Source organism: Apium graveolens, chromosome 3, assembly GCF_009905375.1.
Source record: "Apium graveolens cultivar Ventura chromosome 3, ASM990537v1, whole genome shotgun sequence".
Classification (NCBI taxonomy): Eukaryota; Viridiplantae; Streptophyta; class Magnoliopsida; order Apiales; family Apiaceae; genus Apium; species Apium graveolens.
In genome coordinates, this window is record NC_133649.1 from 284,031,947 (window position 1) to 284,104,035 (window position 72,089).

At 35.2% G+C, this 72,089-nt stretch overlaps 4 protein-coding genes, 1 long non-coding RNA gene and 1 pseudogene across 5 annotated transcripts; 4 read left to right on the top strand and 2 right to left on the bottom strand.

Annotated features, from left to right (window-relative positions):
* The first annotated feature begins 895 nt into the window (after window positions 1-895).
* LOC141715099 (uncharacterized) lies at window positions 896-25,813 on the top strand (annotated as a pseudogene).
* A 3,616-nt stretch (window positions 25,814-29,429) lies between these two features.
* Window positions 29,430-31,131, bottom strand: LOC141713486 (uncharacterized). The gene is made up of 3 exons (XR_012571972.1): window positions 30,660-31,131; window positions 30,412-30,568; window positions 29,430-29,997 (listed from the first exon to the last, which is right to left on the bottom strand). It is a non-coding gene; the product is annotated as an uncharacterized LOC141713486 (long non-coding RNA).
* Window positions 31,132-31,142: 11 nt separating this feature from the next.
* On the top strand, window positions 31,143-32,658 carry LOC141713485 (1-aminocyclopropane-1-carboxylate oxidase 3). The gene is made up of 4 exons (XM_074516917.1): window positions 31,143-31,341; window positions 31,453-31,679; window positions 31,834-32,167; window positions 32,244-32,658. The coding sequence occupies exons 1-4, from the start codon at window positions 31,237-31,239 to the stop codon at window positions 32,529-32,531; spliced, it is 954 nt and encodes a 317-aa protein (XP_074373018.1). The 5' UTR covers window positions 31,143-31,236; the 3' UTR covers window positions 32,532-32,658.
* Window positions 32,659-34,812: 2,154 nt separating this feature from the next.
* On the bottom strand, window positions 34,813-37,471 carry LOC141711098 (inositol diphosphatase DSP4-like). Its single transcript, XM_074513536.1, has 6 exons — window positions 37,155-37,471; window positions 36,704-36,797; window positions 35,644-35,701; window positions 35,491-35,534; window positions 35,218-35,399; window positions 34,813-35,113 (listed from the first exon to the last, which is right to left on the bottom strand). The coding sequence occupies exons 1-6, from the start codon at window positions 37,364-37,366 to the stop codon at window positions 35,029-35,031; spliced, it is 675 nt and encodes a 224-aa protein (XP_074369637.1). The 5' UTR covers window positions 37,367-37,471; the 3' UTR covers window positions 34,813-35,028.
* A 28,869-nt stretch (window positions 37,472-66,340) lies between these two features.
* Window positions 66,341-67,294, top strand: LOC141715100 (protein FAR1-RELATED SEQUENCE 5-like). Its single transcript, XM_074518583.1, has one exon. The coding sequence runs from the start codon at window positions 66,341-66,343 to the stop codon at window positions 67,292-67,294; it is 954 nt and encodes a 317-aa protein (XP_074374684.1).
* A 21-nt stretch (window positions 67,295-67,315) lies between these two features.
* Window positions 67,316-68,185, top strand: LOC141715101 (protein FAR1-RELATED SEQUENCE 5-like). The gene has a single exon (XM_074518584.1). It carries the CDS (start codon window positions 67,316-67,318, stop codon window positions 68,183-68,185), a length of 870 nt encoding a protein of 289 aa, XP_074374685.1.
* Window positions 68,186-72,089: the final 3,904 nt, after the last annotated feature.

The window sequence follows — 72,089 nt, forward strand, 5'->3', positions numbered from 1 at the left end:
TGCCGGGATGAACATCATAGTTTCGAGTATTTAATTATTTTAATGTGAGATATATATATATATATTATTTTAAATGTTGAGAACTATATTGATGATCACTCTTCCACAAAGACGCAAATATATAGTTATAAATTGTTATGCTTAAAGTTCAGTATATTAACGAGTTTTGTTTATGTTAGAATACTAATATGAGATCCTGTAAAGGGCCTTTGTATAAAGCCCATGAGATTTTAGAGTGACTAGTTCCTTAACATGGTATCAGAGTTCAGGTCGGTGGAATATGGTTCAGTTGTGTGATGAGAGGGAGTTCCATATTTAGATAAGGCCTTTCAGAATCTCATTGGCATTATCTACTTTCGTATCATAAGCACTGCAAGTAGTTCTCAATTAAATTTTTAAGTTATGTATCACATTTGAATATGTTAAGTATGTTAGCGTCCTTTTGTAATCTCAATTCTTCTTCGAAAATTTATGTAAACGCATTTTAAATTTCTGCATGGTAGCTTGTTAAATTAGATGCAGGCATTGTTAAATACAACATTTTGATGTGCTTCTCTAATTCTCTTAATGAAACTTCCTTGTTATGATGAAGAAAAATATCTGAGTAATGTTCTTTTCAAACATTCTCACCACTCTAGATAACAAGGTTTTGGCCATTAAGAATTTGTGTATCTATAGTTTTGATGAATCATTAGTCTTAAAAATAAAAATGAAGATAGAGGTTGTGTTATGGTTTTCCACATTTCTTTGGTTTTCTTGTATTTCAAATGGTTTGCTTTCTCCTAAAGGTGTCAACTTTGAAGGTTAAAATTTAAACTTTCTTCACTAAAGTTAGTCAAGAAAATATTTTTCTTTTCTCGTGGTTTATATAAAAATAACTATATTGCAAGCTTTGATGGTCATTAAAACTTTCTTGGTGGATCCTCATGCTGTTCTTGATAATTGGGATGGTGATCCTGTTGATCTATGTAGCTGGACTATAGTACTTGTTCTGCTGAAAGCTTGGTCATTGGTCTGTAAGTTCATATTAAATCCAGTTTAAAAGTTTTATTATACGTAGTTATTGATTCTTCTTAGTATGTAAAATTTCAGTGGAACTCCTAGCCAAAAATTATCTGGCATCTTTTCTCCGGGCATTGGCAATTTAACAAATCTCCAGAGTATATGAGTATTTTATGTAAGATGTGTGTGTTCTTCTCAGTCTTTTTGATCTTATACCGACTAGGCCTGTTCAAATTTTGTTACTGATTTTGTTGTGTAATATGTTGCAGACTCTTACATAACAACAACATAACTGGACTTATTCCAATAAAGTTGTGAATGCTCAGAAATCTGCACACTCTTGATCTTTCAGATTATATATACTTCCTGTAGGAACATTGAGTCAAGTCCAACTCCTCCTACTGGGTTCATATAATAACTTGCTACAGCTTTGGTGCACTCCAATAGTGCCATACCAATTTTTTGCATAATTCTCATGAATTCACCCCCATAAATTATTCTTATTTGAATATCGACCGGTGATCAGATCAACGGATTGTCGAGCCCACGAAGCACATAATTGTAATTCTTCGAAATGAATCCAGTTAGTACCCATTAAATATGTTAAATATATAATAAGTTCAAAGAAAAATAATAGTGAGAAGATAGAATTTTGGGTATTGTAAAATTTGGTGCAAGCAATTAAGTAGAAGAAGTAATATATACACACAAATTTCGGACCGTTACTCATGTGACATGCATCAAATATATAGTCGTTGTAGTGTGAAAAGTAAAATAAAAAGACACGAGACCCACTGATTGCAGCCCGTTGCAACGACCGTTGAGAACTAAAGTTGAGGCTCCTGAATTGATGGAGTTTCAAAAATTGAAGCCATCAATCCTCATACGGTGCATACTCATTTTGGTGTGGCCCGTAAAAATGATGCTGAATCAATCTAAATACATATCCCGGTGCATGTGCTCTAATAGGGGCAAGAGTGGTCACTCGACCTCCCTTAAAAAAAATTCTTGATTTTATATATATTCATAAGATACATATCTTTAAAAGAACCCCGTTAATATTTATTTTTGTGGTAATAATTTTACCAGCCGGGGCAATAATATAATTATTAGGAACGAAAATAATGAGTGATTCACTTTTTTTATATTAACAGTCTTTTTTAATTGGATGTTGAGCAAAAATCTCAAATTATCGTTAATTGCCCCATAATGCTACAAGAAAGTGAAGAATTAGAGAGTATAAATGTAACGACCGAGAATTTTGCGTCGTAATTAAGAAAGTAAAGTATGTGTTATGTGATGAGATTATGTGATTAAGCGGTGATTATTTGTCTTATCTGTATACTAGAGTTAAGGAGCGTGGATAAAAACGTTCCAATTTAAAGAGTCAGCTTAGAAGTCGAGCTGTGGTGTCGGGCCGTCAGGTAGAACGGAACCCGTCCTAATATGGAATTAAATAATATAAAATGTGAATTATATGAGAAGTGAATGAATAAAATATTTCGTCTTAAGAGACGTGTTGATTGGCAAAGATAATGAGAAGCGTAATCGAAACGCTGAGCGTCGGGCCGTGAGGATGAACGTGACCCGGTACGCGTAAATGGGAATAAAGATTGAAAGAAGAATAAATTTGTGATCAGACCTGAGTCGTTATATGATCGTATATGTGTGATTGCTTGCCTGTGTGCATGACTGTGTGCTCTGTGACATTTTTATGGATTTAAAGGAATTATGTGATTTACGTAAAGGTTTAATTAACCTTCGTGCATTTTTATAAAATCATCTGAGATGAATAAAAACATGAGATTTGTTCTGTTATCTTCGTAGAGGTCTTAGAGACTTTTTAAAAATGATAAGTGAATTTAATTATGGATCTTTGCATTTTTAAGTTGATTTTAAGTGGAAAATGTATTTATTAAAACAAGTTTGCAAAATTCATATAAAATCAACCGTTTGCTCAAATTCTTATTATGAGTAATGGATAAAAAGCTAATTTCGAGGCCTGCGCGTTAAAAATGTCATTTTCAATAATTCTCGACTTTCCGAGAGAGATATATTTTGTATTTGAATTTTATCGCATTTAAGTAAAAAGAAAAGGAATGAGTGAGTAAAAGGAAGTTGGTAAATTACTAGATTGCCCTTGTTTCTAAGTGCTATATATAACCCACTTTCTTTTTTTTTCTTTCTTTTGTGCACTCATTCTCTCTTTTCTCTCTTCTCTCTTTCTTTTCTCTCGTCTCTCTCCCGAACACTCTCTTCTCTCTTTCACTCCCTCTCGGCCCTCTCATCTCTCATCTCTCTCACTTGCATGCAACCCCCAAATCTTACTCAAACTCAAAGATATTGCTACCGTTAGCCTTTATTTTCGGTATACTTCTTGATTCCTATTTGCATGTAAGTATTTGCGAGTGTTTTGATGATTGATCACTATGGTTGTGTCATAGTGTGTTTAGGAAAAACAATTTCTTGAAGCATAACTATAAGAGTGATTTTAAGAGGTTTTAGAGGTCATAAACTCGAGAGGAGATCCGTCATGGACTCTCTCAAGTTCGACCACCACCGGCCATGATCCAAAGGAGAGCCGGTGGGTTTTCCATGATGTGATTGTTGGATTTTAATGTTGCATGTTATGATTTCTTGAAAACTTGAAAAAGGGTTTTGCTTCTTTTGTCGAAAATTGAGTATGTGATTGGTAAAATGATTTCCTTGATTGTAAAATGAATGTGTGCAAGTGATTGTTGCTTAGAAAAATCAAATTTTATGATTTGCATGTGAGTTTTGCTTCAGCTTTATGCTAATAAAAAGGGAAATTGAATTTTGTGACTTGATCTTGGTATGAACTAAGCTTAATTAGTAGGAAATAGAGTTGCATGTTGATTTAAAAGAGGAGTTAGTGATGCATGTCAATGTTTGGTTCTTGGATTGTGAATTTTGAATGTTTGCCGAATGGAAAATGAGTTTAGAAGGGATTGATTTGTAATTAAGTGAATACATGCATTGAATAATTTGATTAAGGTTGAGTCATTAAGTGATGATTGGCTTTGTGCTTCGGAAATCTTGATGAAAATAAGTTAAATGACTTAGTTAAAGCTTAAAACAAGTTGAAAATATGATATAGGACTTTGCATGTCAAGATTGACCTTTGTATGCGTGTTTTCTTGAAAAACCCGAATGGGTTGAATCCTTAAAGTGGTTTGTTGTGAGTAGACTTGATTAAAGTAATGATGGATGGTGATTAGATTAATAAGGAATGAATTAGTGTTGCATGCTAAATTAGGTTCGAATTTTTGAGTTAATAAGAAAGGAAATTGAATTTGGTGAGATAATCTTGGTGAACACTAAGTTTGTATGATTTAAAAGCAATGGCATGATAGTTTTAAAGGAGATTAATGAGAGCATGCTAGTAATTAGTCTTTGAGTTGAAAATTATGTTCTTGCCGAATGGAAACAAGATAAAAAAAAAAAAGATAACTTGGTGATTAAGTATATGCATGATGATTTGATGGATTAATTAAGTTGAAATCACTAAGTAGTGCATGGTTTGGTGACTTAATGGATGGAATGATTTGATAGGGGATTAAAACAAGAAAGAAATGTGGTATATAACCTTGCATGTCAAAATCTATTTTTGCATGATTGATTCTTGATTGTGATAAGTGTTAAGGCCGAATAGGCCATAAGAAATAAAGGTCAAAACTTGATTTTGGTAATTGAAAGAATGATTGAGTGTTCTATGTGAAAATCTTTGATTTTGCTTGATTGGATTGTTGTTTTGGTTCGAATTAAGGAATAAAAGAAAAGGGAATTAAGTCAATTAATATAAGTGATAGTATGCACGTAAATGTTTGGTTGTGAATGTGTCTAGTACTCGTAAAAGAGTCGTGTTAGTGTGATTTGAGAAATAGCCTAGGTCAAGCGAGTACGCTTTGATTGCTAGGTATATAAGGATATAAAAAACTTCGAGAAAGAATTGTGCTATGTGCTATGTGCTGTGTGCTTATTTATATAAGCTATACTCGTATAGTTCGAGTCAAGAATATAATCGAGTTATCTTATAGAGTGATCGTTCCGGGAACGAGAGTTGGGAATCTCATTAAGATTTTGGTTTTTATTGTAGATTCGGAGCGTGAGGGCATTCGGGCTAGGAAAGGGAAAAAGTATACTAGGTGGCAGTAGTTCAACCCTCAGGAAAGCAATTTCAGGCAAGTAACTCTGATTACTTGTGTAAATGATTGTAAAGGAAATGTTGTTCATACCGTGTAGAGTATGGAACTGTTAAAGTATGAAACCCTTACTTTATAAAACCCTGATATTGATTTAAAGTACCCTTTGTTCTTGATAACCTGTTATTGATAATCTTATTGATTTCACCCTTTGATAATCTGCCTTTCTGTTCAAGTTTCCCATAATGCCATGGTCATATTGAACCTTTAAATTATCTTGGATAACTCTGTTAATGATACCCTGTTTCTCTTGATCGCCCTAATGATCCCTAAGTTATTTCTGATCCTTCAAATTTGGTGCCTTGTTATCCTTGATACAGAATTCTTGAGAATTGTTCCTTGCGTATCTTTGATTCACTCCCTGAACTTTGTTTCTTTAAAATCTGAATTAAGAATGAGTTTCGACTTGAAAGAGTCCGAATGATTTCAAAGGCTTGGTAATGATAAAATGAATTTTAGAAAACCTATTTGTTTTTCCAACACAAGGTTTTCCGAATGAATTCCTGATGGATTGGATTGAGACGTAAGAGGCTAGTGGGACTAGTCCAGTCATGGTAAGAGGCTAGTGGGACTAGTCCAATTTAAGGCTGAAATTATGCCGAATGGTACCTTAAAGACCGGAATGGAGGTCGATACGGGCTGATCACCCGTATATAATGAAATGGAAAGATAAGTGATCCAATCAAGGGTTCTAAATGATTATTTAAAAGGGAACTGAAACTTTTGTTCAGTAAATTGATTTTTGGAAATGAAAATGGTTTATACTGTTTTGAAAAGAGTTGATTATGTTATTGTGGAGCTTAAAGCTCAGAACCCTGATTCCTGAAATTATTGATCATATGAATGATTCTATATCTTGAAATACTGTTGCTTTCCTCTATCGAAAGATCTATTTTGATCCTATAATGAATTGTGATGAATGTCGGCTTTCGTCCTGTTTCGAGCTTTGTTCCTTGAAAGCCCAACTATTCTTCGGATACCCTTTCCTTATCCCAAAGAAAACAAAAAAAATAAATATATGGAAATCTGCCACCTAGATTAGCCAAAGTAGAATGCCCTAGTTTATTCAAAGTATATTGAGATCTGATATTGTAGAACTGCTATATAGTTACTTGCTGAGTTTTATACTCATTTGTTTTGTCTTAATCTAACCATGGCAGTTAAGCAAGAAGATGGTCAGGCTTAGGCGCACTGCTCGTAAGAGCGTACCTGGTGGTCCCTACCGTGTTGAGGGCTTCCAGTTGCCAGAGCAGGTAGTACAGGTTATGAGTGAGCTCGCGCCTAGAAAGATGTGTTTAAAGATACAATGGGTTATCTGTCGGTTCCCAGCCGGAATCGATATGGATTATTTAATAATATTTTGGGTTTGTAAGTTATTTGGTTTGATTGGTAGTTGTAATCTTGTCTCATACTTTATCCTGTTGATCCTGTTAGTAGTTAATCGGGGTTTATGCATATTTTATTATTAGAATAGAGGTGTGTGTGTGTGTGTCCTCATTTCCTAACCCCGAGATTGAGGGCGTCACAAGTTGGTATCAGAGCTACAGGATCTAGTCCCTGAGACAAGTTAGGTTTTAAAAATGGGTATTTTGGGAATATATCTATATCGCGAGAGAGTTCGACTCATGTAGAGTTGAGTTAGACTATTAAGGTATAGTCTAAGGAAAGTGTTTGATTGTTAAAGCAGAAACTAGAGTTAGGGTGTGAGTTAGCTGGAAGCTTTAATTGATCCTAACAATGTTTCTTGGTTGCTGTTTTATGTTTTCTCTCAGGATCCTAGTAGTGGTAGTGATTCAGACTCTGAGATTAGCTTGACTGGTACCCCCGTGGACCCTATTTCACCCTCTCCAGAGGAGCCTGTATATGTTAGTTCAGACCCAGAGGAGGACCCTTCTGAGAGTAGTGAGATCCCTATGCAGATTTCACCCTTGAGGCCTGATTCAGAGACCCCTGCCCCTGAGCCAGAGTCGGAGATGCCTAAGACTGTTCCTGTCAGTATTTATGGCAAGTTAGCCCAGGATCGAGACTTTGTGTACTCCCGCATTCCTGAGTTAGGAGCTTTGGTGGATAGACTAGCCAGAGAGTCTAGGCAGAGTGCTTCTGTTATGGATGATGAGTGGCGAGTTCGAGTGAAGATGGTGGGGCAGGTTGCCAGGAAGAGATTGGATGAGGGACCATCCACTAGTGATGCTGATGCTGAGGCCCGGAGGCTGCATAAGATCATTCGCTGGATGTTGGTTGTGTTGAGAGAGATCCTAGATGATTAGACGAGACTGTTGGTTGAGCCCGTAGATTGTTGTTGTTATTTTCAGCGCCGGTAGGCTTTGGGATACTTGGTCAGATGCCGAGATCCCTTTTTCATTTATCTTATTGTATTTCAGACCAGTGTAGTAGTAGTAGTAGTTGGAAGTTAGGGGAATGTTTTCCAGTTTTTCCTCTGTTTAAACCTCTATTTATTGTACCTTGTCTCAGAACCTTAAAATCCAGAATATTTCCTATGTAACCCTTGATTTAAATAAATCTATTATCTTGCTTTCCTTTGTGCACCCTGTTTATCTTATAAACTGTTCTCAATGCCATGTTTTAAATACAGCTATATTTTCGTACAACCATGTCTAAAGACCGTAAAACCCTATTCCGTGCCATGATAAAACAACACTGACATGAGAATTATGTAGTAATAGGATTGCATGTGCAAATTGGGTAAAATTTAAAACCCACAAAAGAGATTTCATAAAAATTGTTGTTATATATGCCATGCTATCGTATTGTTAAATAATTGCTCAATCAGGTTTGTAAGAAATGGCCAACTCACCAGATCACCAAGAAGAAGAAATTCCCACCCAAGACCCAGAAATAAACCCAGAAACCACTTTGATGAGCAGACTTGCTCAGCTTTTGCAACAACCTGTGGCCCCAAAGGTTGGAAATTTCAAGTACTTTCAATCCGTTCATCCTCCAGAGTTCTTAGGTTTGCCAGATCCAATTAAGGCACAGTCGTGGTTGAGAGAGATGGAAAAAGCCTTTGAGCTAGCCGAAGTTAAGGACGATAAGAAAGCTCAGTACGCAAGTTATTATTTGAGGGATGAAGCAAGTTTCTGGTGGGAGTCTTCTAAGGCGTTGTTGGAAGGCAAAGACTTATCTTGGGAGAAGTTCACTGAGATGTTTCTGGAAAAAATATTTGCCAAGTTATATGCAAGATCAGTTGGAGATGAAATTTTTGGATCTTAGACAGGAGGAAATGTCGGTAGCAGAATATGAGGTGAAGTTTTCGGAATTGTCAAGGTTCGTACCAGAGTACGTGAATACTGAAGCGAAGAAGGCTAAGAGGTTCCAGCAGGGACTTAAGCCGTGGATTAGGAGTCAAATAGCAATGTTGGAAATCAAGAACTATGCTGCTTTGGTTCAAAAAGCAATGATAGTGGAAGGTGAGCGGGAAGCTGCTCGAAGAGAAAATGAAGGAAGAAAGAGAAAGTTTGAAAGCTCTGAGCAAGAGCAAGGAAGTTCAAAGTTCAGAGGGAAGTTTGGAAAGAATGGTGGAGGTCAGAACAAAAAGTTTCAGAAGTTTAGACCCGGGAGTGGAGCTCAGAAGAACCGTTTCCAGAAAGCTGGACAACCGGGAAAGGATAGCAGACCCCAGATGCAAGAATGCAGGAACTGTGGAAGGAGACACCCGGGGAGGTGTAATAAGCTGGATATAACATGTTTTAAGTGCAACCAGAAGGGGCATTATTCTTCATAATGTTCAAATGAAGTAAGGAAGCCTGATTTGGCTTGTTTCAAGTGTGGCAAGGTAGGCCATATGGCTGGAAATTGCAAGGAGCCGGTGCAGAAGGCTAATGTTCTCAGAATTGCTGGACCGCCGTCTCTCCCAGCACCATCAGCTCAACCCAGAGCTAGGACCTTTAACATGTCAATGAAAGATGCGGTGCAAGATGTGGACGTGGTAGCAAGTATGCTTGTTATAAACTCAGTAGAAGTAAAAGTTTTGATGGATTCTGGAGCAACCAGATCTTTTATTTCTAAAAGCATTCTTGATAAGTTAAATTGTGTTGCGTACCCTCTAGAGCCTAATTTGATTATAGAGGTAGCCAATCAAGAGAAAGTTCTTGTTAATAAGTTTTGTCCCGATTGTGATGTGTTTATAGAAGGTCGGCACTTTTCTGCTGACTTAATTCCTTTTAAGTTAGGAGAATTTGAAGTTATTCTAGGAATGGATTGGTTGTCAAATCATGAGGCGCAAATAGAGTGTAAGAGTAAGAAAGTGAAGATAAGAACCAAGGATGGTGAGGAAGTGATATTTAAAGGAAAAAGGCAAGAGAAGAAGTTTCTAACGGTTATTGAGGCGAGAAAATTAATGCGACAAGGATGCGAAGTTTATTTGGCTCATATGATGGACGTGGAGAAAGGATCTGTAAGGATCGACGATATTCCGGTAGTAAGAGATTTTCCGGACGTGTTTCCTGATGAATTGTCTGGACTATCTCCAAACAGAGAGATCGAGTTTACGATTGAATTGGCTCCTGGTACGGAACCAGTGTCGAAAGCTCCATATCGCATGGCGCCAGTTGAAATGAAGGAATTGGCAACTCAGTTGCAAGAATTGTTGGACAAAGGAGTAATCCGACCGAGTGTATCCCCGTGGGGCGCACCGGTGTTGTTTGTGAAGAAAAAGGATGGAAGTATGCGATTGTGTATCGATTACCGTGAGCTAAATAAGTTGACGATCAAGAATAAGTACCCTCTACCGCGGATCGATGACTTGTTTGATCAATTAAAAGGAGCTTCGTGCTTTTCAAAGATTGATTTAAGATTTGGGTATCATCAATTAAAGATCAAAGCGGAAGATATACCCAAGACAGCGTTCGAACAAGATACGGACATTATGAGTTTTTGGTGATGGCATTTGGCTTGACGAATGCACCAGCTGTATTTATGGATCTTATGAACAGAGTGTTCAAACAGTATTTGGACCAGTTCGTGATTGTGTTTATTGACGATATACTTATTTATTCCAAAACGGAGGAAGATCATAAGGAGCATTTGAGGATTTCCTTGGAAATTCTGCGAAAAGAGAAGCTGTATGCAAAGTTTTCAAAGTGTGAATTTTGGCTAAAGGAAGTGCAATTTCTTGGTCATGTAGTTAATAAAGGAGGAATTAAAGTGGATCCAGCCAAGATAGAAGCTGTAATGAATTGGGAAAGACCCAAGACTCCGACGGAAGTCAGAAGTTTTCTGGGATTAGCAGGATACTATAGAAGATTTGTGCAAGATTTCTCAAAGATTGCCGTTCCATTGACAAAATTGACGAGAAAGAATGAGAAGTTCGTTTGGACAGAAAAGTGTGAGGAAAGTTTTCAAGAATTAAAGAAGAGATTGGTAATCGCCCCTGTGTTGGTATTACCAGATGATAAAGGTGAATTTGTGATATTCAGTGATGCTTCATATAAAGGACTTGGATGCGTGTTAATGCAACACGGGAAAATAATAGCCTACGCGTCAAGGCAACTCAAACTGCATGAGCAAAAGTATCCAACGCACGATTTGGAATTGGCAGCAATTGTATTTGCCCTTAAGATTTGGAGGCATTATTTGTACGGGGAAAAGTGCGAGATTTATACGGACCACAAGAGCTTAAAGTATATCTTTACTCAGAAAGAACTAAATATGCGACAAAGAAGGTGGTTGGAATTGATCAAAGATTATGATTGTGCAATAAACTATCATCCTGGAAAGGCAAATGTGGTAGCTGATGCTTTAAGTCGAAAGGAAAAGTTGAATATGTTAACGTCATCAGAAGAATTAATCAAGGACTTTGAAAAGATGGAAATAGTGGTGCAGACTCCAGAATGTGGAGGTGAAGCCATTTATGCAATACTGTTTCAACCTGAAATTTTGGAAAAGATTAGATGCTGTCAAGAGCAAGTGATGGATCGCGAAAGGAATAAGTTGTCGGGAGAAGAAATTAAAGCTCAAAAGGATGGAAAAGGGATATACCATGTTAACTCACGTATTTGGATACCTGATGTTGTGGAACTAAAATGCGAGATTTTACAAGAAGCGCATAACTCGAGATTTTCAATTCACCCTGGGAGTACGAAGATGTACCAGGATTTGAAAGCAAATTTTTGGTGGCCAAACATGAAAAAGGAAATTGCGGAATGGATAAGCAAATGTTACACGTGCCAAAGAGTTAAAGCGGAACATCAAAGTCCAAGTGGATTGCTTCAGCCACTGGACATACTTGAATGGAAATGGGAACATATCGCGATGGATTTCGTGGTAGGATTACCTAAAACCAAGTCTAATCATGATGCGATTTGGGTGGTAATTGATCGATTGACAAAGTCAGCACATTTCTTGCCGATAAACGAAAGGTTTTCATTAGAGAAGCTGGTCAAATTGTATATGGATGAAATCGTGATGCGTCATGGAGTTCCTGTATCTATCGTGTCTGATCGAGATCCAAGGTTTAATTCGAGATTTTGGCGACAATTCCACGATCATTTGGGAACGAAATTGAAAATGAGTACAGCATATCATCCGCAGACAGACGGACAAAGTGAAAGGACAATTCAGACAATTGAGGATATGTTGCGAACCTGCGCAATAGATTTCAAAGGAAATTGGGACGATCATTTGCCCTTAGTTGAATTTTCCTACAACAACAGTTATCACGCAAGTATTGGCATGCCGCCTTATGAAGCGTTGTATGGAAGGAAGTGTAGATCCCCTACTTATTGGGACGAAGTTGGTGAGCGCAAGTTAATTGGCCCCGAGCTAGTGCAGCAAGCGAAGGAAAAAGTTGAAATGATACGAAAGAGATTAATTGCAGCTCAAGACCGACAGGCAAAGTACGCGAATCAAGAACGGAAAGATGTGCAATTCGAAACTGGAGACAAAGTCTTATTGAAGATATCTCCTTGGAAAGGTTTAACTCGATTTGGAAAGAAGGAAAGCTAAGTCCAAGGTACATTGGACCATTTGAAGTATTGCGACAAGTTGGGAAAGTGGCGTATGAATTGGCGCTGCCGCCGCAAATGCAACATCTGCACAATGTGTTTCATGTATCTCTCCTGAAAAAGTATAATGCTGATGCAAACCATGTTATCGAGTTGGAACCAGTGAAAATCCAACCAGATTTGTCCTATATGGAACAACCAATGCGAATTTTGGATCGAAAAGAAAGGACGCTTAGAAATAAAGTTGTACCTCTAGTTAGAGTGTTGTGGAGAAATCCACTAGTCAAGGAATCGACTTGGGAATTAGAAAGCGAAATGAAAGAAAAGTATCCCCATCTATTTGCTTAGATTAGATTCTGGGGACAGAATCCTTTTAAGGAGGGTAGATTGTAACGACCGAGAATTTTGCGTCGTAATTAAGAAAGTAGAGTATGTGTTATGTGATGAGATTATGTGATTAAGCGGTGATTATTTGTCTTATCTGTATACTAGAGTTAAGGAGCGTGGATAAAAACGTTCCAATTTAAAGAGTCAGCTTAGAAGTCGAGCTGTGGTGTCGGGCCGTCAGGTAGAACGGAACCCGTCCTAATATGGAATTAAATAATATAAAATGTGAATTATATGAGAAGTGAATGAATAAAGTATTTCGTATTAAGAGACGTGTTGATTGGCAAAGATAATGAGAAGCGTAATCGAAACGCTGAGCGTCGGGCCGTCAGGATGAACGTGACCCGGTACGCGTAAAAGGGAATAAAGATTGAAAGAAGAATAAATTTGTGATCAGACCTGAGTCGTTATATGATCGTATATGTGTGATTGCTTGCCTGTGTGCATGATTGTGTGCTCTGTGACATTTTTATGGATTTAAAGGAATTATGTGATTTACGTAAAGGTTTAATTAACCTTCGTGCATTTTTATAAAATCATCTGAGATGAATAAAAACATGAGATTTGTTCTGTTATCTTCGTAGAGGTCTTAGAGACTTTTTAAAAATGATAAGTGAATTTAATTGTGGATCTTTGCATTTTTTAAGTTGATTTTAAGTGGAAAATATATTTATTAAAACAAGTTTGCAAAATTCATATAAAATCAACCGTTTGCTCAAATTCTTATTATGAGTAATGGATAAAAAGCTAATTTCGAGGCCTACGCGTTAAAAATGTCATTTTCAATAATTCTCGACTTTCCGAGAGAGATATATTTTGTATTTGAATTTTATTGCATTTAAGTAAAAAGAAAAGGAATGAGTGAGTGAGTAAAAGGAAGTTGGTAAATTACTAGATTGCCCTTGTTTCTAAGTGCTATATATAACCCACTTTCTTTTCTTTTCTTTCTTTTGTGCACTCATTCTCTCTTTTCTCTCTTCTCTCTTTCTTTTCTCTCGTCTCTCTCCCGAACACTCTCTCTCTCTTTCACTCCCTCTCGGCCCTCTCATCACTCATCTCTCTCACTTGCATGCAACCCCCAAATCTTACTCAAACTCAAAGATATTGCTACCGTTAGCCTTTATTTTCGGTATACTTCTTGATTCCTATTTGCATGTAAGTATTTGCGAGTGTTTTGATGATTGATCACTATGGTTGTGTCATAGTGTGTTTAGGAAAAACAATTTCTTGAAGCATAACTATAAGAGTGATTTTAAGAGGTTTTAGAGGTCATAAACTCGAGAGGAGATCCGTCATGGACTCTCTCAAGTTCGACCACCACCGGCCATGATCCAAAGGAGAGCCGGTGGGTTTTCCATGATGTGATTGTTGGATTTTAATGTTGCATGTTATGATTTCTTGAAAACTTGAAAAAGGGTTTTGCTTCTTTTGTCGAAAATTGAGTATGTGATTGGTAAAATGATTTCCTTGATTGTAAAATGAATGTGTGCAAGTGATTGTTGCTTAGAAAAATCAAATTTTATGATTTGCATGTGAGTTTTGCTTCGGCTTTATGCTAATAAAAAGGGAAATTGAATTTTGTGACTTGATCTTGGTATGAACTAAGCTTAATTGGTAGGAAATAGAGTTGCATGTTGATTTAAAAGAGGAGTTAGTGATGCATGTCAATGTTTGGTTCTTGGATTGTGAATTTTGAATGTTTGCCGAATGGAAAATGAGTTTAGAAGGGATTGATTTGTGATTAAGTGAATACATGCATTGAATAATTTGATTAAGGTTGAGTCATTAAGTGATGATTGGCTTTGTGCTTCGGAAATCTTGATGAAAATAAGTTAAATGACTTAGTTAAGGCTTAAAACAAGTTGAAAATATGATATAGGACTTTGCATGTCAAGATTGATCTTTGTATGCGTGTTTTCTTGAAAAAACCGAATGGGTTGAATCCTTAAAGTGGTTTGTTGTGAGTAGACTTGATTAAAGTAATGATGGATGGTGATTAGATTAATAAGGAATGAGTTAGTGTTGCATGCTAAATTAGGTTCGAATTTTTGAGTTAATAAGAAAGGAAATTGAATTTGGTGAGATAATCTTGGTGAACACTAAGTTTGTATGATTTAAAAGCAATTGCATGATAGTTTTAAAGGAGATTAATGAGAGCATGCTAGTAATTAGTCTTTGAGTTGAAAATTATGTTCTTGCCGAATGGAAACAAGATAAAAAAAAAAGAAAGATAACTTGGTGATTAAGTATATGCATGATGATTTGATGGATTAATTAAGTTGAAATCACTAAGTAGTGCATGGTTTGGTGACTTAATGGATGGAATGATTTGATAGGGGATTAAAACAAGAAAGAAATGTGGTATATAACCTTGCATGTCAAAATCTATTTTTGCATGATTGATTCTTGATTGTGATAAGTGTTAAGGCCGAATAGGCCATAAGAAATAAAGGTCAAAACTTGATTTTGGTAATTGAAAGAATGATTGAGTGTTCTATGTGAAAATCTTTGATTTTGCTTGATTGGATTGTTGTTTTGGTTCGAATTAAGGAATAAAAGAAAAGGGAATTAAGTCAATTGATATAAGTGATAGTATGCACGTAAATGTTTGGTTGTGAATGTGTCTAGTACTCGTAAAAGAGTCGTGTTAGTGTGATTTGAGAAATAGCCTAGGTCAAGCGAGTACGTTTTGATTGCTAGGTATATAAGGATATAAAAAACTTCGAGAAAGAATTGTGCTATGTGCTATGTGCTGTGTGCTTATTTGTATAAGCTATACTCGTATAGTTCGAGTCAAGAATATAATCGAGTTATCTTATAGAGTGATCGTTCCGGGAACGAGAGTTGGGAATCTCATTAAGATTTTGGTTTTTATAGTAGATTCGGAGCGTGAGGGCATTCGGGCTAGGAAAGGGAAAAAGTATACTAGGTGGCAGTAGTTCAACCCTCAGGAAAGCAATTTCAGGCAAGTAACTCTGATTACTTGTGTAAATGATTGTAAAGGATTTGTTGTTCATACCGTGTAGAGTATGGAACTGTTAAAGTATGAAACCCTTGCTTTATAAAACCCTGATATTGATTTAAAGTACCCTTTGTTCTTGATAACCTGTTATTGATAATCTTATTGATTTCACCCTTCGATAATCTGCCTTTCTGTTCAAGTTTCCCATAATGCCATGGTCATATTGAACCTTTAAATTATCTTGGATAACTCTGTTAATGATACCCTGTTTCTCTTGATCGCCCTAATGATCCCTAAGTTATTTCTGATCCTTCAAATTTGGTGCCTTGTTATCCTTGATACAGAATTCTTGAGAATTGTTCCTTGCGTATCTTTGATTCACTCCCTGAACTTTGTTTCTTTAAAATCTGAATTAAGAATGAGTTTCGACTTGAAAGAGTCCGAATGATTTCAAAGGCTTGGTAATGATAAAATGAATTTTAGAAAACCTATTTGTTTTTCCAACTCAAGGTTTTCCAAATGAATTTCTGATGGATTGGATTGAGACGTAAGAGGCTAGTGGGACTAGTCCAGTCATGGTAAGAGGCTAGTGGGACTAGTCCAATTTAAGGCTGAAATTATGCCGAATGGTACCTTAAAGACCGGAATGGAGGTCGATACGGGCTGATCACCCGTATATAATGAAATGGAAAGATAAGTGATCCAATCAAGGGTTCTAAATGATTATTTAAAAGGGAACTGAAACTTTTGTTCAGTAAATTGATTTTTGGAAATGAAAATTGGTTATACTGTTTTGAAAAGAGTTGATTATGTTATTGTGGAGCTTAAAGCTCAGAACCCTGATTCCTGAAATTATTGATCATATGAATGATTCTATATCTTGAAATACTGTTGCTTTCCTCTATCGAAAGATCTATTTTGATCCTATAATGAATTGTGATGAATGTCGGCTTTCGTCCTGTTTCGAGCTTTGTTCCTTGAAAGCCCAACTATTCTTCGGATACCCTTTCCTTATCCTAAAGAAAACAAAAAAAATAAATATATGGAAATCTGCCACCTAGATTAGCCAAAGTAGAATGCCCTAGTTTATTCAAAGTATATTGAGATCTGATATTGTAGAACTGCTATGTAGTTACTTGCTGAGTTTTATACTCATTTGTTTTGTCTTAATCTAACCATGGCAGTTAAGCAAGAAGATGACCAGGCTTAGGCGCACTGCTCGTAAGAGCGTACCTGGTGGTCCCTACCGTGTTGAGGGCTTCCAGTTGCCAGAGCAGGTAGTACAGGTTATGAGTGAGCTCGCGCCTAGAAAGATGTGTTTAAAGATACAATGGGTTATCTGTCGGTTCCCAGCCGGAATCGATATGGATTATTTAATAATATTTTGGGTTTGTAAGTTATTTGGTTTGATTGGTAGTTGTAATCTTGTCTCATACTTTATCCTGTTGATCCTGTTAGTAGTTAATCGGGGTTTATGCATATTTTATTATTAGAATAGAGGTGTGTGAGTCCTCATTTCCTAACCCCGAGATTGAGTGCGTCACAATAAAATCGAGATTGAACATATTGCAGCCGATAAGTAACCATCACCGATTTTTTTAAAAAATTCTACGACCCCCTTAAATCTAAAACTCCACAGGTTGCATTCCCCATGTTTGCAGTAGTCTTATCCCACCTTAACAGTTGCATTCCCCATGTTTGCAGTAGTCTTATCCCACCTTGACCCCTGATGTTTTGGTGTTGGGGTCGACATAGCATCCCAAAGAGTTTATCCACCCGTAAGCGGTGTAGCATCCGAATCAACATCTGGAGTTTCATAGATGTCACCCATCTCTTTTTTCTTCAAACCCTCCTTCATGACTATTTGTAGCACGCACGAACTTACATAAATTTATTTATTTTTTATGAAGGAGAACTCTACAAGAATTCCTAATTATACCAACGAAAAATGTTCACAAAACCGAGTCGGTTGGCAATTACTAATGGATTGTCAACCGAACTGAGAAATTTGAAAAACTAACCGTATACCAACGAAACCATGATGGATTACTGGCATATATTTATTAATGGATATTTCGCTTGGAAAATAGATGCCAAACCACAACAAGGAAAATGCTAATGATATGACATCAAAATTTTGCCCACGATCTATTAATGGAATACTAACATTTTAGAAATGGATTACCAACATTACACTAACGGAAATGCAAACTTGCTACAATCCGTTATAATTCTATATCAGATAAAGGTATATCTATTACTATTCCATTCGTATATTCAGCTTTCATATTTAATACCAATCTACCTTTTGTACTTTTACAACGTCTTATTAATTTAGTTTTAATCCTTCTCCACGACAGATCATATCACATCTTCTTCTTCCCGAGCATTGTTGCACCGACATTTCACTTTTTTTTTTTGCTATCAAGATTGTTCAGCATTTCACTAACTTATATTTTAATTAGTTCTTATATCCATAATGATATTTTTTTTAATATCAATGTTGTTAATACATGTTATTATTTAGCTAAATTTAACATTTCATAAGCATTACAAATTTAGTTAGTTTCTAATAAAATGTTACATGTGTTACAAGTACATAATTGTTAGTTTATTAGCTTGTTTAGGAATCTTATAAATAACATTCTTCTTGTTATTTTGTTTATTTATAACAGAGAAATTGTAATTTTATTTACCCAATCTTAGTCGGTTTAAATTTAGTTAACATTGTATATTCTAGTTGTGAATGTTTTAATTATTTTAGGGTACTAAAAAGTAGGGATGAGCAAATAAAAACCAAAAAACCGAAACCGGGCCGAAAAACCAAACTGAAAAAAACCGAAACCGACAGAAACCGTAAAAAATCGTAACCGAACTGAACCGACGGAACAGTTTGGTAACGGTTAATGTTTTACTATAAAAACCGAACCGAAAAACCGAACCGTTTATAAACCGAACCCAATCTTAGTTCGGTTACGGTTAATAGATAGAAACCGAACCGAACCGACATGTACGGTTTGGTAACGGTTTTCTGTAAAAACCGAACCGAACCGAACCGTACACAACCCTACTAAAAAGTTCAATATAAATAATGATTGAATTTTGATGTATCAAAGAATTGACAGTGGAGGATACTTACTCCGGAATTTTTAAGCGTGTTTGAAAATTTTATGCAACATGTTATATCTCTTCATCTTGAATGAGACATATTTTCAGTGTTCATGTTAAATTATAAAATGCGAAAACGGTAAAATCACACTTATTAAAGAAAGCGTTTGTAAGAATAGCAAATTCTTCGAAGATGGACATTTCCAAGTTCGGGAGACCGTGTGATGTGTCTTATTTTAGTAAATTATATTTGTAATTTTGTTTTATAACTATTAAATTTTAATATGGGTCAAAATTTTAACTTAATTTGTACATTATACTCCTAATTTTGGATTTAATTATGTTTCATATAAATATCAACTTGTAAAAGTAATTTTTTGCTCTTATTATATTTTATATAATATAATATATATGCAGAATGTGGGCTTATAAATTAACCGATCAATAATATATTAAAAATTTTGAATTTAATATATATTTCACTTTAGAAAAAAACAGAGCCAATAAATAACTCAATCCTAGCCATTCATATTAATTTAAAATCAAGATTTCACTTAAACATGTGCACACCTAATATTTACCGACTTTTTAGTTCGATAGGTAAATTAAAAAAGAATAAATATATAAGCTCCAAATCTATAAAATCAGGATATATTTAATCCTGTTAAACATTTCAAATTAACGGGTTTCATTTTACAAAATATAAATAGGGTGATTTCATATTTAGCGAGAGCCAAGAAAGCCCAACAATTCCGGAAACACAATACATTGTCACTCACCTAGTCATTTCATCAAGCACCTGGTGTGCACACACTTCAAACTAACAAAACACCAAACCAGAGCTTGTAAAATGGTAAACAAACCCTGTAGAATCATCCCACGACCTCTCCTAGAAACAATCCTTAACAACCACGCCAATCATCACCGTGTTTGAGGAGGGGGAGTATTATAGGGAAGCTGTTGCGGCGTTGAGGTTGGCCAAGGAGGTTATTAAGGTCAGCAGAAGTGGAGAGGGAATGTTGTTTGGGAGTTGAATCAGAAAGGGGGGTTTTCGAAGTCGTTGGCGAATTCGGCTACTGATTGGCCTTGTCTTTTGTTGGAACTTTTGTCTACTGCTTCGGAACTTGATTACTTTCAGGTAAGGGTCTTGCAGATATTTTGGTATCTTTTGTATAGCATAATATAGCATAAGAAGGAATATTTAGTTGAAAAGGTATAGGTGCAATCGTAAAGTTTGAAGTAATTACCAGATTTTAAGCATGAGCTGATAAACTACGAAAATACTTAATAGTGCATTTATTCATTTTTGATTTGTAATGCTTGATCTAATTTATTGATTTCGCTACATATTTTCTTGCCATTACTGAGTAGCCCAAATTGGTAATCCACAATATTGATGTCCTAAAGAATGCTGAATTAGTAGATGATACAACGGTCCGTGGATCATTGTATCACGACAGTCTATCTGGAGAATAATAGCTTTGGGTGCCAATGAAAGAATTCTCCCGGTCATTCTTTTGACGTCAGACAGGTACTTACTGTTGCTGCATAGTACAATTTTGGTGTTTTCATTTGCAATTATGGTTGTTATTCGTCAATCTGTTATTTTTTACCTAGTGACCAGTATGCTGGACTTATGACAGTTCCTTTAGTTGCTTTATATTGTTAGATTAGACTATCGAGTAGACATAATATTTGAGATATCACATATTAGGTACTATCTTAGTAAAGTTAGTAATGTTTTATTTTCGTTTTTTTTTAGTTTGTTTTCACACAACACTATCCATTTGTTTCTTGATTGCCAATTTCCTTACAAAAATCTAATTTGCACATTGCTACTTGAGGGAATTTAGGATCCTTAGGAAAAGAGTGTAAATAGAAATTGTAGAGAATAATAAATGTTGTATATTGTGTGTTGTTGCAAAGGAAACTCCTCTCATCTAGACATATAGCATATTTATAATTTATAAATGAATGCAACCCTACTATAGACGCTTCTATTATACCATTTTACTCTTTCTTCCTGTATTTCACTTATCCTAGGAACTACCAATTTATAACCTTTTTCATTATTAGAAAAGTATTGAAAGACAGAGATTAGTGCATATTGATGTCACTGCAACTTGCTTTGCATATATAAAGATTGCAAAGAAAATTTGCACAGATCTGTGTCCACACTTGTGAAACTTGGAACACATTTTTCCTTTTCTTGAAGCTCTGAGGAAAACTTAATATGATAATATTCCTGTGATTCCGGTGAAAAATGAATTTATGTGAGTTTGAAGCACCTCGGTCATGAATATATAACTTGTCCCAAATGCTGGTAAACTTAATGAAGTGAAAACCTAAGATGATAATAATCCTGTGATTTCATTGAAAAATGAATTTATGTGAGTTTGAAGCACATCGGTCATGGATATATAACTTGTCCTGAATGCTGGTAAACTTAATGAAGCGAAGCATCTGATTCATCCTACCTCTACATGCATTTCTCGTGTGCTAAATCTACCATTCCAATTTTATCATCTAAACATCACAATTGTTATGAGGTGCTTCTACCTGTAACATGAACCACACTGCTAATACAATTTTGGTTGCAATATTTAATTATATGTTACTGTTATTTTCAAGATTGACATTATTCGAATAGAACTGACTTAACAATTTAACTTGATTACTTGAACATGAAACACTAAATAATACCTTTGCTCAGCGAAGATACCGGGTAGCAGCCGGTCTAAGAAGCTTTCCAACATTTTTCCCCTTTAAGCTAAAATAAAAGCCAAATAGTTGTTAAGCTTTATAACTAAACCTCATGAATGAAAGAATGAATTCACATTGTCACTACTTATAGAAAGATCTATCTGATAGAAAAGTGTTTCTTATGTGCCAGAGTTTTACTTTATACGTAATTATTTCACAAGCTCAGAATAACTAGTGGTAATTCTGTCACCTAGATTGTCAATGTGCATAGTGCATGCCATACATATAGCATTAATATCTGGTATACGTATTATTCATGTTTTTTAATTTTAAATTGTTATATTGTGTGATTCTTTTAATTCATTTTGTTTACAATTATAAACATTGTTTGTATTCATTAATGTTCTGCAGCTATTATTCCTACCGAGCTTTTATGGATTTTGGGTTTCCAGATATTTTTATCTCTCGAGAGGTAATCAAGTGAAATTTAAGTTATGAACCAGTATCTTTTTCGTTTATCTTGAGGCCATGTAATCACTATTTTCTCTCCCGGCTGTAATTATAAAGTGAAAAGGCCTAATTTAGTCTGGTCCTTTTTAAGGCCGAAGTAGTTCCTTCCTCTTGAACATTGCTTTCCCACATAGTTGATGTTTTCACAATGGTTTTCATACATCATTTACATGAAATCAGGCCATCATATTCTCATGTTTTTTAATGTACTTAATATTATTTAATAAAGTTGCACGTGCATGTTTTGCTGGCCATGTGGAGTTATAGTCTGTTATGATATGTTATTTAAAATTTGAATATCTTAGCGTATCTGACCTTTTTCAACTTGCAGACCTTTGGATGGACTCCTCAAGAGGGTAAACTGCATATGGTTAATGATTATTTCAGTCCTGCTGAGGTGGGCTCAATTTTATAGACCAATATGACAATTTAAAGTTCTTTTTACAGTCTATGAAGAGCTAATTTGAACTTTGACGTTATATCTTTAAATTGTAGTGGAATGTGATTGTTGAGGTTCTAGGGCCAAACCCACGGCATCTGTTTGAGCTATATGCACTTAAACAAAGCAACTATTACCAAAAGTAAGTATTACTGAATGAGATTTTTTTTTCAACTCACACACTCACTTTACCTTCGACAAGACTTAAACCCTCGAAATCCTGTAAATGGGGTGATGGCACTGTCTGTAGAGCACGAGCTCTCTGCTGAAGTTCATTTTCATAGATGATTTTGTTCTGGTCGAGAAGATATAAATTATTTTATTTTAACAGCACAAGAAATTTCAAATATGATCAGGATCTTTTAGGCTAATTTGTTGTTATTGGCTGATGCAAGATCCATCACTTTCTTCTTTTTGGTATAGATCAATTTAGAAATTTAAACACATGCACCTTGCTTTAACCGGTGTTCAAACCCGCAACCTATTATTAATAATAGGTGAGGGGTATCCTCTAGGCTAAGCCTTGTGAATTATAATCCGGACTTCTTGAGTTAGTTGAGCAGTTATGCAGCTAAGCCATTGTTCGTCCTCCTAACTGTTCTTATCCTTGGGAGTCATTTACATTCTCTGTCAATGATAATGCAGGATCATGGAAGATAGGAGCAGTTCATTTGAGGACATTGTAGATGCATATTTGGCGTATTTGCAAGTATGAATCTTGGCCTGCAGTTCTCTCTTATATTTAGCAGTAAAATTTTGATAATGTTTCTATTGTCAAGTGTAAGGAATAGCTTCTTCATATATTAAAGAACTGTTTTTGACAAAATTTCTTGTTTTTCTGCTTTTGCTTCGTGAAACTTTTGTGACGTATCTACGACTTTTTGTCCTTTGCTGTTGAGTAAAATACATATGCGCACACGCGTATATATGATACATCATAATGAAAATATATCTTTAAACTTGACCTAGAAGATTCATTTGTCATTTATGTTTCTGGTGAGTTTTATTAGATAACAGTGGTGAATCCTGCCATGGATAAAGCATTGTCACTCTTGCAAAAGTTTGCTATTGATGCACGGAGTGGGAAGATTAAAAGATAGACTACGGTTTGGAGCCCCTTGGAGACACCCTTCACCTGCAAGCAACACTGAGTTGCTCTCACAGTGGGCCAAGCTTCAACTACTAGACTTTGTTCAGTCTCTAGTTAGTACAGAGTTTGGGGTAAATTTTCTTCACGATTTCAAAATTATAATTTTTAGTTACTTTCTTTTTTCTCCTTACAAGATGTAGTATACTCGTGCATTCTTTTTATTTCTTTATTTTTGTGAGAATTAAGTATTTACTTAAAAATAAATGTCTGACACTTATATACCATCTTCTCATACAAGTTAATAGTCTTTGTACCTCCTTTTTTTAGTTCTTTATAGTTTTAACCACTGAAGACACTACAGTTCATAAAATTAGTATCTATTGGTTATAGTTTCATTATTAGTATCAGTGAGAATAGTTCAAATTATCGTTTAAAAATGGTCAAGTTGACTTCAGAAAAGTCGCAAAACTAAAATTATGGTGATGGATAGAGTAGTGTGTTTTCAGTCCTAAATTTCCCATACAAGTAGGAAGCTTAGTTACTTAAATCCAATCTGGCTCAATGCCTCAAGTAACATATCTTTCCTATCTCAAGCAGTGATAGAGATTATTATAAAAGCAGTAGCTTACATATGCAAGTAAACAGCCAGTCAGCTCCTGAAAATATCCTTTGATGTCAATAAATAAATAGGAATGCAGGATCAAAACTCAGTGTAGAATGAGCATAGTACTATTAAGATCTTCACACATAGTTGTTTAGTAACAAATCTCTATTATTTGTTTAAATCTGTTACAGATAAACTATCTGGCTGACTGTAGCCTAGAGATCTTAGACGATCCTTCAGCTCTTGCATTAGTAGAGGTATGTGTCTTTTCTTTTCTCCCTATGCTTTCTAGTCCTCAAGTTTAGATTAATAGGTGTGACTTTCTGGTATCAATATTTCTTAGGTTGGCTTGCTTTATGCCCAGCGAGATCCATCCATCATTCGCCCTCTATCTCACGGTATTCAGAGATGTCTTGTGAGATGGTAATACTGTTGTATCTGTATATCTGGATACCATGTTTAAAGCAGCAAGGAATATGTGCCAAGTAATATCGTTATGTGATACAATCACAGGCTTGTCCAGGAAAGACTGCAGATGAGCTTTGGGGGTTCACTCCGCTATATGTGGCAGCGTGCTATGAGAGGCCGTAGCTACCGTCATTTGATGTTACAAATAGGCTCTAAGTATAGCTCTAGGTAAGTGCATCATCAATTGAAGTAAATAATATCTATTCGTATTATTTCAATTGTTCACTCAATAGGCTTTTCTTTGATTCTTACTTCCACAAACTTCTTTTGTGATGATTAATTCTACTCCGGGTTATTTTTTTAAAAACACGACTCGTTTTTATCAAAATATGCAATCTGCAAGGTGAATTTTGTTGTATTTATGCAAGGTAATCAAAATAAGTAGTGCCTGTAGCGGTGATGCATGCATCTTTCCTCATATTTCTTTTTTTGCTTATTATGCGGTTGCAAGGTTACTCTTACCTTGTACCTCATGATAGTTCTGATGTTCTTCTTGATTAATTTTGCAAAGCAGATACAAGGCAGAATTTATGGCGATTCTCATCAAAAAAATATTGATACCGTAAGATCTTGAGCCCAGCATCTTTTTTTTTAATTTTTTTTTATTTTTGTACTGGTGCTCACAAATATATATATGACTATGTCTTCATGCTTTGAACTTTTCATATTTTCTCAGGTACATGCAGTGGCGGACGCAGAAATAAATTGTAGGGGGGTCCGAAAAAAAATGAAATTTTTTAATTTTTTTTTTACATATTTTTTGCTAAAATATATTGATTAATATAATAAAAATAAGCATTTTGTTAAAATAGAATTACATAAATAAAACAAAAAAGAAAAAATTTAGTTGCCTTAAACAAAAATAAATAATTTAGTTGAATTTTGAAGTCTAATTACACATATAGTAGCTTAATCTATCGAAATTTTAAATGGATAATTTGAGTAGAATGCTACCCGAGTTGCAAAACAAAATAAAAACTAAAAAAAGAGCAGCAAGGAGTTGAACTCTCGTGTTATGTATAAAAACAACTTGTGGTTACCAATTGGGCTGTATTTACAACAGGTTTTGAAATATACTACTCAGTATTTATTGAAATTTCAGGGGGGCCACCGGGTACATTGTACTTTGCAAGTTAGCATAGATACCATTAAACTCCAGTCAGTAACATAGTAACTAGTATTTATTCTGTTTGTAAAGTGTTTGTTTTTTGAAAAATTGATAGACATGGATCGATGGAAGGATGTGGGTATAAAATGACGTATACCTAGTCCTAATACGGTCCTAACTCGTATGTTCATAATCAATTTATTGTAGGAAAAATCATTTACACAATCTAGTGTTGTATTATTATCAATGCATATGTATATCGTGGCTTATTCTTGTAGACTGTTGACTCTTTTTGTAAAAAAACAATTTACACTTGACAAATTAAATTTCTTGCGCTGTCTGGTCATCTACTCCCTTCGACTCTTAAACATTTTCCACATCATGTATATCATTATTTGAAAAATGTTAAAAATCAAATGAGGCAGACGTTCCTCTTATTAATGTATTTCTGGCAATCTGTCTTAGCAGTAAGCACTCTAATTGCTCATTTCAATAGGCAACACTTTTTCCTAATTTATGCGTAATTTTTTCACTTTTTCCTAATTTATGCATAATTTTTTCACTAAACATTTTCTATATTATGTATATTATTATTTAAAAAATGTTAAGAATCAAATGAGACGGAGAATGTATTATTTATTTATTTCTGGTATCTGTCGCACTCTTACTGCTCATTTTAATACGTACCAACACTTTTTTTCTAATATATGCGTAATTTTTTAAAAAGTGATACGTAACAGGGGCCAGACAGTATTTTTTTTCTCGATAACTACTACTGTCTACTTGCATTATTTGATATGCGAGATTGACTAAGATAAAAAATATCTAATAACCATGAACCTTTCTTAATTTGATGACCAGTTTGCGGTGATCGTAACTTTTCTTTTTATCATTACTTACATATATTTCAGTAGCGGAACTTTTGACCTTCAAAAAATTATTTGGAATTCTACCGGTACTTGGAAAACTAAACAAAGGATTCAATTCACCATTCCAACTGTGGCCTACGTTAAACAAACGAATGTAATCTTCACTAAATATGCACAAAAAATTTAAGCGTGATAGTATGATCTACAAACATAAATTTTTAATAAAAACGCACAAAAAATTTGCTCTTTGTAAATGTATGTCGCTAGATGAATAATACACAGAATAACATAAAAATCTTGTTTGTTTCGATCTTAAGTCAAATATGAAACACAAAGTTTCTTGAATTATAAATGAATTACAGACGAGTATTTCAAATTGGACAAAAATACTCCAAGTTCATTATGTAGTTATCGCAAAATATGAAAACTTAGTATTAAAGTTCTTCGTGATCATTACAAGTTACAGAGTTATCTAATATAAAATTATTAATTACTTATTAAAAATTAATTAAGTAATTTTTAGGTATATAATAAGAAATCAGATACCAACATTTTAATTATCTTGAAATCTATAATTGTAAGATAGTTATAAGATAGTTATAAGATAGTTCAAGTTTCGTATGAAACTAACGAAAGAAAATGTGTGTCATCTATACTATATTATAATAGACGAAATATTAAAAGTTTGGTAGTCGGTCGGTCAGTACTTGTTAAAATTACTTAATTACCCATACTTAATTATTTGAAAATTCTTATTATTGGGTCGATCAATTCTAATTATAATTGATATTTAAGTCAACTTCCTCTATTACTTTACCAATTTCAATTATATTATATATCGAACTCTATATTATTATATTTTATATTAAATTCAACTTCTTCTACTAATTTATATTTTAATTCATATCGAGTTCTGTATTATTCTAATTTGTTACTTCAGGCTAAATTAATAAGCAAACTAAATATAATTATTAAGATTTAGTTGATACGTCATGTGAATCGGGCTAAGATAAAATAAAAATACTACCAATCCTCCTCAAAAAATTATACAAATGAACTTGGATAAATAAAATATATACAAATGAATTTGGATAAACAAAATAATATATTTTATTTATCCGGGATAAGAAGATACATTATACAATTGATTCAGACTAACACAAACCTAAAATAAAAATACAATTCGACCAACAAAAATAAAATAACATATACTAATTATTTAGTCTAAAACAAAATTATCTTATTGATCCATACTTGAAAAAAATTAAAAATAAACTAAAAATAATTAGTTTGATTTGGTCGGTGTATTGGGCATCGGGTTAAAATAAAATAATATAAACCACTGGTCTGAGAGAAATCAAATTAATATTAGATTAAGTATAATTCATATCTTATTGATGTGAACTAAAAATCAAATTTTAACTAAAACGTAAATATTAAATTTTTTTTTAAAATGCACATAGAATTATCAATAAAACTATATCGTTCAATCAGTAATATTGTTTTTTTCAAATATCTCTTATAGAATTACTGTTAATCGATTAAGTAATCAACATGCTAAAATTATATTTTTTAAGGTCTCAACATAATGAAGATATTATACTTTTATCCTCAATAAAATAATAATTTCGTTATAATAACGTTTCCCTCCTTACCAATGCTATCACTTTAAATAAGTTTAAATGTTCAAAAAAATTATGAACATATACGTCTACTAATATAATTATTATGAAGTCATATTAATTAAAGTTTTTAATGAAAAAAATTAAAATTAAAAAACATCCGTGCACCGCACAGGTTTTAAGTTAGTTAAATTATACACATCAAACTCGAAAGTGTTATCGAATCTAATGAAAAGGCAACAAAACAAAGCCATTCTAAACTCCAAAACAAAACACCTGCAACACTTTCTTGATCGATTAAAAATGAATTTCGACCCACGTTAGAAATCTTTACACCCAATCTTGTAACCTCACTTTTTCTTACCGCCCAACTCTTCCACGTGAAGTAGATGAGTGGATCAACGCAAAAGATAGAGATGAAGACATACAGTATATGTAATACTATCTTTGTTTTTTTTATAATTGTCGTTTGACTTTTCAACACGTAATTTAAAATGCTTTGATTGGATAGTTAACGTAATTTTTTTAAAAAAATTCTTTCTGTGAATTTTAGTTCAAGTTATATAGTTTTATTAAAAAAAAAATTAAAAATAATAATATTTATTATACAATCAAAACACCTTGAGACGTGTGTAGAAAAATCAAAGCACAATTATAAAAAAATAGATGGAGTACATATTAGGGCTGGCTGGCCCCCGGCGGCGTTCGTGTCCACTGACTCATGACTTTGTTGATTTTTTATTTGTTTCTAATTTTGGTTATAAGTTAACCAACCATTCAACTCTAACAAAACTCCTAATATATTACTGAAGGGCAATCTTACTGACATCACTTGGACACATGAACAGGACGGGACGGATCTATTAACGGGGGCATCTGGGATACATGTCCCTCTTCAAATTGAATTTTACATTTTTTCATTATTAGCTTTTTCGAAATATATAAAAATATCTATACAGAATTTATGAATATAAGGTGATTTTCCAAAATTTACTTAGAATTCCTCCAAAGAAAAATTCATGAATAGAGTCGGTCCTAAGATATATAAAGTCCCAAGCAATTATTTTTTTGATCCCAACAACAAATCAAAAGAAGTAAAGGAAAAGAGATATTGACTATGTGTCACTAAAATTTATTTTATACCTATAATTTAAATTTTTGTCTTTTATTCTTTCATATATATAAAGAAAATGTACCCCTAAGCATTCAATTTATTCGATATTCCCATTCGTTAGCATAAAAGGGCTGATGTCGGGACAGACTCTGTTCATGAATCCGCTCCTGCTGATGAAAGATCAAGAACAGAACTAAACAATGTTTATTCAAAGATTAGCAGTAAACAAGGACTTGGAGAAGAGCAATTTATATTTTATTTCTTTACAACCGACCGAAACAGTTGGTCCAACTACCAGCACGAAATTAGGGACATAACGAGAAATAACTCCTCAATCTTCGCAGTAAACCAAATTATTCACCACTTTTCTTATATCAGAAGCTTCCTACTTCCAAAATTACTCAGTGAGCTCGTCAACTTAAAAATCGAATAATTTAACGTTAACGCCACTGTTTATCGAGCAAGCTTATTAGGCTTTCTGATTCGATTTGCAGATACATAACAATTATAAAAGGTACAAGCAATACTAATATATAAACTGCAATGTCCTGTGTAACTGGTTCAGTTTCTCTCTTCCTATTTATAATTTGTACCGCCCTTGTGGCTCATTCGAATAGAAACAACGTAGAGACTGCTTCCATTAGCTTAGGACGTAATGAGAATACATGGGAGCAACTATCTTATTTAGCTTACGAACATGTACATGGGTGGCATGTGATTCGGAATTGATACAGATAACTTACCACATAATGCATTATTCCTGTCTTTCCTATAAAGAATCGAAACGGCTTTATGAACTCAATTACAAGGGCTGCTTTTGCCGACCCTGTAGAACACAAGAGGGCAAAAGGTAAGTAATTAGATATCCAAAAGCAATACTATGGAGATTAAAGTTAACTACCATTAGAACATGTCATTGTTTAATATAAATCTAAATCTATCTATTGCAAGTTACAATGATTAAACGTCTTCCACCATAACATGAATGGGAGTCAATTTAGGGACCTTTCAGAAGTCTCTATCTTTTAGCTACTTCCAAGACATCAAAGAGGCCACTCATTTGAGATCTACATAATTCATATTTTTACTGGAATGACGTTAATATCAATCTTATCCGGAGTATGATTCCGGAAAACTCTGTCTCGCACATAAAAATTACTTCATTCTATCAATTTTACGATGTTGTGTCCAGTGGCCTCTACTTAGATCCGTCCTTGGCAGTGTCGGTAAAAATGGTTACCTACTTTCCCAGAACAGGAGAATTAGTTGGAAACTGACTCAGCATCCTCTCTCCGCTTCTCCTTAAGGTTATTTCATGATACAGAATGATTATATCCCCCATCTTCAGTCTTTAAATGTCCTCCATTATATGGGACCAAAGTTCTCAGCTTGCTGCCCTAAATAGTGACAGATATGACGAATGTAAGTTAATCACAGAAATATCAGTTTAAGAAGGTATTAATTACAGTACAATTAAGTAATATAAACCTAAGCTTCTAAAGATGGATACAAAGATTGAAGAGTCAACTATTCACTGCTAGTAAAATGACATAAGCTTGGTCTCAATTGCACAGAAAATATCAACAGCTACAAGGGTCGTAACGATCAAATCAGATGTCATTTTGTCGAGGAAAAAATAATAAGAAAAACATGCTTTAGAGGCTGTTAAACGATGAGCAACAAGGCAGCTTCCTAATTTATTTTTCTCCAGTCTTCAACTATTCAAATATAGAGGTCGCAGCAGCCACCATCTTATGGTCAAGATTCAAGAATGTTTTATCTGCCAAAGTGGGGTCTTATCATATTATTGCAGGACAAATTTTTCAACAGTGAAACAAGAAACAAATATGCAACATGTAGTAGACCCACCAAGGTTTTAATTAAAATATTTTAATTAAATATTTAACCCTCTACAATCTACATGCTTGATGCTTCTACTGATACTTCACTTCCCTATAAATAGGACTCAAAACTCAGCATATTCTACACAGAACTTCATAAGCTTCAACTTACACACACTCGGTGAAATTCAGAAAGACATTAAGAGGAGAAAGAACACACAGAGATGGAGAACTTTCCAATCATCAACTTGCAGAAGCTGAACGCTGAAGAGAGAACCTCTACGATGGAGAGTATTAAAGATGCTTGCGAGAACTGGGGATTCTTTGAGGTACTAGTATAACTTTTTCTGTGCACTCTCGATATCTTATTTTACCTGGCTAGTGTATCATTTTAGTAGTGGTCTAGATCCAACTGATGATGTTAATTTATACTGTTGCAGCTTGTGAACCACGGGATTTCACATGATCTTATGGACACGGTGGAACGATTGACAAAGGAGCACTATAAGAAGTGCATGGAGCAGAGGTTCAAGGAGATGGTTGCGAGTAAAGCTCTGGAGGGAGTCCAAGCAGAAGTTACTGATATGGACTGGGAGAGCACCTTCTTTTTACGCCATCTCCCGTATACAAACATTTCCGAGATCCCTGACCTTGAGGATGAGTACAGGTACAAATATCTAAAAGATCATTACTTATGCCATAATAATTGTTGAACTTAACTTATAACAGATGATATTATGCATGGTCATCTGTGTCCTAGACTCCTAGTTGTCTTGATTCTCCTATATATTCATGTGCTTCTGTACATTTTGGGGTGACAGGAAGGTGATGAAGGAATTTGCAGGAAAGCTCGAGAAACTAGCAGAGGAACTTCTGGACTTGCTGTGTGAGAATCTGGGACTAGAGAAAGGTTACCTAAAGAAAGCCTTTCATGGCACAAAGGGTCCCAATTTTGGCACAAAGGTCAGCAACTACCCCCCATGTCCCAATCCAGAGTTGATCAAGGGGCTAAGAGCTCACACAGATGCTGGTGGCATAATCTTACTATTCCAAGATGACAAGGTCAGCGGTCTACAGCTCCTCAAGGATGGCAAGTGGGTTGATGTTCCACCAATGCGTCATTCCATTGTGATCAACCTCGGTGATCAACTAGAGGTACAAGCTGTTCAACAAAACTTCACTATATACATTGATTTACGAGTGAGACCCTAATTACATTTCTTAAATATAGGTTATCACCAACGGGAAATACAAGAGTGTGCTTCACAGAGTGATAGCTCAATCAGATGGAAATCGCATGTCTCTTGCTTCATTTTACAACCCTGGCAATGACGCTATTATCTATCCAGCATCAGCACTGGTGGAGAAAGAAACAGATGAGAAGCAAGTATACCCAAAGTTCATGTTCGATGATTACATGAAGCTATATACGACTGTCAAATTTCAGGCCAAGGAACCACGGTTTGAAGCCATGAAAGCTATAGAAATGGATGTGAATTTGAAACAAATTGCAGCATAGATGTTTGGAGTAGTCTGAAACTGTGATTTTATATTGCTATCATATGGGGGTGTGCTTTCTGAGTGTAACAAAGAGACCGAAACATATTCTATTCTAAATTATTATATTAAATCATCTTGTTAATATTGCCGCCGTCCCCCAAAGTACACTCAAAGCATGGTATTAGAAGAAAAATGAAATTTGTTGTCTTTACAAACTAAAAGGCCAAAAGGGAAACAGTACTAAAGAGAAGCTATTATATGCTAAAACAGTGGAGAACTGCATTATGCCAACTTTTGATGACTTCACTATTAACAGAAAACCATACATACTGCGCAGGTACATGTAAAGCATTTTAACAAAGGAACCAAATTTGAGACGACTAATCATGGTATAAGACAATTTTCTTACGAAATGATGATTTTAAAGAGAGAAACAAAGGAAGAAAACTCAAGAGCTGAACCCCAATAGATGTAAAAAGAAGTCAAAGCCAAAAAGAGAAAAAATAAAAAATTGAAGTACTAAGACTCCAAGAGCCAAATTGGAGAAGGAAAAGAAAGGTAGTTTAAGTTATACTATCTCCGCTGAACAAAATATCTTAGGAAACGATGGCACCCTGGTTCAATGACATGCATAATAATAGTGTTTACCATATCTAAACATCTCTAAACTGCTACTCACAAGTAACAGAAGTCATAACTTCATGAAATAGCATAAATCCTGTTGCTAACCATGTATCCATATAGACTTAATCTAGTCCTCGTTTGTGAATAGCATTGACCTACAAAAATACACGTGCAGCATTTAGCTATTGTTAATGAAGGAAGGAGGAAGGGAAATTTAATTTCTGTTCCTACAGTAGTGATCATTGCAACTGCAAAAACAGCAACTTAGCACTAATTACTAAAAGATCTTCTAAGATATAAAATGTTAATCTTTTTTCTAACAAAGAATGAAATATCATCAATTACAAACTACGCCCAAATGATGCATACTGTATATGATAGCCAGAACTACAAGAATGCCTAATGAGTCACTAGGTGGCTTCTTATATATGTTTTCATAAACACATCACCAAGAAAGTTGTACTCTACACACTCTCATGATGTGTTTCTATATATAAGCTCTTGCAATTTTAGTATGTGAAGGAAAAGATCAAACCTTTTTCAGTGGTTACAAATGAGACTGGGCTCCGTACAAGAAGTTCATCGCTGAAAGAGAGCCAGAGAAAAGAAGTCTTATTAGCCTGCCAAAGATGTTTCTAAAGAACTTCAGGGACGTAACATGCTGAAATTCGGCACTTCCAGTTTTACTTGCTCAAGGAACAGTAGTTACAAAGATCTACCAAGGACATCCTCAGGACTAAAATAAAAAAGGAAGTAGCCACAGCAGAAAATGTAACGGGAGTAATGGATTGAGTGCATTCTTGCAAAAAATAGAGCATAAAATTGAATAGTTGAGGTTCAGTATCACAAGTTTATAAATGCCCCAAACTGTATTATAAACTAAACTCTATGATCAATGTCCTTCCAACAGTTGAGAAACACAGACATTGAAGATGTTGTGGTTAATCAGCTGTAGACACTAAAAATGAAAAAATAAATATATATATATATATTCCAAAACAAATATTTAATTACTGGAACTAATACAAATGCCCGTTTTTTAAGAAATTCATGCATCAGTAAAAGGCTCCTTCAACTTTTGTATCCTTGGTGGTGTCTATACTTCCCCCCTGAGCCTTCTCAACCAGCTCCAAAATCCACTTTATTTTAAGTTGATTTAGGTTATATAGTTTCCCAATCAAGCAAAGCTATTTCAATAAATCTGTCTTTTGTATATAGTTAAGAATTGGTCTTCCATGTCATCAAAGATTTTTTCATGCCCATACTGAAATACATAGAAGCACATATTCTCCCAGACAAGCCAGAAAAAAAAATCATTATATCACAATTTTTAAGTGACGGATTTGATAGATACAGTTCTATAAGAAAGGTCAAGCAATCCTTTTGGTGCCTCTAACTCTGGCATGGTTTCATCTTAGTATTGTAGTTATGTTTCAATTAGAAACACCCCATGTACGAAATTCCTAGGTGATAAAATATGTTCTTGGAAGTACTAAACTCAATTTTTTTCATATAGCTGCCTGTGTCAATCCTTATACTCACTAATATGCAATGTGACATTGCAAAAAAAAACAAAAAGAGGCTTGATCTTTTCCAGCTGAAGTAGGAAAACAGATGTTAAAATCTACTGTTCTAATAATATCAGCCTGCTTAAATTTTTAAATAAGTTGCAAGATCTTTGCTACAACATATTATTAAAACCATTGAGTAAATGGTGTAATTCAAGACTAAAATACACTAGCTACAGCCTAAAGCTCCTAGTCAAGCTTAGTCAGCATTGATAGGCTGAAATAATACAAGATAAAATCCTATAATATTTTTGTAATAATCGTGTAAACTTGATGCTCAGGGAGAAAGCAAGATGAGTTGGGTACTTCAAACAAGAAAAGCTGCTACTTATTGTCCAGAAGAGAACAGAAAGCATCATTGTCCTCGGGAGGGAAAGAAATTACTGTCCCTTCACAGCTGAAATTCATCCTAAAAAATCAAGTTTCCCATTTAATCCATCTCAAGGAAAGAACAACCATAAGGTTTCAAGTAATTAGAAGAAACAAAGTCTTTTCACATATATAGTTGTTTACCTCTTTAAACATGAAAACTCTTTTGGTATATGCTTGAAAGTCAAGATATCAAATAGCTCCATAAACCTCTGATCAGAAACCCTGGCCTTGGCAGCTGCAAAGCACTGATACTCATCAAATATTGAGGTCAGGCACCATTTCTGCAGTTTTCTCAGGCACCCTACCACACAACCTGTTCGGTGCTGAAGAAGGAATTCATATCAGATACCAGTTACAATTACAAAGTGTGCACTATGTTGATGGTGAAGCTATAAAAAACCTGACTACCCATACCTTGCCTCGTTTGCAATGAATTAGCAGTGGGTGATTCCTGATATCTGAAATGGCCGCATGGCGAGGTACAAGTAATTAATCATAAAACGAACTAAACTTGAATTCATGTCAGGCCAGAAAAACTCAAAATATGGAGATTTGAGAGTGCAATACCAATGACTACTTTGAGTGCTTCCCGGATTGTTTCCTCTGGAATATTGACAAAAGGTTCCTACAATGACCAATGGCATGATAACAAATTTAATCCTCAGTCAAATAAAAAGTTATTGACCTATCAATCTACATAATATTGCAATGCATGCGGTTATCGATTTTCCCTTAAGATGCCAGTAATATTTAATGCCCTGGTGTACAAGATATGCTAATTACCCACATTCTCACAAAGATTAAGTAAAGCTGTGCAGTCTGCAATTGGTCATATCTACATTAATTCTCAAATTGTAATTCCTAATATCTTCTGGTTCGATTAATACAATTGGGACACTGGCATGTTCTTGTGAAATCTCAAATGCTTACACCTAAAAACGAGTAATATATGCATTCAGAAGGGATCGTTTTGTTTAATTACTTTCTCACGTATGCTTTTAGAATTATACATTTTCCTCCCATTTGGGAATTGATTGAAAAATCAGCTCAACTGCACATTTCAAATTAGTAAAGACAAATTAATTATAACCTGCATTTCTCAACAAAATGGATCTATTTCTATTTAAACCATGATCACGCGCAAGTGCATAAAAATACTCCTGAAAGATAGAAGAAGTTATGTTGAGATCCAGTTAGCTTTAAATATCTTTGAAATTCCTCAATGTGAAATACTAGTTGAACTAAAGGTAGAGGATTTTGGGTATATCAATGAAACATATATAGTGCCATCAGTCAAGACACTAACTACTAACCACAATAATTGAATGCAATAACTCCAAACGATCGGAATATAATCTATTAACTAATCACCAAATGTTCATGAACCTAATAACTTGAAATTAAATCAATTCCAGATATATAGCAAGTAGCTATTATTACTACTATGCATAAATCATTTTGATCCGAGAATGCATACAGATCTAATAAAATTCACTAGTTAATCATAGATTTATAGTAATGCTAATAACAAAACTTGCAACACAATTCCAATTGTTTTAAAAAAAATACAAGTAGACTTAAACAAACTAAGCACGAAGAAAAAAATGAATAAATCGCATAGTACTACCTTGCTACCATCAACACCAAACTGAAACAAACGGATGCCATTGGACCTCAAAAACTCCGCGTTCACCTCTGGATACGGCTCCGGACACAAATATCTGATCAAAACCCTAACATTGTTAACAATTCTTCATTTGCACTTACAAAATTTTGTACCACTAAAAAATGCATCAATATAAACATCTACATTATAACTTTTGTTATTTCAAGTCAAATTACGTTCTACCACAACATACTTGAAATTTAATCAAATTACTTGCTACGAACAACTGATGAACAATTAATATTTTGACTTTAATAATAAAATTTTGTACTATTCATAAATGCATCTACATTAATATTCAAAGTATTAGTCTTATTATTCGAGTCAAATTACGTGACCACGTAATTTTGATAATTAATCAAATTACATGCTACGAACTTATAATGTTTCGACTTTAATATAATACGTTTACACGATGGAGCGGAGGGAGAGGGTTTGCAAGAAGGAGAAGTTGGTGGAGTCAGGAAAGCCAGACCTATATATTCCATTTTCGACCATTGCGAAGTTAAAAGGCGGCGTGTACTGTTCGTAATCTTCGTAGTTCTCGCCGGTCGGTGATGATCCCGATATGACGATCGTTCTGCACGTGTCAGCGTCTCCTTCTGTCACAGTAACTGCTTTCATATTTAATGTTTAATTAGTGCGAGCGAGAGAGAGAGGGGGAGAGAGAGTGATTGTGTTTTGTTATGAGGAAATTAGTTGAAGTTGAAGTTGAAGTTGAAGATTCAGATACTGATTTGGATGAGTTTTTATAGAGGGAGCTGGTGGTTAGAATATGCGTGTTGTATGTTAACTCAAATCCAAATATATAACCAGAGAAAAGTGTATTTTTTATTGATTATTTGTGGAGTTCGAAATTATTTTAATCTTGTGCACTATTTATCGATATATTTATACTTCTTTATTATTATATTAAAAACGAAATAATAAAATTTTTGTTATTAATCGGTCTGTTATTTAATGTATTTATTTAACAATTTTTATTTAATTACATTTATTATCTATATTATTATATTAACAATAAAACAATGAAAATTTTATTGATAGTCGGTCTCATACTTGCTAAATGTACTTAATTACTCTTATTTAATTACTTATATTATTTTTTCTTAATTATATTACTTAATTATTATTATGATCTATTTATTTTAAATCTATATTAAACATATATGAACTAATTATCCTTTTCAACTAAAACACATGATCTTTTTTTAATTTTTTAAAATAACTCTTTTCCAAATATATACTAGAAAATTTTATATAATAAAATATTAACAATAACTCATATAGTTCCGTTTCTAATATAATAATGTAGATAGATAACCAAACCAAATCGAAACTACCAAATGTAATAATGTATATCCCGCGTAGTGTATGGTTTGAAAGATAAGATTTACGTAATTATATCCCTTTCCTGACGATCAAAAGGTTATTTCCATATAAAACTCCGGCTTAATGTCTAATATATAAAATATAGTATGATATATTCAAAATTGTATCTTAATCCATGATATTATTTACACAACTTAACTAAAATATTTGTTGGTAGAAAATTATTGACGAGGCGAGGTGAAAATATAGTAGTTACCATTCTGATCCAAACATAATGTGAATTCCTTCTTCTTGTAAAGATTGATACAAGAACTCAAAATTCACGGACTCAAAAAAAAAAAATATATATAAAATAATCCTCCTAAAAAATAATTCTCAGATTCGCCTCTTCGCACTACCAAAAACGACATAATAGGCCGAATTCGCAAAATTTTCCCGATCGCATGCATTATTGTCAATAAACCGACTTTCTTTAATCTTGATCGATGCTAAAATTGTCGATAACTTGTCCGAAAGTAAATACTTGAAACTTGTGAACTGTGAGACTTTGCAAACCTAACAATTTGTTGGGCGGTCCCGCACAGTTGTTGTGTTTCATACACAAACTATCCTTGTTAGCGTGTTCACAAGACAAGACATAAGAATAGAACTGCATATGTTGCTTCTTATGTGACAACATTTTCTATGTCTTGCATAATCTTTTTCAATTAAATTTGTCTCCAGTCTTGTTTAATCCAATTCTTCGTTAGTTAACCCTAGGGAAATGCTAAAATATTTTATTTTTTTCAATAATGCGGTGTCAGAAAGTCAAATCTGAATGCTTTCATTTATTTCTGGATAGTATGTATACACGATGCCTTTCTGTTCATATTATATAACTAGCCTCTAACACGTGCGATTCACGGATTGTTTTTAACATTCGATAGTTTTTAATAATATATTTTATAATATAATTTTCAATAGTTGAAAAATAAATTGAAGAATATAATAAATTATAACAAAATATGTTTTATAATAATTTGAGACTTGATTGAAAATAAATAATATAATATAATATATTGTTTAAATAAAGAATATAAAAGTTTAAATATAATAAGCTGTTGACGGGGTTCGAACCCTGAATCCATGAGAGCAGTTTAAATATTAATATAATAATATTTTATTATTATATCCAATGATTTTCATTTTTCTGACTTTAGATCTGACGATTGTTATTTGTCGTACCAAACAACTGTACCGAGCAACTACCAAACAACTGTAAATAGAGGGTGTTCTGCTTATAATAGTATAGTATAGATATAGATTAATAAGAAATTTTTAAGAGTAGTTATAAGAATTTTTTTAATTATAATTCCTAAATTACTATAAAAAAGAAGTTAAAGAAACTAATTAAGCATCACATTTCATGTTGCTTAATTTCAATAAATAAGTAAATTATGTCAAAGATAATATTATTTTTTTATAAATAACTATTATCTCCGTCCGTCTTTGTGCCCGTTTGGAAAATTTTAAAATAAGTAATTTATAACTTAAAATGCATAAGTGACTTATAAGTGATAAGTAAATAAAAATTTATAAGTTATGTAAGTGTTTGGATAATTTACTTATAAGTCAGAATTTTTTTTATTTAAATGAACTAAAATAAATAATTTTTAAATACAATTTTCTTAATTCGTGAATTTTAAATTTAAATAATATTTATAAACATATATTTTAAAATAAAAATTAATAAAAAGGTGAAAAAATAAAATAAGTTGAGAAAAAGTACGTCATTACTAACATTCAACTTATCAGCTTATAAGTTATAAATTCGACTTATAAATTAGGTCGACAAACACCGGTCAATAAGTACTTACGGGTTTATAAGTCAAAAATCTAGCTTATTTGGTGACTGCCAGGCCCTTTATCTTTTTTATGTGTTTAATATGCTTAATAGAGGTACCTTAAAAAATGAAAATATAATTTACAAGTACATTTTAAAATTTTGTATGTACTATTATATTGAATACGGAATATAAAAAAATTTGTTGGTAATGGTCTTTATCCCTATATCTAGAATTATTAGATATTTAAGTTTAAATTGATGAAAACCGGCGTTAGATATAATCTAAAAATTATTATAGAAGGAGTTGTAAGATTCGAATTCCACTAAAAACGTATCAAAATTATAATTTGTAAGTGTTAAATAATTCTAAAATTTTATTAATAATTTCACCGGTAATTAAAATATGATTTATAATATATAACGATAAAAATAACTAGACGAATATAAGATATATTCTAAAATATTAAAATACGTGGAAAATTTAAAAATGGATAAAAAATATAAATTCCTACTATTAAGTCAAAGAATCATATGTAGCGTGTTTCAAATTTTGATAAGCGTTAAGAGCAAGTCCAAAAGTGCCCTAAATTCATGTACTAAACAAAAATTTAAGGTATTTTTTATAAATGAATGTTCCAACTAGGGATGACAATCAGGTCGGATCGGATCATGGATATGACAATATCCAAATCCATACCCGAAATTTTACACTAAACCCGAACCCGATCCAAACCTGAAAATTACACGAAAATTATATCCAAATCCGATCCAACGAATTTCGGATATATCCGAAACCCGATTTTTGTAGATCGGATTTGGATATACCCGAAATCCGATAACCGAAAACTTATACCCGAAAATTATAATTCAGTTTTGAAAAACATGCTAAACATAAGCACATGCCAGTATCCCACATGTATTGATGCACAACAAATCAGCAGCCCAGTAAAAAATAAAAATGATCAAATAAATCAATCCTTGTTAATACAAATCAACAGAACAGTTCACATATATCTCATAATCAAACAAAACAGGCTGGTTTACAGAACAGGCAGGTTTACAAATAAAGAAGCAAAACCAGTTTACAGGCTTTACAATTCAAGAGACCAAATAAACATGAATCTTAAATCTTAGAAATAGTCCACAAAATCGTTCAACAGCAAAACATATTAAGCGATTCTTCAGCCTTGCAAAATCACATCACACAGTCATTCATCTCTTTATAGTTCAATCCTGAAAATAATCATAAGAATATGTAAGGATTATATAATAACCAGCTTTTTTTATTTCCTATAAGCAAGAATCATAATTATTGTTAAGTTGAAAGAAGATGATTAAAAGGTATAAGACTTTATGTTTGTCCACCCAAAGATAATAATATGTGTATCCATTAACAATATCAAATGAAGTACACAAATTGCATTACTTCCCAATACTTTTCAAATTTAATCAACATTTTCTCAGCCATCTTTTGAATCATAAAATCTGAAGTTTCACGCCACTCTGTAATTGCTAGCCGAATCTCACATATATTCGTAAAGCACTGATTAACAGTAGGGTATTTCGTCTCAGAAAAGATTTCAGTTGCCTTGTAAAAAAAATTCAATCAACAACACACTTTTTGAGCAAAATCCCACTCCTCTTTCAAAGGAAGACAATTATATTGAGTTTCTCTTTATTCCAATCGATTCAAAACATCTTTGTATAAGAAAGCCGTTTCAAGCATCAAATAAGTGGAATTTCACCTAGTTGCACAATCAAGTCCCAGTTTTTTAGTATTTGGATTACGCAACTGTCGAGCCGTTTCTTCGAATTTTTCTTCCCTTTTAGGTGTTGCTGTCCAATAAGAAACATAAATACGAATTTTTTCAACTCCGACTCTTATCTCTTCTAATCCATCTTTCACAATTAAATTCAATATATGTGCAGAACACCTCATATGAAATAAAGTGCCACCAACAACAAGTGAAGAAGTATCTAACTTTTCTAATAAACTATGAACCATGGCATCATTAGTTGTGCAATTATCAACAGTGAGACATGATATCTTTCTATCCAAATTCCAATCCATCAAACATTCAAACAAGTGATCACATAGGACTTCTTTTGTGTGTGGACACGGAACATAAATGAACCTAAAAGTAAAATAGACATATTATAATACGAGCAGCTAACATAAAGGAACATAAATCAACTAGAAGCATCAATTAAAAATATACCTCATAATGCGACTTTGCAAAATCCAAGAAGCATCAATATAATGCGATGTGACAGCCATGTAGCCCTTCTTTTGGTTGCTTGCAGTCCACATATCGGTGGTAATGGCTACTCGACTCGAATTACTCTCCAACAAACTCAAAGTTTTGGCCTTCTCAAATTCATAAATATGAAATATCTCATTCTTTATGGTGTTTCTGCATGGAACGTTGAACAGTGGTTGAAGATATGACGAATACCTCTTGAATCCAATATGATCCATATTAGAAAGAGGATATTCGTGCATAATTATCATCTTAGCAAGCTCTTTCTTTGCTCCATCGTGGCTGAAACTATAAGATGCTAATTCCGGATGGTCTTTGCTAAAATTGCTCGCTAGGAGTTTTTGCCTTATACTACTTTGACCTTTGTTATAAAGCTTTGTCTTGTAATGAGTATTCAAATGAGATGTTCCAGCGGCCGAATCGCCTCTAAGCTTGGCACGACAATATTTACAAACAGCCTTCACAAGACCGTCAATTCTCACTTTATCGAAGTGATTCCAAGCATCGTTGTTGCCTTTTTTAAGTTCCTAATCCACCTGTTCATCATTGGTAATAGTTACCACATCAAATTCTTGACTGGAAGTGCTGATATTTCCGATGGGGGCTGATAGTAGCTCCGGTGTTGATGATGGTTCAGATTGTTCGTCATGAGCAGACCGAGAATTAGGAGCCGACTGTGAAGTTGACATGACTGCATACAGAAGTAGTAACCAACAAAAGTGTTAGGTCACACACACTGTAGAGGGGTGTGAATACAGTGTATAGCACAATCAAATCGAACTTTAATAACTCAAGTAACAGAAAACAAACTTTATTCAAAATAATAAACTCTGTTACAGTATGGAACTATTCTCTCTCAGTGATGAACAAATATCACGAGAGCTGCTAGGGTTACAAAGAATAATCTTCTCGATATGATAACACTTATAGTGTAAACCCTATGTCTGTGTTTATATACTACACAGTTACAAGATAATCGCTAATTGATATAGAATATAATTCTGCTTCCTAAAATATATCAATCAGATATCTTTTCTTCCAAGTATTCTATTCTTCATAGAATTCCTTCTTCATGCATATCTCTTCTTATGTTTGTCTCGATCTTCTCTTCCTGTGAATCAGCTGTCTTCCTTATCTGAACGTTTCCTTTAAGTCCTGATATTATCTTCTGATAAATATCTTCTGAACCTTAAGTACTGACGACTTAAGTTCTGACTTCAGTATAAGTGCTGATTTCAGTTAAGTACTGATTTGTCTTGTTTAAATAAGATCTGTAAACTAAACATAAATCACATTAGTCATGACATTATCAAATATATCTAACAATCTCCCCCAACTTGTAAATTAGCATAATATACAAGTTTAACATATATTTGATGATGTCAAAAACATTAGGTACAAATGCATGAGAATTTGACTAGATAACTACAACTTACAGTCCTTAAAGCTTTACCAATTTTTAACTTCTGATAACAGCTTCAATCTGTATTCATATCAGAATTTAAGTAGTTGTAGATCTTGACTTGGCTTCATCTTCTGATCTCTCTGATGTCAGGAGTTGTTCTGAGATAGTTCTTCAACAAACATCTCTCAGCATATCTGAGTTCATCAATCATCCTCCTTTTAGCATCTTTAAGTTCTGCAGAATCTTCACCAGTTTGAAAGATTGCAGCCCTGAGATCATTAATTTTAGCTTTCTTTATGTTCTGATCCTGTCTGATCAATTATGCCTTGTCAGACTCAAGATTGAATTCCACAGCCTTGTAACCCAGAAACGTAGTTATAATCTTAGCAGAGTTGGGCTTCATCTCAACAATATCACCCTTGTGATCTCTGTACTTTGGAAGATATGTGCTGTTAGACTTAACAGAATAAAGCTTTTTCTGTTTCTGAATTTGACTCTTCAAAAAGTTTGCAGCACTTTCTGTTATTTTGTCATTCACTTGAAGTAAGAATAATACATGTTCCAGTTCTTTAAAATACTTCAGTGGAATGGCATTTCCCCTTATATGATAAACCCTACCATCTGTCATGAAGTACAACAAGATGTGTCCTTTCAAGTAGGTATGGTAAACCATTTGTACAGATTCTAGATGATTCAATCTCTCAGGAGTTGCTCCAATACCTGGTTCACTTAAGGAAGTTGGATCATTGGTTGTGTTCTGTACCCAATCCAGTTTTATCTCTTGCTTCCTTTCCAGTAACTAATCTTGCTTCAAAACCACTTACAGTAGTCTTCAAAGGTTGAGTCTGTTTGGCTTTGGTGAATCCTGGTAGGAGTATCTTTGAAGGTTTACCATGAGCAATGTCAGAGGTTTCCTTTGATTTATCTTCTGATATCAAGTTAACTTGAGCTATGTCAGAGGTTACTTGCTTCTTTAAGATATTAGAACTAACTATCTCTTGACTCTGAACAACTTGAGCCATGTTAGAGGTTGTCTTAGAAACTTTTTTTGAAGTCAGAGCAAGATCAGCATCTTCATCAGTAATTTCTTCATTCTCAGGAGGCACATAAACTTTGATAGGTTCACCAACTTTCTCTTTGCCCTTGGACCTTGGATCTATCTGCAGTTTTGATTTAGCTTTGGTTGCTTCAGGATTTATCCTTTCTTTTATCACAATGCCTTTGAGCTTTGGAAGTTTCTTTTTACCAGAAGCTTCAGATTTAGATTTGACTTTTTCTGATTTAAGTCTAGCTTCTTCTTCCATTAGACTCTCCAAGTCCATTCCTGGATTTTCCTTAAGAAATAACTGTCTTGACATTTCTTCATCAAGATCCAAAAGTTAATCAGAACTTATCCTTTTACCAGTAGCAGAAGTAATTCTTTTTCCAACATCAGAACTTGTCCTGTGACTTGTAAGTCCAGCTCCTCTTGATGAGAAACTTCTACCTTGACCATGACCTCCACCCATTTCAGAGTTTTCCTGGTCATCTTCTTCATCATCCTTCCCCTTCAGTGTCTTATCAGTTTTGCATTTGGACTTAATTACTTTCTCCCCCTTTTTGGCATCAGCAGGTAACATAAGAGAGACAAACAATTCCACTGAGGCTTGGATTTCATCGAGTTGAGATTGCTGAGAAGCTTGATTTTTCAAAATATCATTAATCTGAGACCGTTGTTTCTCTTGAGTCTTCTCAATGTAAGTAACTCTATCAAAGGTAGGTTTGAAGAATTTTTTTCTTATCAAGTGTCCTAGTCATATCTTGCTTGAGCAATTCTTCCTTAACTTGACGTAACTCTGCATGAGTTGTTGAATGGAGACCTTGCAGATGTCTAGTACTCAATGCAGTGACTCGAAGCTGTGTCTTGAAATCATCATTAATTAACATTTCATCAGCTTTTTCCAAGTGCTCAGCAAGAATATTTTCAGATGGAACAAAGGTAATTGAGTTCCATTCCTTAGTCCACTCCTGTCCTCTAGGAGTTTCACTCCAAGGTACTGGTGCTTCTCTTGTAACAAACTTCTTAACTAGTTCAGATTTATGAACAGTTTGTTGAGGTGCATGGCCTGAAGGACCAGCTGCATCAGCATCTGCATTTGGAGCAACATCACCAGTATCATCAGTATTTGCAGCATCAGAACTTACAGAATCAGCATCTTCTGATAAAACAACAGTATGAGAAGCAATCGAAGCTTCAACATTATCATCTAAGTGCTGATATGTGTCCAAGTTCTGATCAACAGCCATATCCTGATGCTCGCCTATAGTCTGATCATCAACATCTAGATGCTGAGAAGGTGTAGTAGACAATTCTGGAGTTTGAGTAGCATCAGTAACATGTGTTGTTGATGGATTAATTGCTGTTGGAGCTTCTAAGTAAAGTACCTCAGGCACTACCAGGTTCTGAATATCAATTTCAGCACTTGTGCCTGGATCTACAGGAGATACAGTTTCATGTACAGGAGACACAGATGGTGTGTTGGCCTTTTCTGTAGCAGCTTCATGAGTTGGAGTCAATGGAGAAGCAGTGGCTTCAGCAAATTCTGGTTCTTGTGAGATCAGAGATTCCTGATATCCTTCCTTAGCTGTTGCTTCCTCATCATCTGAAACTGGCATTTTAGCTCTCTGTTTCTTGTATCTCTTTGAAGGTGGAGATTCCTTGGGAGGTTCAGCAGAAGTCATTCTTCTAAGCCTTTTGAGAAGCTTAGATCCCCCAATTCCAGAATCCTTCTGAGAAGATACTTTCTCAGCTTCTTTAACAACAGGTTCTGATGCAGAAACCTGTTTCTCACTATCAGACTCATCTCTCAGAACAATCCTCCTTCTCTTCTGTGGTGTTTGAGAAACAGTCTTTGTCCTCTTGGGCTTGGAAGATGAAGGCTTCACAGTAGGTGCTGAGGATGAAGGTTGAACTGTCTGTGAAGTTGAGAGATATGATTTGAGATATGTTCTGAGGGAGGGTTGAGGTATAAATGTATGAGTGGTATGTTCTGATGGTTTCTGTGGTGTTTGGGATGGGGTGGTGGGTTGTACATTAGGATAAACAGATCTATGGGTTTCAGGATCAACATTTACCAAGATGTGTTTTACAGACTGAGGAATCTGTAAGGGTCTAACCACCATTTTCTTAAGATCAGCATTTGCCAAGTCATTAAAGGCTTGTTTTGCAAGTTTAAAAGGTGGATATAAGTCAGTAGTAGGTTGGGGTTCATCAGCACAATAAAAATTATATATAAGCTGACAGAATCTAGCAAAGTAGACAACATTCCTATCCTCTGTCATCCTATCCCCAATAAAACCTATCACAGCACTTGCAAAATCAAAATGAGTTTGGTTAATAATTGCATACCCGATGTGCTGACTCATTATTGGAATGGCATCAAAGTTGGAACACTTATTCCCGAAGGCTTTAGTGATGCAGTCGAAGAAGAAGCTCCATTCATTCCTGATATGTGCTCGTTTCAACTGTCCAAGCTTAGCCAAACTCTTTTCATACCCCAAACTGTCCATTAACTCTTGTAGAGCTGATTCCTCCGGTGTTGAAAAAGTACAGCCTTCTGGTAAATGTAAGGCCTTGCGAATTATACCAGGAGTTACCACATGTTCAGAATCATCCACTTCAAAAACAATACTGGGAGTACCAGTTGCACCACCATTATCAAAATGCCCAGTCCGCCAAAACGTCAGAACTTGTTGGCTTGAAAAGACTGAAGGCTGGGTTAATGCATACCCAATTTCACTGTGTGCAAGAAGATCTTGCACAAAATGCAATTCAGACGGAGCTTCATCATGATTGAGAATTGCAACATAGTTATTTGGAACGAACTTAGCTCCATCAATGATCAAATCCTTAGGTGCCATGAGAAAAATCGAAAATTAAGAGTGCCTGTTAGGTGTTTGATAAAATGTCTGTATGAAAGACCAACGTCAGGAGATGAGAGAGAGTAAAAGCAAAAAAAGAGAGATAAAGTGTAAAAGTAAATAAAAGATTGTATAATCTTCTCTCTCTCTTACTTATACTTGGTAAAAAAAATATAACCGTTGGACACCTGTCAGACATGCAGCAATAATGAATAGTTAATGGGCACGGAAAAACAGTAATCATGACTTATCACATGCAGGTTTTCAAGTAAAAATCGTTCCACTTACCCAGTAATCCCATTAATTGAGGTAAGTCAGTTTTAATTTAAAATTTAAACTGTTCCCACTTATTCAATTATTTTCACTGCAAAACCAATATTCTGAAAATAAATTTCAAGTGTGAGAATGACCAAAATAAATCAAGGAAATAAGTACTGATATTTTAAAGTCAGAACTTAATTTAAATCAATGATTAAAATGATCATCAGAACATGGATATATCATGATTTAACAGTGCATTTAAATGTGCAAACATCTCAGAGACAGAATCTTGCAAAAATAAGAAATTTCATTAATATATTAAGAGAATACATTCATGAAATTGAAATTACATCAGAGAATTACAAGACTGTCCTAAGCTTCTAATCCTAACATCAACAGCCTTAGTCCTAGCTCAAGAAGCAGGGCAAGGCTGACGATGAAGAAAAACCGGAAGAAGAAAATAAGTTATTTCTTCTTCCTACTCTCTACAAAAAGAATAGCGAGTCTGATGATTCGCTCTTGCTGGCGGAGAGCTTCCAGCCTTTCCTCCTTCAATCGCTCCAGATAGCGATGGTAGTCCATGTAAAAGAACAGGAGGTGTGTGAGAACCTCCTGGGGAACCGAGTCCCAAATCTCATCAGGAATGACAGCCACGTGCCATTCCTGCTGCCATCCCTCACGGCTTACTCCATGTTAAAGGTCTCATAGTTTAAAAACATATTGTAGTTAACCATGATGTTGTGTATATGAGGGAAAAGAGAGTAAGTGTTTGAGGAAGGGAATAATGTTTAGCTAGAAGGAGGTGTTTGTTTATATAGGCAATAGAATTCCAGGAGACGCATGAATAATTTAATGCGGACAGGTAGAAATAATTCTACCCCGTCTCCCTAGACTGGGAAGACGAAAAACAGTCATTGGAAGTGTAAGACAGGGTTTAATGCGCACAAGAAACAAGTAAAAATTACTGTGCATGTACGTGTTCTACTAACCCTAATTAGATTGACTGTTAATATTCTACCAAAACATATTCTGATTGAAAAAGGAGACTGTTTCAAATTGTAACCACAAATAAGTCAAGTAATGGATCAGAATTTAATATCAGAACTTAGACTTATATCAGAACTTAACAGTCATCATAACATGATTTCTGAACTCGAAAAATGAATGCCTATCTCCGTAATTCTTTACCCAAATTCTGATATCGATTCTTCAGAACTTAATCATCAGAACGTTCAACAGAACCTGTCCTCAGAATTTATGTAATCTGACACATAAACTGTTCATCTACAACAATATTGATCACCACAGAAATTTTTATCATTCATGTGGAGTGTTAGTGTGTGCATTAAGCTAAATATCAGACAAAGAGTAAAGTCTGATTCACTTCTGAACATCTTAGAAATAAGGCATAACTAAACCTTTACTGAAAATCTGTCATTATTCTGAAGTCTACTATTGAATGAGTTCATGCTTGAGTCCACCTCAACTGTTTTGTGCTAATTTTGCGCATCTATTTAAATTCCATTTTATAGTGGCTTCTCAGTGTAAGTGAGTCACGACTGCTTATCAGAATTTATGCTATTATCAGAGTATTTCTCCAGTAATCATATAGTGTGAAAAGTCACCAAGAAAAATATTTATTTGCTTTTCTGATGCATTTGACTTAATACCAACAATGCACTTGGGTCGTCCCTTCCACATTTTTACTCTAGATCTCAAAGGAGTACCTAATTTTTATTTCTTTTTCTTTTCCCTATTCTTTTGATAAGAGAAGTTTATCAGCACTTAGTACATTCAACAGGTTTACTAGCATCAGAACTTAACAGATGAGAAGCATCCTTCTAGTTTTTGACTTAGTAATAAGATAGACAAAGTAAACTTAACTAAGCTCAATATCAGAATTTGCTTGTGTCAATGGATTTCCACATAAATAATTACTTCTAACATGGGATCACTAGTATATTAAAGACTACTAGGTCAGCATCTAACATAGTTATCCTCATAGGATTGAATAGTCACATAAACAGACACATCATTATCAGAGTTTAGAAATTCACATCAGATAACAATCTGTACTTAAGCAATTTTCAGGTAAGCACAGAATACACAAGGAAAGTAATATCTGTAAATACTGATCATAAAGTCTGATGCATCAAAACAAAAACTAAGCAGATTTAGAGAAAGAACCTGAAACCATTCCAAGTTCATTTTGTTGGGAACCACGGACTTAGGGTGTTACTACGTTTTACGATAAAGATTACGAAAAGAGTATTACCTTGTTAATGGCTGATTCCACGCTCTTCTATTGTATTCCCAAATTCCCTTGAGCGAAGTTTGGCCTCCGTCTTCTCAAGTTATCCTCTCTTCTTGCTCCTTGGTGGCTACAATATGTTTTCACACAATCCCAAGCAAGAAGAGAATAAGAATATATATAGGCTACAATAGGGACCATGGATAATTAGGTTGGGCCTTCTAATTACATCTTGAGCCTAGCCCAATGTAATTAAATATTAATTCAATCCACTAAAGAATTAATATTTACACTACCTTTCCTAATACCGTAATTTAATTAATTCGGTTCCAATATTATTTGCTTATTAAATTCCCCATGTTTAAAATATCATATGTCCATTAATTAAATAAATTACTGATAATTTATTTAATTAATATCTTTTATCCTTGATCATCCACTCAACCTTTATTTAATTATGCCAGAATAAATTCCACCTGCAGGGTTTCACATAATTAAATCTTTTTGAGCTTTCAAGGGGACATCATTAACCCGAATATTATCAGGACATGGATTCCTTCAATAAATAATATCCACCATGTATATAATTCCATCACCCAAAATATAATGATATAATTCAAAAGAATTATTTCATATATAAATCAAAGCATGTAAATAATATACACGTGTCAATTACTATTTCCGGATTAAGAACCTAAGCATTAATAATAACATAGAATCTTAGTTCTCCTTCTTAATCAGTATTAAGGGAACAATTCTAAATTTGATCCTGTTCAATATACACAAAGTATACTAGTATTATTTATTAGTCAATATAAACTAATCTAAATAATACTACAGCCATACCAGTGGATTGTCCAACACCACCTGTGCTGTGAACCTTATTATATTATATAATCGTATTTAACAATCTAATATTCTGTATCCCATTTGATACTAGATTATTCACAATATATAATATTAGAAAACATGTAAACATTCAAATGATTCTCAAATAAACTGGCCAGAAATAAATGTACATACTTCAAATAAATATTTTCAGTATACACTAACAATCTCCCACTTATACTCAAAATATTCTATGTGTACATCAGTGTTTATTTAATCCACTATTACATAAAAATCTATGTGTCCATCCATCTGACTCATATCGCTTCCACATGCTTGTCAAAAACCTTGGTTGGCAAGCTCTTTGTGAAAGGATCTGCTCGGTTGTCTTCTGATGATATGTGAGCCACAACTATATCCCCTCGCTTTACGATTCCTCGTATGAGATGATACTTACGTTCAATATGTTTAGCTGCTTTGTGGTCTCGCGGTTCCTTTGAATTTGCCACAGCACCAGTGTTATCACAATACACCGTCAAGCTCCTAGGCAAATTAGGTACCACATCTAAGTCCAAAAGGAAGTTCCTGAACCATACAGCCTCCTTGGCAGCCTCAAAGGCTGCCACGTACTCGGCCTCCATGGTGGAGTCTGCAATGCATTTCTGTTTTACACTCCTCCATATAATGGCTCCACCTCCCAAAGTAAAAATATATCCCGAGGTTGATTTCCTCTTATCCCTATCTGATTGGAAATCTGAATCAGTATTTCCTAAAGGAAATAGATCTGAGGCCTTGTAAATTAACATATACTCCTTAGTCCTTCTCAGGTACTTGAGTATAGTTTTTACTGCACTCCAATGTTCCTAACCTGGGTTCGACTGATATCTACTAACCATGCCTACAGCAAAGCAGATGTCAGGCCTCGTACATAACATAGCATACATTAAGCTTCCACATGCTGAAGCATAAGGAACTGCTTTCATGCTCTCTATATCCTTAGGTGTCGAAGGACACTGCTTCTTAGATAGAGCAACTCCATGCTTAAAAGGTAAAAAACCTTTCTTGGAGTTCTGCATGTTAAAACGAGCTAATGCTTCATCAATGTAGGGCTCTTGAGATAAAGCCAACATCCTTTTCTTGGGATCCCTTATAACTTTGATCCCAAGGATGTATGCCGCTTCACCTAAGTCCTTCATGTCAAATTGTTTGAACAACCATGCCTTTACTGATGACAACATCTCAACATTGTTTCCAATGAGTAAAATATCATCTACATATATAACTAGAAAAACCATTACATTACCTTCACTTCTCTTATACACGCACGATTCTCTTGGACTTTGATCAAATCCATATGACTGGACTGCCTGATCAAAACGAATATTCCAGTCTCTAGAAGCTTGTTTAAGTCCATAAATAGACCTCTTAAGCTTACATACCAGATGCTCTTGGCCTTCCTTAATGAATCCTTTTGGTTGCTACATATAGATGGTTTCTTCAAGACTTCCATTAAGAAAAGCTGTCTTGACATCCATTTGCCAAATCTCATAATCGAGATGAGCTGCTATAGATAAAAGAATACGGATTGACTTAAGCATGACTACCGGTGAAAAGGTTTCCTCATAATCGATACCTTCTTTCTGAGTATACCCTTTCGCAACAAGTCTTGCTTTCCAGGCTTTCACCTTTTTATCTAATCCCCTCTTTTTTCTTGTAGATCCACTTACATCCAAGAGGTTTTATACCTTTGGGTGGTTCCACGAGCTCCCAGACCTGATTATAATACATTGATTCTATCTCAGATTCCATCGCCTTTTTCCAAAGATCTGCATCTTTGTCTTGTGCTGCCTCTTCGTATGTACGGGAATCATCATCATGTTCACCAGAGACCAAGTCTGAAGACTCACCCAAAAACATGAATCTATCTGGCTGTTGAACAACCCTCCCATTACGACGAGGCACTGGTGCAGTATTAGTGACAGGTTGTACATGTACATTATGTTGTGGTTGTTCTACTTGTACTACAGCTTCATGGGTATTATTTGTCCCTCCCACTAGTTCCTCTAAAACGACACTACTTATGGGTTTGTAATTCATTATATATTCCTCCTCTAAGAATCTTGCATTGGTGCTAACAATGCATCCCGATTCTTCGGACTATAAAATAAATATCCTTTCGTTCCCATGGGGTAGCCTACAAACAACCTTACTTCTGTACGAGATTCTAACTTAGTCGCGTTCTTGTTCAGCACATGTGCTGGACAACCCCATATTCGAATATGTCTTAGACTCGGTTTATCCCCGGTCCACAATTCTAAGGGGGTTTTAGGAACCGACTTAGAAGGTACTAAGTTCAGAAGATAAGCTGCTGTCTCTAAGGCATGTCCCCAAAATGACTTGGGTAAATCCGAATAACTCATCATCGATCTAACACTCTCTAAAAGAGTCAGGTTCCTTCTCTCTGCTACACCGTTCTGCTGGGGTGTGCCTGGTGCAGTTAACTGGGATTCTATCCCATTTTCTGATAAATATTCCCTAAATTCTCCAAGCAAGTATTCGCCACCACGATCTGATCGTAGTGACTTGATACTTTTATTAAGTCGCTTCTCCGTTTTAGCTTTGTACTCTTTGAACTTATCAAAACACTCAGACTTACGGTGCAACAAATAAACGTACCCATATCTAGAATAATCATCAATAAAAGTGACGAAATATTCATAACCACCTCTTGCTTGGATATTCATGGGTCCACATAAATCAGAGTGAACCAATTCTAACAGTTGTTTGGCTCTATTCCCTTTTGCCTTGAAAGGCCTATTAGTCATTTTACCTTCCAAGTAGGATTCACATACTGGAAATGGCTCCACTGCCAATGAGCTTAAAGGCCCGTCTACTACCAGTCTTTGAATCCTCCTCAAGTTAATATGACCTAATCTCAAGTGCCAAAGATATGTTTGGTTCAAACTAGAAGGTTCCTTTCTTTTAGTAGAGTTAGAAGATGTGTTGTTTAATTCCCTAAATTGCAGTTGCAGTGCAGGTTGACTAGGATTAATTATATACAAATTGTCTTGCAATGTACCAGAACATATAATTCATTTATTCATCATAATAGAAACATTACGATCTAAACAAACATTATAACCATCCAAAGCAAGTTTAGAAACCGAAATTAAATTCCTTCTAAAAGAAGGTACATAAAGACAATTGTTCAAAACCAAAATCCTATCAGAACCAAAAGATAAATGAATAATTCCTACTGCTACTTTCGTAGCATCTCCCATGAACACGTATATCTCACCATCTCTAAGCATTCTAGATAGTTGGAACCCCTGCATAGAATTACAAACATGATCAGTGGCTCCTGTATCTACACACCAAGTGCTCGTAGATATAGCCGCTATAAATGTTTCTGTAACTAGAGAAAGAGACATACCAGTATTGTTTATCTTCTTAGGAAGAGGACAATCCTGTTTCCAGTGACCTGACTGTTTGCATCTGAAGCACTTTCCCTTATGCTTTTTCACACCACCCTGAACTCCCACTGCCTTCACAGCTTTCTGTGTCTGAGCCTTTTTCTTCTTCTTAATACCTTTCGGCTTAGAGGAAGAACCTTTCTCAACCACATTCACTTGAACACTCTGCCAAAATAATCCTTCAGCTACCTGAAGTTCTGTTAGCAGTTCCGCGAGACTATACAGCCTCTTGTTCATGTTGTAATTCAAGTGGAACTGCTCAAAACTCTTGGACAAGCTCATAAGGATAATGTCAATCTGGGTTTCCCCGTCAAGTTCAGCACCAAGGATCTCTATCTCATTCAGATGTGACATCATCTTGAGAATATTATCCCTTACAGGTGTGCCTTCAGCCATCTGAGTGTTCATTAAAGCCTTCATGGCTACTTTCCTAGCAGCCCTATTCTGATCTCCAAAAAGTTACTTGAGATTAAAGAGCATATCCGAAGCAGTGGCCATAGACTGATGGTGATGCTGCAAAACACCCGACATTACTGCCAGAATGTAACATCGCGACATCTCATCAGCCTTAATCCACCGTTTATAATACTCTTTCTCATCTTCAGGAGCATCAGCAGTAGGCTGTTCAGGCTTGGGTTCATAAGTGTAAAACTTGTACTCCTCAGCAGTCAACACAATGTCCAAATTTCGTTTCCATTCAATATAGTTAGGTCTGGTAAGTTTGTTATCCTTAAGTATGGTGAATAGTGGATTAAAACCCATTTTATCCTGAGAATCATGCATAAAAACATCACATAAATAAGGGTGCATTAATTATTAAGATCTATTGATTCCTCTAACAATGATTAAAATTTAATGCACTAACATATAAACACCATAAGCTTCTGGTACGCCACGATGTGTGACATGTATACCACCTAATTTTGTTTAAATGTTACTTCGGTCCTATTACTAAACAATATGCCACGTTGGGGTGGACTATATTATTTTTCATAGCTAAGTGTATACCATAAATTATTTGAAATCTATGGAACTTGGTACGCCACGATGGGTGGCGTGTATACCTTCCAATATTCGTAATTTTGCCTTGAATAGAATACTTCAATTCAATATTCATCAATGGTTTGATTTCCAGGTAGTGGAGGAGTCACATCGGTCTCGCTTAAAACCCACAGCCTTAAAAGTTCGATGAACCCGTTTTTGACAAAATCGCCCCAAATCAGAAATAAAGAAAATCCGTATTTATTCCTTTCAAAATTTATTAATTTAAGAAGTTTGTTCTAGTAATTTCTATAACATTCTAGACACCACAAATTACATGCCACGATGGGTGACGTATATATAATTTATATTCGTCTTTATGTTAAATTACCTACAACCAATAATGGAGACCATGGGATTTAATTTCATATTAATTCCCTCTCCCACTTAGATTTTTTTTATTAAAATTGAGGAATTTTAAAATTAAATGGGGCCCTATGTTGTTATAATTATGTCTAATCATGCATTCAAAATACACACATAATTTTAGCAATATATAACATTTAATTAAAGGAATAAATAAATTTTATGTCCATGTCGTCCTAATTAAGTTAAACATGCAATTTTAAAAGAATTACACACATAATTAACGACACACATAATCAATAAATTAAAGCAATAATTAAAATTTAATGGAAAAAATTAAAATAAATTTTCCACTATTATGGCCCTTGAAAAAAAATCCAGCTCTCAAAAAAAAATCTGCCCCAAGCGCGCCCCGACACCCCCAGCAGCCCCATCAGCCCCAACAGTCCCAGCTGTCGCAGCAGCCCCAGCAGTCCCAGCAGCCGCAGCAGCCGCAGCAGCCGCAGCAGTCCCAGCTGCGGCAGCAGCCCCAGCAGCCCCTTGTAATCGCACAGCGGAACAAAAAACTACCGGAATTGATTTCCGATCGCACATAACTATTACAAAATACCCGGAACAATTACAAAAAAAATAGATCTAATACAAAACTAATTTTGTAAAATCTATTTTAACACGATCAACCCTCGTGTAAATTACAACCACGATTAAACCACGTGGAAACCAAAATAAAAATTAACCACGATTAAACCACGTGGGATCCAAACACATAATTAAAATATACATGGCCATAATAGTGGATTAACAACCTGCATCAAAACCAATACAAGCAAAACACTATATACACGCATATATAATTACGACATGGACATTATATCATAAAACGTAGAACCCATTACCAGGCTCTTGATACCAATTGTTGGGAACCACGGACTTAGGGTGTTACTACGTTTTACGATAAAGATTACGAAAAGAGGATTACCTTGTTAATGGTTGATTCCACGCTCTTCTATTATATTCCCAAATTCCCTTGAGCGAAGTGTGGCCTCCGTCTTCTCAAGTTATCCTCTCTTCTTGCTCCTTGGTGGCTACAATATGTTTTCACACAATCCCAAGCAAGAAGAGAATAAGAATATATATAGGCTACAATAGGGACCATGGATAATTAGGTTGGGCCTTCTAATTACATCTTGAGCCTGACCCAATGTAATTAAATATTAATTCAATCCACTAAAGAATTAATATTTGCACTACCTTTCCTAATACCGTAATTTAATTAATTCGGTTCCAATATTATTTGCTTATTAAATTCCCCATGTTTAAAATATCATATGTCCATTAATTAAATAAATTACTGATAATTTATTTAATTAATATCTTTTATCCTTGATCATCCACTCAACCTTTATTTAATTATGCCAGAATAAATTCCACCTGCAGGGTTTCACATAATTAAATCTTTTTGAGCTTTCAAGGGGACATCATTAACCCGAATATTATCAGGACATGGATTCCTTCAATAAATAATATCCACCATGTATATAATTCCATCACCCAAAATATAATGATATAATTCAAAAGAATTATTTCATATATAAATCAAAGCATGTAAATAATATACACGTGTCAATTACTATTTCCGGATTAAGAACCTAAGCATTAATAATAACATAGAATCTTAGTTCTTCTTCTTAATCAGTATTAAGGGAACAATTCTAAATTTGATCATGTTCAATATACACAAAGTATACTAGTATTATTTATTAGTCAATATAAACTAATCTAAATAATACTACAGCCATACTAGTGGATTGTCCAACACCACATGTGCTGTGAACCTTATTATATTATATAACAGTATTTAACAATCTAATATTCTGTATCCCATTTGATACTAGATTGTTCACAATATATAATATTAGACAACATGTAAACATTCAAATGATTCTCAAATAAACTGGCCAGAAATAAATGTACATACTTCAAATAAATATTTTCAGTATACACTAACACATTTACCAATCTTGTAAAAGTAGCTTCACACAGTGGTTTTGTGAAGATATCTGCTAGTTGTTGATCTATTGGAACAAAGTGTAATTCCACTGTACCTTCATCCACATATTCCCTTATGAAGTGGTACCTAATGCTGATGTGCTTTGTCATTGAGTGTTGAACTGGATTACCTGTCATAGCAATAGCACTTTGATTATCACAGTAAATAGGGATTTTAAAATATGTTAACCCATAATCCAGTAACTGATTCTTCATCCAAAGAATCTGTGCACAACAACTTCCTGTAGCAATGTATTCTGCTTCTGCAGTTGATGTGGAAATTGACTTTTGTTTCTTGCTAAACCAAGAAACCAATCTGCCTTCAAGAAATTGGCAGCTTCCACTTGTGCTTTTCCTGTCAATTTTACAACCTGCAAAATCTGCATCTGAGTAACCTATTAGTTTAAAATCTGATTCTCTGGGATACCACAATCCCAGATCAGCTGTTCCCTTAAGATATTTGAAAATCCTTTTCACAACTGTTAAGTAAGGTTCTCTTGGATCTGCTTGAAATCTTGCACAAAGACAGGTAGCATACATGATATCAGGTCTACTAGCAGTTAAATAGAGTAGAGAGCCAATCATACCTCTGTAATCAGTAATATCTACTGATTTACCAGTATCCTTATCCAGTTTTATTGCAGTGGCCATGAGAGTGGATGCACTTGAACAATCTTGCATCCCAAATTTCTTCAGCAAATTTCTGGTGTACTTGGTTTGACAAATAAAAGTGCATTCTTCATTTTGCTTGACTTGAAGGCCCAGAAAATAGCTAAGTTCCCCCATCATACTCATTTGATACCTTGACTGCATCAGTTTGGCAAACTTCTTGCAAAGTCTGTCATTTGTAGAACCAAAGTTGATATCATCAATATATATCTGAACCAGAAGTAAGTCCTTTCCATGGTTGAGGTAGAACAGTATTTTGTCTATAGTTCCTCTGTTAAATCTACTTTCCAGAAGAAACTGAGCTAAAGTCTCATACCATGCTCTTGGAGCTTGCTTAAGGCCATAGAGTGCTTTATCAAGTTTGTAGACATAATCTGGATATTTGGGATCTACAAAACCTGGAGGTTGTTCAACATATACTTCCTCCTCCAATTCTCCATTGAGAAAAGTACTTTTCATATCCATTTGAAAGACAATAAACTTTTTGTGAGCAGCATAAGCCAAAAATATCCTTATGGCTTCCAATCTAGCAACTGGTGCAAGTGTTTCATCATAATCAATTCCCTCTTGTTGAGAATATCCTTTTGCAACCAGCCTTGCCTTATTCATGGTAATTATGCCATCACTATCAGTTTTGTTTCTGAATACCCACTGTGTACCAACAACAGATCTGTTCTTTGGTCTTGGCACTAGGGTCCAGACTTTGTTTCTTTCAAATTCATTTAACTCTTCCTGCATTGCTTGCACCCAATCAGCACCTTGAAAAGCTTCTTTCACTTTCTTTGGCTCAGTCTGAGAAAGAAAAGAATTGTAAAGACATTCATTTGAAGTAGCTGTTCTAGTTCTGACTCCTGCATCAGGAATTCCAATTATCAAATCAGGTGTATGTGATTTAGTCCACTTCCTTGCAGATGGAAGGTTTTCTCTATAACTGGATGCTCCCCCATGATCCATGCTATCTTCATTAACATTTTCTGATGCTCCCCCTGAAACTATGCTCTCTGTGTTGGATTCTTCAGAATTTAGATTTTCAGAATTATCAGAACTTGGCTTATCAGAACTTGACGAGTCAGAACTTGAAGAGCCAGTTGTCTGTTCTGATGCTTCTTGAGATGTGGTTGTCTCTTCAGTATGCTCCCCCTGCACAGGTGCATTTTCCTTTGGCGTAGTCACCATAGTTTCAATAACATCAGAGCTTAATCCATCAGAGTTTGCAGTATCAGAATTTAGACTGTCAGGATTTTCAGTATCAGAATTTAAGTCTTCATTTTCAAATCTCAGCTGCTCATGATCATTGAAGTCTTCAAGTCCAGTAACCTTCTTATCATCAAAGGAGACATTGATAGATTCCATGACCACACTTGTTCTCAAGTTATAGACTCTGAAGGCTTTTGTGGAAAGTGGATACCCAACAAAAATTTCTTCATCAGCTTTTAGATCAAATTTGGACAGCTGTTCAGGGTGAGTCTTAAGAACAAAACACTTGCATCCAAACACGTGAAAATACTTCAGATTTGGCTTCTTTTTCTTCACCATCTCATATGGTGTCTTTCCTTGCTTGTTAATGAGTGTTGCATTCTAAGTAAAACAAGCATTCTACACAGCTTTAGCCCAGAAATAGGTTGGAAGCTTTGCTTCATCAAGCATTGTTCGTGCAGCTTCAATGAGAGTTCTATTCTTTCTTTCAACAACTCCATTTTGCTGTGGAGTTCCAGGAGCAGAGAATTCCTGCTTGATTCCATGGTTTTTGCAGAACTATTCCATTATCAAATTCTTGAACTCAGTACATTATCACTCCTTATTATTTTCACAGAATCTTTGACCAATTTATCCAGTTGCCTGACATGATCAATCAAGATAGATGCAGTTTCACTTTTTGGCATCATTTTTACTTGTATCAAAGCAATTTCAAAATCATGTCTTAATCAAAATCATTTTATGACACTACGGATTACAGCCGGTGATCAGCTGCGAAGTAATCCCGAACCTCGCTGGGTTCTAAAACATTAATGGGAATCCCTAGGCAACTTTTAAGCCTAATATAAGTGTGGAAAGGACTCGTGTCTCAGTCCAGATCCACCATTCAAAGAAAACATTTATCCACTATGTGTATCTGGTGAACTCATCCACTATGACCATAGCATATTTCTTCTTTGCAATAGACATGACATTTACTGGACCAAATAGATCAACATGTAGTAGGTGATAAGGCTCAAGAATTGATGATTCAGTCTTGCTCTTGAATGAAGATTTCCTTTGTTTGGCCTTCTGACAAGAATCACAAAGGCCATCAGGAGCAAATACTGACTTTGGCAGTCCTCTCACAAGATCTTTCCTGACCAACTCATTTATATTGTTGAAATTTAAATGAGAGAGTTTCTTATGCCAATTCCAGCTTTCTTCGATTGATGCTCTACTCATTAGACAGGTTGTAGAACCATCAATACTTGTTGAAAGCTTGGATTCATAAATGTTACCTCGCCTGAATCCTTTCAGAACAACTTTTCCTGTAGATTTACTTACAACTTCACAGTGTTCTTCAAAGAAATCCACATGATAATCTCTGTCACAGATTTGACTAACACTCAGCAGATTGTGTTTAAGTCCTGAGACTAGAGATACTTCCTTAATGATGACATTCCCAAGATTGATATTGCCATATCCCAATATTTTTCCAATGTTGCCATCTCCATAAGAAACACTTGAGCCAGCCTTCTCCACAAAGTCTGATAGCAGGGCTTTATTTCCAGTCATATGTCCTGAACATCCACTGTCCAGAACTAGGATGTTTTTCCTGTTGCTCTGCAATCACAAAGACCACTAATGATTAGTTTTAAGGAACCAGACAAGCTTGGATCCTTTGGCCTTATTAAGTCTGTTAACATTTGCAGCGGATTTAGCATCAAAGTTTATGTTAACATTTTTCTTATCAGAATTTATACTATCAGACTTTGAATCAGGATTTACACTAGAAGGAACAATGGTAACTTTCTTTAAAGAAGGTTTTATTTGATAATAATCATAGTACAAACTATGATATTCCTTACAAGTATAAATGGAATGCCATAAACTACCACAATGAAAACAAGGATTTTGTGGCTTATATCTAACAGACTGACTCTTAACTCCTGACTTTGAAGGTAAGGAGTTTATATTCTTATTCTTCCTGCAAAAAGGAGCTAGATGGTTAGAACTTCCACAGTTATGACATGTTTTTCTAGGAGCATCAGGAACAGGCTTATAATCATTGCTTTTATTCACACCTTCCTTTCCATTCCTATTTTTCCTAGGTGATTTTACCTTGTTTGCATTCTTAACATCTTTCAGCTTATGCTTAAGCTGCTTCTTTGTCATTAAGCCTACGTTTACTTCAGTTGTCTTTTCCTGTTTTAGTTTGTCAGAAGTTAATTCCTTTTTAACTTCTGATTTCTCAGTATCAGACTTTCAGCTACAAACTTAACAGGTTTTAACTTTGATTTTTGTTTAACAACTATAGGCTTAATATCTACAGTTCCTTTATCATTCTTATCCTCTCCATAACCTAAGCCCTCTTTCCAGTTTTCACTACTTAACAAATTCTGAGTTGTTCAGCCAGAGTTAGTCCAAGTCCTGATAATCTCTCTTTCCTTTTCTAACTCAGCTTTTAGAGATTCATTCATTTTAAGCACTTCATCCCTTACATAGAAAGCATCATCTCTATCTTTCTGAGTTTGATGGAACATGACTAACTCTTTTTCTAAATAATCATTCCTCTTTTTGCAAGCAATATTTTTAGAAGTTAATCTTTCACATGTTAAAGTTTGATCTCTATAACTAATGAACATGGTTTTAAGATATCTTCTCAACTCATTAATATCATCAGTATGAAAGGCATAAGTAGTTTGAGGTACCTTTAACTCAGCAGCTTCAGAACTGCTTTCAACACTTGCCGTATCAGCATTTGCCATCAGGGCATAATTCTCCTCACTTTCAGAATCTGAGGTGTCTGTCCAGCTTTTCTTCTTTGTGACAAGAGCCTTGCCTTTATCACTCTTCACTTTCTTGCAATCAGGAGATATGTGGCCTTTCTCACCACAGTTGTAGCATTTGACATGTGTATAATCTCCTATGTCAGACTTTCCTCCTCTGCCCTCAGATTTTCTGAAATTCTTCTTATCAGAACTTGCGCCTTTCCTGGAAAAATTCTTTCCCTTCCTGAACTTTCTGTATGCAATTTTTGTGATTCCTTTCACCATAAGAGCACACAGCTTCATTATCTCTTCATCAGCATCCGTCTCAGGCAAGCTTTCAGATTCTGAGTCATCATCACTTTCAGAACTTGATGACTCAGTATCAGACTTTGTGAAGAGAGCTTTACCCTTGTCTTTCCTTGAGGTTGCTGCCTTGGGGGATTCTTCTTCAGCCTTAAGAGCAACTGTCCTTGACTTTCCTCTTGCTTCTTTGTTCCATCTTAAGTTCATGAGTCTTGAGCATCCCATAAATTTCATCAAAAGTTGTTTCATCAAGATTATAGTTGTCTCTTATTGTTGTTGCCTTCAAATCCCAGCATTCAGGAAGTGCTAACAGGAATTTAAGGTTCGAATCTTCAAGATCATACTCCTTATCAACCAGTGATAAATCTTTCAAGAGTTTGACAAATCTATCATATAAATCAGTCAATGACTCATTAGCCTTTGAGTCAAAGTGTTCATACTCTTGAGTGAGTATTGTCTTCCTGTTCTTCTAGATCGTATCAGTCCCCTGACATCTTGTTTCCAAGGCATCCCATATCTCCTTTGCAGTCTTGCAGTTTATTACCCTGTTTGACATTACATTATCAATAGCACTATGCAGTAAGTGTCGTACCTTAGCATCCTTAGCAATTGATGCGATATCTTCAGCAGTGTAGTCACTCTTTTCTTTTGGTACTGACTTTGCTGCTTCACCTGCAACTGCAACTGCGAGCTTGGTTGGTTTGTGAGGCCCTTCCTTGATTCTATCAAGATATTCTGGATCTGTAGCTTCCAGAAACATGGTCATCCTCACTTTCCATATGGGATATTCAGATGGTCTCAATATGGGAACTCTAATAGTCTCATATCGGCTTTGAATTTGTGTCTTTGGAGGTTCTTCAGCTTTGGTGGGCTTAGTTGGAGTTTCTGCTTCAGACATGATTGTTTTTGGATCTTAAACTGTTTGTGTGTTAACAGATAGGCTCTGATACCACTTGTTAGGTCACACACACTGTAGAGGGGGGTGAATACAGTGTATAGCACAATCAAATCGAACTTTAATAACTCAAGTAACAGAAAACAAACTTTATTCAAAACAATAAACTCTGTTACAGTATGGAACTATTCTCTCTCAGTGATGAACAAATATCACGAGAGCCGCTAGGGTTACAAAGAATAATCTTCTCGATATGATAACACTTATAGTGTAAACCCTATGTCTGTGTTTATATACTACACAGTTACAAGATAATTGCTAATTGATATGGAATATAATTATGCTTCCTAAAATATATCAATCAAATATCTTTTCTTCCAAGTATTCTATTCTTCATAGAATTCCTTCTTCATGCATATCTCTTCTTATGTTTGTCTCGATCTTCTCTTCCTGTGAATCAGCTGTCTTCCTTATCTGAACATTTCCTTTAAGTCCTGATATTATCTTCTGATAAATATCTTCTGAACCTTAGGTACTGACGACTTAAGTTCTGACTTCAGTATAAGTGCTGGTTTCAGTTAAGTACTGATTTGTCCTGTTTAAGTAAGATCTGTAAACTAAACATAAATCACATTAGTCATGACATTATCAAATATATCTAACAAAAAGCATTAATCAACAAAAGTGGTAATCAACATAATAAAAGTGTTAATTGATTTAAAATAGCAAATAAGGTAAAATAATAATAGACTCTACATTATTATGATTGGTTTATTGCAAAAATGAATCAATAGACTCTGGGTTATTTGTGATTGTTTGAATCGTAGATTCTAGGGTTCATGCATAAAACAAATAAACAATCAAACTAACACTAACAAACAATTAATCACAAGTGAATGATAAAAGAAACTAATTAATTGGTAATTACTGAATCAAACCGGTAATTAATTGAAGAAACTAACCAGTACGAGACTAAGAGTAGGGTTGATGGTGAGTGGGCAGTGCCGGGGGGGGGGGGAGATGGTTAGTGGGCAGTGCGGCGGGGGGATGGTGACTGTGAGTAAGAGTAACCCTCGCGTGTGAATAAATTGATACGTTTTCTAAAATATGTTTCTGTATAACTTAAAAAAGGACAAATATATTTTATAACTTTAAAATTATATATATATATATATCTATTTTTGTATAACTTAAAAAAGGACAAATATATTTTATAACTTTAAAATTATATATATATATTCGGGTTTTCTTGGGGCTTCGGTTTTGGATCGGATTCGGATCGGATATCGGGTTTCGGATCAGATATCCGATCGTATATTACTATATCCAAATCCAAATCCAAAAAATTTCGGGTATAAAAATTAAATCCAAATCCAAATCCATATCCAAAAAATTGAATTCGGATTATCCAAAATTTCGGATTTCGGATCGGATTAAATTTTCATCCCTAGTTCCAACAGTGTCCTAGTGGTAACTTAAAATACTAGAACATCCATCAAATGCTTCATTTTTATGACATGATTAGACATGTGCTATTTCATTTTTATCAATAAAAATTTTACTTCCCTTCTTTTTTTACCTATTCTTTCTCTCTCATCTTTTACCTTCCCTCCAATTGTTATTCAAATATAATATTATTTTAATAATAAAATATAATTATAAGATATGTTTTTGGAGTTAATATACAAAAATTTTGTCTTATATTATTGAAAGATTATATTTTATTATATTTATAAAATTTATAATAAACCATTGTTGGACTTGCTCTAAAGACTCAATTTTGGACAATAACGAAGCTTGACCCACCAAAACGTATGTGGCGCCTAAACGATACATGCACATTCAAAAACGAAACAGCATATTCCGTGGAATGTACTCTAAATCCTCTAATTTAAATAAGGGGACAGGTCTTTAGCAACCGTTTGCTGTTTAAAGTTTGTTGACAAACAATTTATCAGCCGTTGGATGGGGGATTAACGGGTGAGATGGCATCCGGACCGCTGAAATTTTCCGCGGTTGGGTGCTGTCCCCTTATCCCCAGCATCCCAACAGCACCTCATTTCACCACAAAAAACACCAAAATTTTCAAGAAAAATTCTACTCTCTCCAAGTTTACATTTTAGGCGATTTTGGGGCATTTTCATCAAGAAATTCAAGTTGTTTTGTCAATTCAAGGTATATTTCTTGTCTTAAATTTCACATTTTCATGGCGGATAAATTATTTGCTCGTATGTTTCATCATAAACGTCAAAATGAAAAAAAGAGGCTATTGATTGTAGTTTACATCTTGATAGTTTAAATAGTAGTGAAGAACCTAAAACCCCTGTATATGTTGAAGATGATGATTTTGTAGATAGAAATGAGGAATTTATTAATTTAGATGACGATTTGGTTGATGTTGAAGATGAAAGTGATGGAAATGAGGTTGAAAATGAGGTTGAAAATGATAGTGATAATGTTGAGGGTGAGGATGAAGATGATAATGTAGATGTTGCAAATTTGTATGAAAATGTTGATGGGGGGAGTTCCATATTTGAATCAAATTTTTCAAAGTGTGGATGAGGCCGGTCATTTTTTTAGGGCTTATGCTTTACAAAATGGATTTGCTATTAAAATTCAAGCTAGCCATCGTAATAAAGACAACGAGATATATGGTCATTTATATGTTTGTAGGCTTTATGGAAAAAGTGTCGTCGCCGAGAGTAGTCAAAATAAACGGCGTAGAGAGGTTCTTCCTAAAAGCGAGTGCAAGGTGAGGATGTATGTCAATTATCAAAAGAAAAAAACATCACTGGGAGGTAACTAGCCTTGAATTGGTACACAACCACGGTCTTGTTTCCCCTAGTAAGATGAATTTGGTACAACGAGAAAGACATGTCAACACCGCGACCCGTAGTTTGATAAAAACGCTTTATGGTTCGGGGGTTCGTAATTGTCAAGTGATGAATGTGATTGGTAACATTCATGGAGGTAATGACAAAGTTGGTTTCAATGTTCGACATGTTAGGAATGTGTTAAGAGACGAGAGGAAGAAAAGGTTTGAGATTAGTGACGCCCAAGCGGGGTTGGACTTGTTGCATAGGTTGAATGAAGAAAGTGGTTCTAAATATTTTATTAGGACCGAAGTTGATGAAGAGAATCGCTTGAAGTGTCTAGTATGGATTGATCCGAGATGTATAATGGCTTACCAAAATTTTGGTGATGTTATGGCTTTTGATACCACTTATCGGACAAATAGGTATGCAATGCCATTTGTCCCATTTACCGGAGTCAATCATCATTATCAATCGGTAATTTTCGGGTTTGCATTGATGCGGGATGAACACGCGTCGACTTTTGAGTGGATTCTTCGTACTTGGCTTGAAGGTGTGGGGAATAATCCTCCATTGACTATAATCACGGATCAAGATCAAGCCATGGAAAGCGCTATTGCGGTTGTACTCCCGAATACTACCCATTTATTGTATTCTTGGCACATTAGTCAAAAATTCCCGGAGAAATTAGCTCATTATTATTCGGCTTTTCCGGAATTCAAGACGGACTTCAACAATTGCATTTATAAATCTCTCACCGAATGTGTTTTTGAAGCTAGATGGGCGTCGTTTGTGGAAAAGTATCACTTGCAAGATCATAAATGGTTAAAGGGGTTATATGAGTTGAAGCACAAGTGGATTCCTGCATATACTAGAAACAAATTTTCGGCGTTTCAAAATAGTACATCGAGGAGTGAGGGGATGAATTCTTTCTTTGATAAGTATGTGAGTTCGGCAACGAGTTTGAAGGAATTCATTGAAAATGCCTAAAAAGCATTGGCAAGGCAATTCATGAGGGAGAAGGAAGAAGATTATGTCACCATTAATCTAAAACATCCCATGAAATTGCATACCACATTGGAGTATCATGCTTCTTGTATCTACACTAAGGAAATGTTTAGAAGATTTCAAGATGAATTGGTTGAGTCTTCAAAATACTTTGTTGAAAAAGACCGACGAGCTAGTGAAGAAGGGGAGAGAATGGAGGATGTTTATACGTACTATAGTTGTTATAGGCCCATGTCCGAGCATACGAGAAGAAATGTTTATTTTGTGGCATTCGAGAAAGCAAGCTCTTTGGGAATGTGTACGTGTAGAATGCTTGAACATTCGGGGCTACCTTGTAGACACCTATTGGCAGTCTTCACTAAGAAACGGGTTTCGGAAATTCCCCCGTATTACATAAACCGGAGGTGGACAATGCATGCCAATAGAGTTGATGGTGTGTTGCCTTACAATTTGGATTTTGGACAAAGTCATGAGATGACCTCAACCGATCGATTTAATAGCATGACAATGTTAACCATGAGTTTTTGTCAAAGTAGCATTGCATCCAAGGAACGGTATGATTATGTCGTTGGAGTGATGAATCGAGAAATACCAATTCTCGAAAAAATGAGCGTTGATGGAATTAAATCTTACGAAAGCAATTCGCAAGCTCCAAATGCAAGTGCTCATGAAGAAACAATTCTTGACCCTATGATGTCCCAAACTAAAGGGAGGAAGAAGGACGTTCGTTTCAAAAGTTCAATAGAATCGATTGGTAAAAAGGAGAAGCCGCCAAGAAGGTGCACTTATTGTCAAATGGAAGGCCATGACAAAAGGAAGTGTGCTAGTAGACTAGAAGATCTTAAAAATGTTCAAGAATCGCAATATAATTAGTGGTGTACCATTTTGTAACCGAATGTTGTAATCTTTAAATGGATTTGAATTTTAAGTGTTTAACATTGCTTTCTTTTTTGTTATGTTTTATTGTCATATAATTGCCAATTATTGTCATATAATTGTGTTTTATTGTGATAGGTAACATGACTAGCGAGTATAGTGGTGAGAACAACTCCGATCATAGTTGTGATTCGGTTTCCCACGTTAGCAACACATTCTCGGACTCCCTACCAAGCGACTCGTGGTATGAGGACAATGACGAGGAAGATGTGGTCTCACCAACTATTAGTGAGATGGAAGATGAATGTGCCGAGTTGATGCCCCTTGTGGACAATGACGAGCCGCCCCATGTGGAGGAAGAGGAAACAGACTTGTACCCACCCGATGAGGAGGCTTATAGGGCCAAAAATTGGATCGAGGCATGCAATTGGATGGAGGGTACTGAACCGTGGAGATTGGTGAACTCTCATCCGGATCCGTACTTCCTTCCGATCTTGAATTTGGGCAACAACACGCCCGATGGAAAATGGAAAAAATCCGGATGGAATGGCGGTAAGCTTGTTAAATGTGATCGGATTGCCGATATTGTAAACTTGAGGCCTCGTGAGGGTTGTAATATGGACCAAATACGCATCGAATATGTGAAGGGTTGGGTTTCATACCTAACGGGAGGGACGGAGAGGGAACGCGGGACATATTTTGCAAGATTTCGTCTCTACGATGGCTCGAATACGATTCCCATTACCATTTGGAACGACTCCAACCCTTACCCTTGGAAACTTACGGAAGGCCATATCCGTGATGGTTGTGTACTTGTTCTCTACCATATTGCATGCTTCGTGGATACTACGCAAGGAGTTGCTCAACACCGGTTATCCGGTGGTCTTTCTAATATACTAGGTATTTTTGGTTAGGACCAATATATTTCATAAAATTTAGTGGACTGTATTGATCGTGTAATTTTCATTCGAATCTATGTATTTTCATTGAATTTTATATGAATTTTCTATGAATTAAAGTATGAAATTTGAGATTGAAAGTGTACCTAAAAATTTGAGATTGAAAAGTAAAATTTACAAGTCGAACTATACATTACAAATTGTTATGAAATGTATTGAAAGGTTTTTTTCAATATTTGGACAAGCGTTGACTTTTGTTGACTTTTTTAAGGAATTTTCAATTTAACGTAAAAAATGAAAAAAAAAATTTGAAAATCACTCATTACCATATTTTAAGACTTTTGAGAGTGGTTTGGATTAGTTGAAGTTAGTTTAGGACTAACTTCCAAAAAATAAGCAATTTCAACAGAAGGTTTGCATGCAAGCCTCTGTTTCTGCTATGTTTTTCTGCTCTGTTTTCTGGAACAAAACCAAAGGGACGGACCGCGGAAATTTTCTGCGGTTGAGCTAAAGAGGGACCGCGGAAAATTTCCGCGGCTGGGCAGGAATTTTTTTGTAATGCAGACTGTATACAGAAATTCACCACCTATAATCCACAAAAATTGCCAACAAAATCCAGCATAATTTACCACCTATAATCCACCAAATTCACCAAAATTGGCAACAAAAATCCCACACACCTATAATCCTCCGAAATCAAGCATAATTCACCAAAATAATCCTCCAAAATCCAAAACAATCCAAAATCCACAAAATCCACCAAAATAAAATCAAATAAAACCGACAATATAAAATCAAATGATATCCAAGTACGTAAACCGACAATATAAAATCAAAAGAAATGCAACTACATAATCCGACAACCTAAAATGAAACGAAATCCAACTACATAATCCGACAACCTAAAATCAAATGAAATTCAACTACGAAGCTTTGTGACGCCTACGCATACGAATCCCGGGAATCCCCCTTGCCTTCCCTAGCTGAAGCTCCCTAGCTATCCTATACCTAAAGGTATCCACCTCCTCCTGCGACCAATTCGGTACCTCGGCTAAGTCATATCCTTGTGTGAAGTAGTCCATGTACTTCATCACATAAATACCACAATCATTAGAGTTTCGTTGCTTTGGCTTGGACGGTAGAGCTAGTACCTCGGCTGAAGTAGGGTCAAGCCCCTCGACTGGGTGTACCATATGCAATAGCCTCGGCAACAACCATGACTGCAATGAAATTATGATCCGAGAATGAATATAATATACAATTGCTAAGGACTATATAGAAGACAGTAATAGTAGAGGAACATACCACCACTCGTATATCCTCACGATAATCCGGCTCGTCATTCATTGAATCTATGATAAGACCTTCAAATCGTCTAGTACCGAACATGAACAAAACCCAATGCACATCTCCGACATAACATGGGATGAATATGTAGTCCGCCTCGAGAACGGAAGGACCAACAGTAGCACTGGAAAACCCGGTAAAGCTACATAATGCTTTATTCCATGCCCTCTGCAATGTATCTCCACCGACCCTCGATGCTTTTCTGATTTTCTTCACATGTCCTTTCCCAAGAACCATGAAGTAGGGATCCATGAAATAATAGACGGGTTTCCTCTCCCATATACCTCCAGTGTGAATCTTCTCCTCCCGAGTCCTTAGCAATCCCTGCAAGTATATATGAATGCAACAAGTAAAATAAATGCAACAAGTAAAATTAATGCAACAAGTAAAATAAATGCAAAAACTAAAATATATTAGACAATGAACAATACCATATAAGTGTATATGATCCTGTCATCAACCCATGTTCCTGGAGCCAGACTCTGCATAGCTGATGCTTGGACGTGATAGTCCTGAACACTAAGACCACCGGGATTTTTCAGCGCCATCCCAAAGCCCCATCCCCAATCTGAATATATAGCATTCTTCTTTGTCATGCTGAGACTCTTAGTGATACTCCACTTCTCCTCTTTCATCCTGCGGGATGCAAGCTTCGCGGGCCTACTAGATGAGGCAATAGACTGGGGTGGCTGAGACACATGCTGGGATGGCTGTGTCATGTCAACGACATCCTGGGAAGGAATGGCTGGAATGTCAAAGTCGTCAGCCAAAGGTGCAATGAAATCTGATTTTATGTTCTGAAATGTGGGAGGTCTGTAGGCGGGTCCTTTGATCTTCTTCATCAACCGAGAGAATGGTGTGAGGAAGGTAGCAGAAATCCTCCCAAACTCCTCCACAAACTCAGGAGGAACCCTAGCATCCAGCTGCTTCAACATATTAAGCCCGACAACCATCTACAAATAAAAACAAGCAAACATTTTTTCATTAATTCCACAAGGATATCATATCATCAAGATGAAATACGTGTGAATGCAAATTTTATAGTGTGTGGGGGTGTAATGTTAAATATGCATATTTGTAAAACACTTACAACTTCATAGCCCTCGAGGCTATCATACAACTCCCCCGTCTTGTACTGCTGCTGAGGCTGTGGATCGGGCTTCCCTATGCGCATACGAGATATATCAGCATACCACGCCATGTAATCAGCCTCCGAAGCTATGTCTACCGAGTCATCTACAAGGCCATCCAAATCTAAACAGAACCTGGCCCATTTGCCAATATCAATAAACCACCGCACCAGCCAATCTTCTCCTGCAAATGTGGCATCCTTAGCCCCCCTGTAACCAACCATGTTCACCGGTGCCCGTGGAATCTGGGGACTAGAACCAAACTGTCTCAATACCCTGTCCGGATGCTGCCACTCGACCACGTCGTAACATACAAGGGGAACTCGACCGCACCCAGCTAACTGTGCCTGTATCATCTCGCTGTCCATAACATCCTCGAACCTAGCATACGGCCTCCAAACCACCTCATCACCAGCAACACCATCAAACTCACCCCTATAGAACGGTAAGCTGTGGTGAGGGCCTGACATCCTGCGTTTCTTCGAAACCCCGACATGAGTATCACTAGCATAGGCCCATCCCTCA

What these genes read in the sequence shown, in the direction of transcription:
- LOC141713485 (XM_074516917.1), top strand. Translation starts at nt 31,237, where the DNA reads ATGGAGAACTTTCCAATCATCAACTTGCAGAAGCTGAACGCTGAAGAG. An exon ending in GACCTTGAGGATGAGTACAG is followed by an intron (nt 31,680 to 31,833) that starts GTACAAATATCT and finishes TTGGGGTGACAG; the next exon opens with GAAGGTGATGAAGGAATTTG. An exon ending in ACCTCGGTGATCAACTAGAG is followed by an intron (nt 32,168 to 32,243) that starts GTACAAGCTGTT and finishes TCTTAAATATAG; the next exon opens with GTTATCACCAACGGGAAATA.
- LOC141711098 (XM_074513536.1), bottom strand. Translation starts at nt 37,366, where the DNA reads ATGAAAGCAGTTACTGTGACAGAAGGAGACGCTGACACGTGCAGAACG. An exon ending in TTGGTGTTGATGGTAGCAAG is followed by an intron (nt 35,702 to 36,703) that starts GTAGTACTATGC and finishes TGGTCATTGTAG; the next exon opens with GAACCTTTTGTCAATATTCC. An exon ending in TTCATTGCAAACGAGGCAAG is followed by an intron (nt 35,400 to 35,490) that starts GTATGGGTAGTC and finishes TTCCTTCTTCAG; the next exon opens with CACCGAACAGGTTGTGTGGT.
- LOC141715100 (XM_074518583.1), top strand. Translation starts at nt 66,341, where the DNA reads ATGAATTTGGTACAACGAGAAAGACATGTCAACACCGCGACCCGTAGT.
- LOC141715101 (XM_074518584.1), top strand. Translation starts at nt 67,316, where the DNA reads ATGAGGGAGAAGGAAGAAGATTATGTCACCATTAATCTAAAACATCCC.